Raw genomic sequence first — 53472 nt, forward strand, 5'->3', positions numbered from 1 at the left:
CAAATAAAAGCTTAATGCGCCAGTAAAATATTCATCTAAAGATGGCGCGATATTGCCGTTCAGAGGTAAACGAAGCAGATTGTTAAATAATTCTTCTGCATGCGTATCCGTACATCGGAAGCTGAACCGGCGCTCTATGTTTTGGAGGGTTATTCCACAAGTGGTGTTTGTCTTGACATACCTGCGCTGCCTATGCTCGCTATGATGTGCAGGTGGAAAGAAATATACGAAAAACGCATAGTGAGATTCTCTTTGTTTTTACGGTTCTGTTAGACATATAACTGCGGTCGGATAAGCAGCTGTTCAGTTCGCACAAGTTGAACCTGGAAACGGTCTGCACCGCTTGCGCTATGCTTAGAGCCGCAGGCCTGCTGACGTTCGTAGCCGTGTTTCTGGCGCAGGGTACTGCAAGCCAGAATTGTACAGAGGAAAGGACTGATGCTTTCGAGGTATTCATTTGGTTTTCAATGCTCTGTTTTGTGGTAAACATGTTCCTTAGGAGTTTAGAAAATGCGAATGTTTGACGCAAAGTTTAGGAAGCAGACTTCACTTCGCAAAGGGTCTGTTATCAGGAGCAAAGACGGAACTAAAAGCAATCCACTGGTCAAAACGCGGTCAAGACTTGTGAAAAGAGGATTCCTTCTTGCATAATGCAGTGTCCTTTCATACGGCGTAGCCATCTTTTTTTTTTTTTTTTATACTGGGTCCTAAGACGGAGTATAGTATGTTTGTTGGACTTGTGGGACTACAATATCTAATTAAAGTTTGAAATTCGTTTCTCTAAAATGTGCACATTTGAAGTGCATTCTCATATAAATGTGCACATTTGAAGTGCATTCTCATATAAATGTGCACATTTGAAGTGCATTCTCATATAGTGACCAAAATATGTATATTATTTTTAAATCCTTACTTCGCTTTGTGCTACAAGTTTACCCATATACTAGATCGCTAGTGCGCAGAGATCTCGAGAAAGAACTCGCTCCCTTTAGAAAATTTTATGGTAGAACTTATTTCGGTATTTTGATGCGAATTGAACACTTTTAGTGTCTCTCTTTTGGCGCTCTCTTTGGCGTTTTAGCTAAATGCTATATCATTCTTCCAAGCATCCGTGTTCGCAGCGGGCGCCTCTCGTTAATATAACTACTGATCTGCATATAAAATACCCTGGGTTAATTCCTTTGTCACCAGTTAGGGAAGGCATCAGCGGAAAATTGTGAACCAGTTAATAATTCACTAAAAGTTTTACAGAGATTAGGGATGAATTGAAGACGACCTGTATCAATAGGTTATCGCAATTCATACAAAAAGGATTACTCTAAAAACGAAAAACTTGTACACAAACAGAAACAGTGACTAAGTTAAATGCATGCTTAGATACCACAGCAAGTTGTCAAACTTAAGCCGCTGCTATATGAATAGATTTTTTCTACGCCGATTTCTGGGGATATGTTATACCTCCATTTTCTTCAGTATAGTAGTCGTGAAGTTTATTTTGGCCAACCTTTCGTATATAAGATAATAACAGAAAGATAGAAGGTTTCCTTTTTGTGTCCAACTTTTCGGCAAATTATGTTTCCGCTGTAGTCGAGGAAACAAAATGACTTAACAAAATCACTGATCTCCTTTTTATTAGGAAGAAACATTCGATGGCGTTGCCTTGGTTTTCCCATATATGGTGCTGCTCTTCTTTGAAACAAGTTTTAAGCAATCTAGATTACGAAACCTTCTGTGAGGCGTGCGTTCAGCGTCTCGTCTCTGTTGTGCAGGCGAAACGGCACACCTTCAGCCTCCTTTTTTCTGAAAATTCCAGTTACGTAGCAGAAAACGTGATTGGGGGGGGGGGGGGGGGGGGTCATTGTGGCTACGTTAGCAGCTTCAACAATCATTTCGAAATTGTACCAGTAGCTATGTCCGCGCTTAATATTCTAAAATCAACTAGCACGCTTCCTGAACTGGGTCTTTATTTATCGCGTGTGGCACAATTTACTTATGGTAAGGGCACAAATTACCCTGCAGTTCTTTTACTTAAACACGCTCTCAACATTTGCTCAGTGCTATTGGATACCGTGCAGTGCTTAGGAATTCTGTACAGAGGGGCCACTTCGTCCTGGGGTAAAATGTCTCGTCTGTTTTTGTTTGTGGTGACAATAATATACAACTTCTCAACAATATTCGCATCTCTGTCCTCGTCGTTGTTTGTATCTCGCCCTGTTCACACCTCCACGGTGGTCGTGCAGAGGTTAGGCTACTTCACTACTGTGCCCAAGGATGCGCAATCGAATCCAGGCCGCTGTAGCAGGTTTTTGATGAAGGTTTAAAGCAGGGCTCTCGTGTGCTGTGCAATATGCGTGTACTTTAAAGAACCTCAAGTTATCCATATTTCCGGAGTCAATCATTGCTTTGTCTTTCATATTCTTAGTCGCTCAGGGACGTTAAACTTCGAGCAAACCAAGCCATACTAAACCGTTCGAGCACAGCTCGAATATGGTACACGATAAGAATACGGTATACAATATTTTTTCTGTAATCTTTGTAGGCTATAAATGCTCACCCGTTCTTTAATCTATGTGTCTGCTTAGCCTGGCCCTCAGAATGTGAAAATTACCAATATTTTGCGACCAACAAAGAAAACTTCTCCAACTAGGTTATGCTTCTTTTTCTTTTTTTCTCGCCGATAAGCGACTCTTAATCGCCTTGTTCTCCACTTAACCTAGTGCGCTACATAGCAAAAAATGAAAGAACAGGTTCAAACGCACGTTGTGGCGAAACAGCTTATACAGCAGGCACTCAAAGCGCTCACGCATCGGTATTGGCGGCATTCATTGCTGTGATAATTTGTTTCCCAAAGAGCAGTTAAGGAAACTTATAAAATATTTTGACACCCTTTACTAGTGCTGCACAATCAAGCGAGCATAGAGGTGTTCATTTTTGGCAGAGAAAACGTCAGGATTAGGAGCATTCCGATATCAGTATTGGAGGTATCGCAAAAAGACTGGAATGTGCATGCCCTGCATGTTACAGATTTCTTGACAAATTTGGCACTTTGTACACAGTTGAGTACAAATGTGACATACCTTGACAGTCCATGCTTTTCATTGGAACAACCACTGTGTTTTTTTAGGCTGCAGAAAATGCCTGAATGGTAACTATTTGCGCTTATTTATAAATCAAGAGCGAAATAAAGGAAGGGGAAGACAAGGCTCACTGGTGTCTTAAGTGATGTTGGCCCATTTTCTAGAGCCGTATATAGGTCAACATCAGAAGGATGCGATCAACAAACTCATGCGCTGTCCAGGTATTACAACATACACTCCCATATCCGTTTTAGCACTCGTAGACGAATAGATGACATATCATGAGCAACTGCTGTTAATTGGCTCGTTGGCTACGTACTTGCAAACGAGAAAAAGCGAGCAGAGAAAGCAAGCTCTCGTCCTCGGCCCTCGCCTCGTGCTTGAGTTCAGCTTACAGTCTAATAATTATCGCTCGAATGAGATATCGTCTGATGTTAACACTCAGCATGTTGCCCTCTTTCTCTTAGCTATCAATTGCTTGGTAATAAATTATCAGCGTTGAACTTGGAAGATACACTTTATTATTATTATTTATGTATTATATTAATATACTCTCAGTCTCTCTCGAGACTGCCACCGGAGTGGGCAGGATGTAGCAGGAATTGAATACGACAGGACTGCAGAACAAATAAAAAACACAGATTTTTCATCCCACTTATAAAGCAAAATAACAGGCATGACTATGCTGGAATCATCTAGAAAACTTCATTTGCGCATCACTCGCAGGCAAAAAAAAAAACAGTATACACTGTTGGCGCAACTGTGCTCTTCAAGGGTGAATTTGTGCGTATGTCTTGTTCCTCTGAAATGTGCGAAAGCTACATGTCTTTGTTAAACGCTTCATAGATTATCAAGTAAAAAACCAGTCTGAAAGGTACCTCGGCTTGCTAGTATGGCTATAGGTCTGTTCCGATAAGTAATTTTATGGATGTGTCTGTGCACTAGTACATAGTATAAATAAAACGAACCACACTTAGTCGCACTGACTCGAGCCTAAATGCGCCATTTTGTGCGTACGGAAACCTGTGCAAGAATTTCGAATTCCCTCAACTTGGTTTGGGAGCAGAATGAAATGCACGTCGTTAAAATTTGGAGTCAAAATTTACTTGTTCTTTTTCTGGCGATGTTCACGCCTGGTAGTCACGATTATTGCCCAATACATTCCTTAATTTTAAAGTGGTTACATTCCTGCAGAAAAACGGATCACCGCTATGAATGCTCAGGCAACCCTATTCGAAAGCTGCTATTGATGCAAATATTTCACCTGCGCGATCCCCGAGTGACGTCGAGCCTTGAACTTCACTGTTTAGTCTTACCAAGGCACTCATCAAGATGGCAGAGCTGCCTTCGCCAGAGTCACTTGGTGTCCTAACGATAAACTTCCGGTTTACTTTGTCTACAGCTCCCAATTAAATGTGCAGTTACAAATTGTGCGAACTAACGCTGCACATGCTGTCGTATTAATGTCACAGCTACTTTAAAGCAATTGAATGCACATTGTAAATGATCTCGTACTTAAACTCAAGCGTAGTATCTGACTAATAAGCCGAAACCTGGCACTATGCATACTATTAACTAGGTTTACCTATTTATTAACAGGGCCTATATGTTATTATCAAATGGCCACGATTAACTTTCTTTGAAACTGCAAATCATGTTTTATACTTTTCTTTTCTTTACTTGCTAAACTGAACAATATCTGCAGGCGCAGTTCACATCAATGTTTCTGAATCCAACGGCACATCTTGCAGGTCATACACAATCTACCACACACAGCTGCAGTGTACTCTTCGGTTCAGGATCCATCGCTCCTCTGTGCGACAGCTGACCTGCTATACTTCAGCAGGCAGGAAGGGAAGCTCGGCTACTTGATTCATTTGAAAGGGCTAGATGGAACGACAAAGTAAGTTTTCAGCGCACTGTTTTGAATGGAGTGAATATTTTGGTAAAAAAAAATATTACGGTTACCATTTCAATACGGTTTTCTGTGAATCATAATTGAAGCCGTATTTTTCTTTTGTGAAATTTTCTTAATGTTTCAGCCGAACAAAATAACCTTCATACCACTGTTGCAATGGGCCGACAAATCTACTACGATTTACCATATTCGGAGGAAAATGTTCCTTATAGACTCCAACAAAGAAAGCTATCGTCCTGATAAAAATGTGCAACCTTTGTAAAAAGTGAAGAATTTGCTGAATCTGCTGCTAAGAAGCGATGCTGTGTTCTCGGAAGTCTTTATTTTTGCGAACAGGCCGAGACTACATCTATCCTACAGAAAACTGGAGGCCTAGCGAAGGATTGTTAGTCGGAAAGTGCGTTTGGCACAAGAACGAATCAGGTGGGCCGTGAACCTAGCTATTGCACAAGCTAAGTTGTGGTTTGTTGCTAATTTAGTACTGCTCGTGGCGAGACTCAGTTGTTTTGGCGTTAGCGTGTTAACCCCAATGCCAAAGGTTTGAATAGCAGCGTCGGAATTCGGGTTTAAACAATAATGATAAGCAAACTGTAGGAATATTGCGTTTACATGGTGCCTGCATTAAAACTCACAATTGGTCTAACTTATTGCTGAGCTCTCCGCTACGGTATCCCTCATATCACTATGCCGCTTCTCGCCGATGACCTTTCCTTCCTTGTTGCCGCATATCCCCCTCCCTCCGTCCCATATTTTATGCCTCACCATCAAGTTTCACAGTGATTGCCTCGCGCGGTCCAGAACAAAAGTTTGTGGTGACATTGCGATTTTAGCGGGTTATTACGAGTATATTTGCCTCACTTCCTCGTACCCTCAGTTGTCGCGACAGCTTTCGTCCTCTTAGATTTTAAAAACAGGACAAACGTAAATCGCACGTCATCGTTACATACTTCTTCCTAAAAGGCAGCAGCGATATTTCTAGAGATCACTGAACAAACCAGCATTTTTTTTTTTTCTGCGCCTTACATCCTACCGTATTTGCTCGCTAGCCTTCGTGATTATTTCGAACCAGTTTTTGCTCACTAGATGTATTTTCTTGCAAGTTTGTGTACAATTTATCTACGTCGTATGCATGATTCTCCTAATTAGAATATAATAGGCATTTTAGGTTCATTTATTGCATGTATCTTTCAAGAATACCAATTTTTTATAGGAAGAGGCGCGTTATGCGCGATTCAACAGATGTGCAATAATGTGGCCAACTCGTTGCGTTTTTTCAATGCAAAAAGGTTAAAGGTTCCTTAACAGGAACGCAAAATCATTGGTCAGGAAGTGCCACGTGATCTCATAATGTCATACACCCCGGCAAACAATCAGTTGTCACACAACCTGGCAATCAATGAACTCTCGACTGAATAAAGTTGCTGAATTTGCAAATACGTTTGCAAATGGTACTTCACAGGTGACATGACCGAGCGCTAATTCGTCACCAAGCATGTGACCCCACCAAACTACATGACATGGCCTAGTCGGCACGTGCTCGTATAGTGGCAGTTATACCCCTCCTACACGTCAAATTAAATGTCATTTCCATAGAGTGGCAGTTATACCCCTCCCACACGTCAAATTTAATGTCATTTTCATCGAATGACGTTTGTTCAAAAGGACATTTGTTTGCTGCCACACGATAAATATAATGACATTCGATGCAAACGACGTTAGGTATCGAGTAAGTTTGAGGAACTCATTCGAATGCGGTCAACGAGGTCTTGTGTTCTCTCGACACCAGAGTCTCGGTGAGAATATACACCCAAAATAAGCTGTAAAAGTAGCGCGGGTATTATAATACTACTGTTCATCTGCAATTTTGTAGCTAGTCATTAAATTATGTGGCTGCTTTTGTTTCTCTGTCTCTCTTTCTCCAACATCTTTCGCGTTTCCCAGCAGCCTTTCGCGCTCTAGTCCTAGAAAATTTAAACAAGTGTAAGGCCCATGCGTCTCACCCCTCACCCCCTTCCTCCGCACACAGATGCAGACACACACACGCACGCACACACTGTCGAGTAAGTAGAAAGCACACGCTGGGCCTTACACTTAGATCTTTAAATTTTGACGCGCTAGCGTGCGAAAGGAACATGCTAAACGCGAATATGTTGAAAAACATGAGATGCCGATTAGGCTACTGTGCACGTGAAGATGGAGATAAACGGGAAAAGCGGAAAGAAAGCTTAAGATGACTCAGGAAATCGGGGCATGAAGCTTGGACGACGCTGCGCGTACATATCCCTTACTGTCTAAATGGTAAAATCTAAATCAATAAATGGAGGTCATTTGCTTTATTTAAAAACAGTCAAGACAAAAGTTCTATCAACAACATCATGTGGTTAGAGCGTATCGTCCTAATGGGCTCTGGAGTATTTCTGTTCTAAAGAAAAAAAAAATATCCGCCGGCATGCATATCTAGGCAAATCTAGGCATATCTAGGCATTAAATATAGAATGAGGTGAAGAAGATGGTTTACACGGTAAGAAGAAGCACTGAACAAGGGTAAAAGAGAGACGCGTCAGTTCGCAGGTCGAGTCACTTCAACGAGATATAACTGAATTCGCGAGAAGAATGCCGACTAAGGAATTCTTCGCCGAAAACAAAAATAATTTACCGGAAGCCTCTAATCTACTCAGAGCCCCAAGAATTCCGAATATGAATTCCGTCTCAAAAGAAATTATTGAAAGAACAACGGTAACTAGAAGGCCAAAAAATCCTCTGTATAGCTTAGAGAGAAACTCTTGACAACCTAGTTTCTAGAGCTGACTTAGTTATCAAGCTTGCAAACAAAGGTGGTATCACAGGGATTCTGCAAGTTGAAAATTACAAAAAGAGGCATTTAGACAGCTTCACAACACTTGCCACCATGAAAAGTTAATTACCGATCCGAGAGAACAGTTCAATGAAGTCATCCGGAATAAAATAAGACATCTATTTGCCAAGGAACTAGTTAGCGAGATTGCCTATAAATTTCTTAAGCCATCAAACAAATAAGCAATTCGTTTTTACCTACTGCTTAAGATTCGCAAGGTTTTCACAGAAGCATTGTTTACTGCAGACATACCTGGAAGTCAAACTGTTTCTAACAATAATACGCCAACAGAAAACCTCTCAATATTCATAAATCACCACTTAGCAGACCTCCCGAACCAGCTTTCTTCGTTTGTGCAGGACACACAGCACATTCTCCGAATTATTGAGCGTATTAATAACACTACCAATCTTGCAGATGATTTCATACTTGTCCCACTTGACGTCGTGGCACTCTACACTGATATTCCTATCGATGAAGATATTGATGCCTTCTCTCAAGTATTAATCAACAGCCCCCATCCGCACGCCTGTTAGGTTTATCTCTCGCTCCTTGAACTAGTCCTACCTTTTAATTATTTAGAGTTCGATTCAACCTATTATTTGCAGATATTAGGAACCATCATGGGTACTCCATTCGCGCTTATTTGCACGAATATATCCATGGGAGGTTTAGAATCCAATATAGTAAATTAATTTCCGGAAAAGCCACTTATATACCTTCGCTATATTGACGATATTTTCATAAGTGCAGGGATCAGAATTACTCCAGTCGTTCTTCTAGCATCTTAATAATCATCGCACTAGCATAAATTCTTTTGTAAATTGTCGCAGTTAAAATTCGACATTCTTGACACCAAGGTGTCAATGGAAAATCAAAAACTTAAAACTTCTTTGTACAGAAAGCCAACGGATAAGCAACATTACATAGATTTCACGAGTCAGCAACCGATTTATTGTAACCGAGACATTTCCAAACATTTTCTCTTTTTTTTTTTGGAAGTTGTGGTTCACTGTGCAGTTATATTTTGTTTGTTTTGTCGTTCTTTCCCCTTTTCAGAAATTTTAAGGATTGTTCCCCTTGGATATATTATCACGGCCGTTTGCAAAACCGGCCGCTTTGTAAGACGGCATATCTGCACCAAACCTGTTTAAGCAGTTACTAAAAAGTACCCGGTATTGTATGTTTTCTTGGTACTGACGCTTTTATTTATTTTGCAGTACAGGATCGTTGGTTCCAGTCTGAGAAATACGTACTCAAGAACCATTTTTTTTTCACTCCATGACTTACTTTCTTCTCGTCCAATCTTTTCCTCCCACTTCTTTTACCTACTTTCTTCTCACTGACTTTACCCCTTCCTAGCTTTTCTTCTTCGGAAGCAAAAGCTATTTAAACTCCTGCCAGTGATGATCTCTTTGTCCAAACGAAGTCACGTCCACTTGTCGAAACGTTGGCTCGACCTGCGAACTTAGGCGTCTCCCCTTTACCCTTGTTCAGTGCTCCTTCATACCGTCAAACTTTGCATGCAACACATTGCTTACACCTGCGAAGTAAACATGTGCCATGGGTATATATCACTTACAGTCCTTTATTAAAAAGATATTTTTGAGTGATTTTGCTTGCTTTTTGTATCGTGGGAAGGCTGATTGCATTAACATTGAATGAATGCATAGTGCTGTATAAAAAAAGTACTTAGCGCCGACGTTTAAGGACGTCCTTTTTGTTGCCTTGTGGCCTGCCCCCGCGAAAGTCCCTCCACATGGCACCACCCTATATGCCTCCGCAGGTTGTCGCACTCACGAACCGTTCAGACAGATAATTGAAAAGCATCGCAGTGCTCTCGGAAATGTCTCGTCTCGTACAGATTAACCGCTTCAGTTAGCAGACAGCTACTGCCCCGCTCGGCATCAATCTTGCAGATCGATGTTTTCCCTATAAGAACGAAGTGTTTGCAACGGGAAGGCAGCTAGGTCCATGATGCCGCTGTAAATATTTGTCTTCATTATTAATTCTCTAAAAGGTTGCCCAGCTGTAAAGTATCGCGATGACATCGTCGTTTATGTGGATTCGTCAATTCCAATAAGATAGCTTACCTCACCACCCAGAGTAATTGTCTACCAAACTGCGGTGAGCCAACAGCCGACAATCATATTCGCAACGTTTTTCTTTTTATGATCGCCTCAATGCAATTCCAAACATGACGCCCAACGTCTGCCATCTATGGCAATGGCAGTACAATATTTACGTCATGAAATGTCATTTTGACATCATTGTATAATGTATATGCATTTCATATTTTCCACTGCAAAGTGAAAGCCAGTCAGATTTCAAGAAGCACCGCTTGACAACAAGCTGCACATTTCGCCCCATTCGTAATACAAGCACACAAGTGTTTTTCTCTCTACCGTTTATACCTTCTTTTACCTCCCCAAAAATTACTTATATTTGCCATTCTGGCAGCACGAATATCTCTGCTAAACAGATCTTGGCAAGGCCATCTCATTTAACGTCACCGCAAAATGGCATTTCGACAGCTAAAAGTTACGCATCATAAATTTGAAACAAGTGACTATTCTTTGAACGTTTCAGAAAAAAAATATTATGCCGAACAGTGGTCATGCTTGTCTAAAATAGGGCCCTTGCCTCATCGCTCACGCCCACACCAAAACGCGTAACGTATTCTGTGCCACGGTGATTTTTTGCCGCGGAAAGAATGTATCTATTAGGAAGCACTGATCCACGGAGGAATTATATGGAATCATGAGCTCCGAAAACAGCTTTGCCTCTTACTGACGTTTGCAGTTAAAAGGCTCCGCGAAAAAGGCTCGCTTATTCAGAATCCCACCTTCATGCGACGATTTTGTCGCTTGAGCGTGTACACCAACCGTTAATAGACTTGTGTGACAACTGTATGGGCAAAGAAAATGATGGCTATAATAGAAGCACTCTAAAAACGCAGACGTTTCTAGTGCAAAGGATCCATTCACGCCTTTGTCAGCGGCTGTGTAAATCAAATTTTCTATCAAACTTCACTAAAATGCCTTTCTGCACTACTCAAAATAAGTGATAAATTGGCTGCTTTGACGGATGTCATCCTTGCCGTAAATAAAAAAAAAACAATCGACTAAGCCGGCAACACAGCTGCCGTAATCACTCAAATTTTGCAGCAGGTCATGAGATGAAAAGCTTGCAGCTATCGAACAGGGATGTTGACCTCTTTCGCCTCTTTCCACCCTCCGGCAGTAGCAATGCTGACATCCGCCATACCGGCGGATGTTTCTACACATGCTAACGGGAATGTAACTCTTCACTGCAGCGGATTGCGAAATCACAACTGCTCAGCTGCTGCTAAGACCGTGCCTATATCTGCCTTTGTATACTGATGCCAAGATACAAAGGCAGATATAGGCACGGTGGCTAAGGATAGTTATAACGAGAGATAAAGAAACCGTTTGCTCTTAAAAGGATTTGAGGCCTAAGCCAAGAAATTCACGAATCTCCCATTTCAGCTAGGCTTAGACTCAAACAATAATTCGTTCTTACCTATGGCAGCGTTTCAAAGAGTTACGTCTACAGAAGCGTAACTAATCTCACTTTACATGCGCACACCAGTGCATTCTCAGTAGCTCTTTGGCCAAATAAAGCTACGCTCATGAAATGCGATCTCTGTTCGCTTCTGCTATAACGACATAAGGTCTAGAGCGATGCTGGATTGGCATTCGTGCTTGATGTTTTTATCTGACTACAAGACACGCGCGCATGCACGATATGCTTTTTCCCTATTTGTTTTATGACTATAACCTATGGTTGACTGCGCGTCGATCGCGATAATTGTTTTTTTTTCTCATTTTCGCACATGTTTCGAAGTATCGTTGGGACGTCCAAAAGCTTTTGTGTACGGTTGGGAAAGTGAGTGGTCAGTCCGCCTTGTCTTTCGTAATTTATGCCCAGTGTGGACAGAACCTGCATACTGCTTTATAGCCGTTCATATTGCGAGATGGTGACCGCATTAATAATCTCACTTAGGGTGTTATGACCGCCGAAGCCTAAGACCCTCTCTGTCGCTGTGTAAATGAGAATCAACTGCTTGTTCAACGCAGTTTCTTAATAAGCCCTCCACATTCTCTATTTTAGCTTACTTTAAATGTAAGGAAGGGCACATAGGCTATGCAACTGACCAAGAAGGCGTGTAGTAGCGTTTACTAACGCTGCGGATGAGTCGCATTAATTTGTTCCGAGGCTCCTTGAAGCGTTTGAATTGCATCACAATCTAAGCCGTTTTCTTGTGATGTTAGACCCAGGGTTTTTGATGTTCGATACTCGATGAATGCAGACTCCGCGAATATTGTAGATACTCGGCAGAAACCATAGTGAGGGACTAGAAACTGGCGATACGTAATTACACTTGCGGGAGAATCGCCCGAGTAGCAGCACGTATTATGCATCATTGTCAGCCCTCACGGAGCACAGCTTGATCTGAACGCCTTGTCATGCCGTCCTTGCCGGTAATGAGGCGGCTCATACCTAGCTCGAGAAATATCCCCCCGAGCTGGGTCATGCAGCTCACCCAATGTAAATTTCGGAGAGGACGGGTTATTTTCTTATTTAGAAATCTTGTAGAATTACAGATTTGCCATATTCAGAATAACCCTGAAGACAAAAGACACTCCAAACGCCAGATATAAGCATAGCGTAAACTTCAAACTGATACCTATCCAAATACCCAATTATGTTGCCTATATTCGGAAGGCCCCTTCATGGATCACTGCCTTGTCGTGGCGGAGGGGCTTGCGAAACTCGATGAAGTCGTGAGCTCTGCTGTGTAGGGCCACCCAAGATAGACAGGTCACGGCAAAGAGTTCTGACAAAATGTGATTCACTGGAGAAGGTAATGGCAACCCACTCCAGTATTTCCTGCCAAGAAAACCCTATGGCCAGTCACAATACCATTATCGATATGGCGCCGGAAAATGAGCCCCCCAGGTTGGAAGGCGTCCCACATGTTACTCGGGATGAACAAAGGGCGATTCCTAGTAGCTCCAGGACGAATGAAGCGGCTGGGCTAAAGCCAAAAGGACGCTCAGTTGTGGATGTGTCGGGAAGCGACCGGAAAGTCCGATGTTGCAAGGAGATGTATCACATAGCAACATGGAATGTAAGATCTATGACGCGAGGTATACTGGATATCGTCAAGCTAGAAATGGACAGATTGAACATTGATATCTTAGGTATCAGCGAGCTCAAGTGGAGCGGAATGGGAGAATTTAACTCCGGCGACCATTATGTCTTTTATTGTGGGCACGAATCCAAGAGAAGGAATGGGTCGCTCTCATAGTAAACAGAAGAATGGGCAAAGCAGTGCTAGGGTGCAACCCCAAAAACGACCGAATGATTTCACTTCGGATCCATGGTCACCCTTTCAACATAACAGTTATCCAGGTCTATGCACCGACCACTACTGCTGAAGAAGCTGACGTTGAGAGATTTTATGCGAACATACAAGGCCTTTTAGACCGCACCCCATCATCAGACGTCGTTTTTCTCATAGGAGACTGGAATACTAAGGTAGGGAGTGAAGAAATATCCGGAATTATAGGCAAGTTCGGTCTTGCTGAGCCAAATGAAGCTGGGCAGAGGCTAGTAGAGTTTTATCAAGAAAACAACCTGACCATAGCGAATACTCATTTTCAATAGCACAGGAGGCGCCTGTACACATGGACTTCACCGGACGGTTTGTACAGGACTCAGATCGATTATATTATTTGCCGGCAGAGATGGAGAAGCGCTATACAAGCAGTAAAAACAAGGCCTGGGGCTGATTGTGGCACCGATCATCAGCTTCTTGTTGCCAAGATTAAGCTTCGATTGAGGAAAACGCAGAAAACTAGAAGGCCTTTCAGGTATAATCTGGATCAAGTTCCATTAGAATATGCTGTGGAAGTGAGGAATCGATTTCAAGAATTAGATCTAGAAGACAAAGAGCCCGAAGAGATATGGACTGATGTTCGTGATATAATACAAGAAGTTGCTACTAAGGTAGTTCCAAAGCAAAAGAAGTGCAAGAAAGCAATCTGGTTATCTGAAGAGGCTTTGAAAATAGCTGAGGAAAGGAGGATGACAAAAGTTATGGGGGAAAGAGAAAGATACAAAGTTGTCAATGCGGATTTTCAGAAAATAGGAAGGAGAGATAAGAATGCCTTCCTGAACATACAGTGCCAAGCAGTTGAGGACAACAGCCAATTAAGGAACACAAGAGCTCTGTATAAGACAATCAAAGATATCAAAGGAAGCTTCTGTGCTAAGCTGGGCGTGATAAAGGACAAACGAGGCAAGGACCTCACTGAAGCCGGAGAGATAAAGAAGAGGTGGCAGGAATACACAGAAGAACTGTACAAGAAGGACCCGAATGTGCAAACCCAACATAAGACGGTTGTGATCACTTATCTCGAGCCGGGCATCCTGAAGAGTGAAGTTGAATGGGCCTTAGCCAGCCTTGCTAAGAACAAAGCTAGCGGAATTGATGGAATTCCAGCTGAGTTGCTTCAAAACCTCAACCATGACGCTGTCAACATTCTGCATACATTATGTCAGAAGATTTGGACAGCCCTGCAGTGGCCACGGGATTGGACGAGGTCAGTTTACATCCCCATTCCAAAGAGAGGCAGTGCTAAAGATTGTTCCAACTACCGCACGATCGCGCTTATTTCGCATGCTAGCAAGGTGATGTTGAAAATCCTCCAAGGTAGGCTGCAGCAGTATGTGAATCGGGAGCTTCCGGACGTGCAAGCTGGGTTTCGCAAGGGCAGAGGAACTAGAGACCAAGTTGCGAACCTTCGCTGGATCATGGAAAAAGCAAGAGAGTTCCAGAAACCCATATATTTCTGTTTTATTGATTATTCGAAATCGTTTGACTGCGTAGATCACAGCAGATTGTGGCAAGCTCTCCAAGAGATGGGAGTTCCAATTCACCTCATCTGTCTCCTCAGGAACCTGTATGAAGGGCAAGAGGCCACAGTCAGAACAGGGCATGGTCTTACTGATTGTTTTCCGATTGAGAAAGGAGTGAGGCAAGGCTGCATACTGTCGCCCTGCCTATTTAACCTATATGCAGAGTGCATCAATAGGAAAGCCGGTCTGGACGAGTCTTCAGCTGGAGTGAAGATTGCTGGAAAATGTATCAACAACCTTAGATATGCGGATGATACCACTTTAATGGCAGAAAGTGAAGCGGAACTCAAGAGACTTCTGATGCGCGTACAAGAAGAGAGTGAGAAGTTTGGGCTTAAACTGACCATTAAAAAGACAAAGATCGTGGCTTCTTGCCCTATCAAGTCCTGGAGCATCAAGGAACAAGAAGTGGAAGCTGTGACAGATTTTCTCTTCTTGGGCTCCAAGATTACCTCGGAAGGAGACTGCAGCCCTTTAATTAGGAGACGCCTGCTTCTGGGAAAGAAAGCAATGGTTAGCCTTGACCGCCTAGAAAGAGCAGAGACATTAGTCTGCCAACCAAGATCCGTATAACTCGTGCTATGGTCTATCCAGTTGTGATGTATGGATGCGAGAGTTGGACTGTGAAAAAGGCTGACCGCCGAAGAATTGACGCGTTTGAATTGTGATGCTGGCGAAGACTCCTGAGCGTTCCTTGGACTGCAAGAAGATCAAATCAGTCAGTATTGTCGACCATAAACCCTGACTGCTCATTGGAGGGTCAAATTCTAAAGTTAAAGCTCAGCTACTTTGGTCATCTGATGAGAAGAGAGGAGTCGCTGGAGAAAGATTTGATGTTGGGAAAGGTTGAGGGTCGCCGGAGAAAGGGCAGGCAGCGAACGCGATGGTTAGATGGCATCCTCGAGGCACTGCAGATGAAGTTATGTGATGTTAGGAAGATAGTGAGAGACCGGAAAGCGTGGCGTGACATGGTCAATAGGGTCACGAAGAGTCGGACACGACTGAACGACTGAATTGAACTGATATTCGGAAGGACTGTATGCAGACAAATGCTCACAATACCTGCCTGCGAGCAACTTCATACGCGACTCTGATCACTTGGAGGCTGTACTGCTCACCCCCGACCCGGGGACACAGATAAAGCTCATCCAAGTGAGTTAAACCGCCGCCGTTGCCCTAGGGATAGCGCCCGTCGTTTAAGCGGGAGTTGGTCATTCGCGTCGCTTGTCTGTACCAGCTGGATGGTTTTCCCACTACCGTCACCACCACCACCACCCCCACCACCACCACGCATTTTCGCGCACTGCTTTTCTCGACGTTTTTTTTTGTTGGACTGGTGGTGGTGGTGGTGGTAGTGGGTATTTTATTTATATACAAAATAAAGGAAAAGATGTTTGCCAGCCCCGCTATCTGCTACATGATATATGAAGCACCTAAACTTCGGCGGAAATAAAGGGATAGCCAGGAAGAGGTAGAGGAAATCAAAGAAGTGAGCGATAGAAAGAAAGGACAGGGTATAGGTAAAAATAAAAACGAAATATATACACTGTAGAACAATATACAGAAGTTTGCCTGAGGCCCACCAGCAAATGTCTTAGGCCACTGAGAACTCGGCACATCGAATGGGCCTCCACACTAGCTCTGCGTCAATGTCAGTGTTTACGACATCCGGAGGTGCACACTTTATAAAGCAATGACGGCCATTATCGTCCACAATAGCACAGTGTCAGCGACCGCCCGCTGAATCGGCTGCAACGCGCAATGATCCTTCGTGCACGCATTGGATGTGTGTGGCCTGGGGAACAACGGATGCGCCACGGACTTGCCACCAGTGACGTGTGTGACGGCTGTGACGCGGTAGAAACTCTCGAACATCTTCTACTGCACTGCGCCGCGTTAGCCGAACCGCGACGTGAGTCGCTGGCGGCTTAGAGAGCGCAGGAAGTAATCCCGGACACCGTAGCTGTGCTCCTGGGGCCGCCGGGCTGTGCGCGCGTCCGCAAGCGATCACACGTGAGCCTGTGTGAATATATGGAACAGGCGGGCTTGATACCTCGCCTATTTCACCTCGCCGGACAGTGCGCGCTGTGCCCGAACGCTCCGCGTGTGCTATTCTGTTTGACTGGTGCCGATATAATTTTGATTATTATATTACCTGCCAGCATAGGACCTGTGCGGCTAGCATTTGAAGTTTAAATCACGATGTTCAATGTAGGTGCATACATACTCCACAAGGCCGCTTTGGATTAAGCCAACATAGCTAAAACAATCGTACACAGCAAAGGACTTAGCAAAGTCTTTTGTCTACTTTTATTACGAACCTGCACTATTTCTTGCAATACGGGAAATGTTTATTTAACGTCGCGTCCTTTAACGGAAGTGCTGCATGATAAAGCATATGCGGTTGTTGTTGCGGCCGATCTGTGTCGCATTTATTTGTACCCTCAGCATAAAGAGATTACTGAGGGGAGGAAGTTAAATACAAAGATATTGACAATCACAGCAAGAAACGAACAATGCAGAATAATAAGTGTTTTTGATAACGGAAGTATAAACAGTGTAATATTACACAGACAGGTTTGCACGACATCAGCTACAATACGATGATAGAAACCATTACACAGTTCCTCATCATCATCAGCCTGACTATACCCACTGCAGGGCGAAGGTCTCTCCCATATTTATCCACTTAACCCGGTTTTGTGCTAGCTGTATCAACTTGACACCCGCCAACTTCTTAACCTCATCCGCCCACCTAACATTCTGCCGCCCTCTGCTACGCTTTCTTTCTTTACACAGTTAAACTTCCACAAACGTATTTTATGATTACTTATCTTAATGATTTTGACAGGCAAAACGTGACATCGCTATAAGTAATCTACTAGATGCACTAAAAAATATCAATATAATAGATGTTTTCCGCCGCAGACTGAAGTAATGGAAGGTGTGGGAAAATAGCAAGAAAAGAATAAAGTGATTGCAGTCGTTTGGTGCGCGCGATATAAAATAATTCGAGAATGATATCGTCTACATGTGATTGTGGCCAACTAATGATCATAATCTAAGCGTGGATAGACATAATTGGGTGGAATGAGCAGTTCATAACGGAGATTGTTGCGATGAAATGTCGAAAGTCGTGAGACATTGTGCAAGGATGCAAGTGGTAAGAGGTTGAGGTTGTTTTTTATTGTAAAGATGCTGTAAGTGCGATTACAATTAGAGAACGTCAACCTGGCGACGTCGTTTTGAATAATTTCGATATGGGTAATCAATTCATTAGTGCCTGGATTCCAAATTGACAACTTATACTCATGTTATGGACGGACGAGTGTTATATAATAGAAATGCTTAGTGTCAGAAGGCGTCGAGTGATTGCTGCGTTTTAAATATCCTAGAATGCGTGATTTGTATGGATTTTTATAGCTTAGATAGAAGTTATTTTGTTGCCGAGATATTTGTATGACGCAACAGATTCAAGAGCGATATTGTTATGGTGATACAGAGGTATAATTTGTTTTGGATCATCATCATCATCACCAGCCTGATTATACCCACTGCAGGGCGAAGGCTTCTCCCATATTTCTCCACTTAACCCGGTTCTGTGCTAGCTGCATCCACTTGACCCCTGCGAAATTCTTAATCTCATCCGCCCACCTAACTTTCTGCCGCCCCCTGCTACGCTTTCCTTCCCTTGGAATCCAGTTTGTTACCCTCAGCGACCATCGGTTATCCTCTCTTCGCACTACATGTCCTGCCCATGTCCATTTCTTCTTCTTAATTTCTACTAGAATTTCGGTAACTTGAGTTATTTCTCTGACCCACGCTGCACGCTTTCTATCTCTTAATGTTACCCCTTCCATTTTTCGTTCCATAGCCCTCTGGGTTGTCCTCAACTTAAGTAGAACTCTCTTGGTTAGCCTCCATGTTTCAGCCCCATAGGTGAGTACAGGCAAGATGCAACTGTTGTATACTTTCCTCTTGAGCGATACCGGTAAGCTGCTAGTCATAATCTGCGAGTACTTGCCAAATGCGCTCCATCCCAATCTTATTCTTCTTGTTATTTCCTTTTCATGGTCCGGATCTGCGGTTACTACCTGTCCTTAGTAGACATATTCGCCTACTATTTCCAGTATTTCGCTACCTAATGTAAACTGCTGTTCCTTCCCGAGGCTGTTGAACATTACCGTAGCCTTCTGCATATTGATTTTCAAGCCTACCTTTCTACTTTTCCTTTCTAGGTCATCAATCATTATTTGCAGTTCATCCCCCGAATTGCTTAGCAAGGCAATGTCATCGGCAAATCGCAGATTACTGAGGTATTCTCCATCTACCCTTATCCCTAACTGCTCCCCTTCCAAGTCTCTGAATACTTCATCTGAACAAGCTGTGAATAGTACTGGGGAGACTGTGTCTCCTTGCCTAACACCTTTCTTTATGCAGAACTATGGTTGCTGTGCAGCCACTATATATATCTTCCAGCACTTTCACGTACGGCTCGTCTACCCCCTGATTTCGCAATGCCTGTATCACCGCCGAGGTTTCAACTGAGTCAAATGCTTTTTCGTAGTCAATGAATGCTATGTATAAGGGCTGGTTATATTCCGAACATTTTTCTATCACCTGATTGATGGTATGGATATGATCGATAGTAGAGTACCGTTTCCGAAACCCTGCTTGATTGCAGTCTAAGGTTGTCCTGATTCTATTAGTGATTACCTTAGTAAATACCTTATACGTAACAGACAGTAAGCTGATTGGCCTGTAATTTTTAAGGTTCTTAGAGTCCCCTTTCTTGTGAATGAGGATAATAATTTCAAAAGGGGGGGGGGGGGGCTGGTGATTGGGATAGGGTTGTAGATATGTGATTGTTACCTACTTCCACATGGAGGCGATAGAATTAACATCAATTTTTTCAAGTCCTCCGGCATAGGAACATTGTCTAAGAATCGTTGTTTCGGATATGCACATAAATTTACTTTGTTCACTTAAGAGGTATTTTCCAAGTATAGCTCCAAAAGCAGATAGGGTCAATATCATTTTGAATAGCAGGTCCATCAGCGATGGATGTTGTTTTACAAAAAATTAGGCAGTCGTCAGCAAATAAGTGAATAGATGAGGTAGTGCATTTAGGGAAGGCATTATTGAATATCTAACAGTAAATCTTCGAGTACAGTGCCTTGTACAACTCCTGAAATAACTGGATGTAAAGAAGAGTGCATGCTAAATTGTCGACGCCCTACAAGAAGGCACTCAGCTCATTTTGGAATACTTGATTGAAGGCCTGCCATATGAAGATTTAGTAACTTATCGAATGCATTGCGAAAATTCAAAAAGATGCAATCGGCGATGGAGCAGCTATTATGATTGGCATGGGACTAATAGTGAATAAATGTTTGCTTCGCATGAACATAACTGGCGCAAACCGTACTTGTGCGGGTTGAGAGATAATTTCGACCCTTAAGTAGTTACCCTATGTGGAAACAAAACCAGTTCAATAATTTCAGAAGGGGGGGCTGGTGATTGGGATAGGGTTGTAGATATGTGGTTGCTACCTACTTCCACATGGAGGCGATGGAATTAACATCAATTTTTTCAAGTCCTCCGGAATAGGAACATTGTCTAAGAATCGTTAGAATATTATGGATATGATGATTGAGCAATATATATCCGTACGAATCAAAAATATGGTGTTATTGAAGTCGATGCCGGTGCCTGAAAATGATTTCAAGTTACTGATCATTTTTGAATTGTATTCCCGGTTCAAAAGGACAGAATACATTGGTAAGTAATTATGGGCACGTTATTCCTGTAAGTTGGGCGGCACTGTTGTAGTAAAATGGATGAGGAAGACATTGTTCATGATTCATGATCAGGAATACCCTCATTATTAAGGTTGTTTAGTACAATTTTTAGTACAATTGTTTAGTACAATGCGTCAGCCGGTATAAACACTTTCAAGAAGTCATGTGTGGTAATGTTTTAGAAAAAAGACTTTTTTGCGGTTTTAAAGCCTGAAACATAAGCTTCGTTCGAAAAGCCACACAGGCACTATCGAAGTAGGCAATGTGATGTTTTAGCGAGACGATATAAGCGTTTTTTTTCTTTGCTAATCGACTCATGTATTGGTTATAAAAATGTGATTCTGGATGATATGAGCTTTTCTCCACTGGTATGAAACTATATTAAGCTAGGCACTCTTGCATATGTAACGACCAGTTATCATCAACAGTGCGTAAATCGTAGTTATCAAACACCGTTCATAGGAAATGACTTAGTTTGATGTTTAATTCGTTGAAATCTCTGCGGTGATTGTTGCATAAGGTTTTAGTCTTATTAAGCGTCTTCTTTGGTAGTATAGTGATAGAAACATAGAAAGCAATGGGGTCACTTATACCTGGCAAGCAAATTATTTGTGAACACATTTCGTGGCTAGAACAAAGAATTAGATGTATGCTTTTAGTGGTGTCAGGGCAATACGAAAAACGTAGTTCAAGCAAGAACATAATTATCTAAAATCTTGCGACGTCCATGAGTACATTTGATTAGGCTAGCAGCAAGGGACCAATCAATACTAATAAAATTCTAGTGGCCGATTTAAAACACAGGTGATGATGGGTAACGAGGCATTACAATGTTCATGGCCTGATGAAAATCGGTGGTAAATAAAGACGAAACGCTAAGGGCGCGATAAAAGCTCCTAAAAGAACTTGATGGTGCTTTAGTTTACTACGTGCCATTATAATTTCTAAGTCGGATATAATGTTAATTATGAATGATCCTTAGTATTTGCTAATGGCTGTTAAAACTCTACCGCCTCGGCTTGAATGCTTACCGCAAGGATGAAAATCAAATTGGCTAGATGACCCAAGAATTTCAGTCAAGGAATTGCTTATATAGCCATGTTTCAGCTAATTCTATGATACAAGCAAAGCAGTTAACTGCAGGAGATGACAGTTCCTTAGTCAGAATCGACACAAACCTACCACAAAATTTTAGACCAAGGTTTCTGCAGTTGCAAGGAAAAGGTGGAATTCCCACTATGCTGGTCACCTGTTCCGCAATTGCTATTACCGACGAATGGGTCGGCCGGGGTTTAGCGCCGACGCGCGAAAGCCGCAGCGTGTACTTCACTGAAGCGTCCGGAATGCCCTATGACTACTCCCTGTTGCCGTCACCGTGCCATTACCCCTCGCAGATACTGCCAAATGCCGGACTGACGCGGATCCGCTCCCCTAGCCTCTGTCGAAAAACCTAGAAGTGGCAACCTTTGGAGGGAATGTTGCTCATCGACGAAATTCTGAAGCTCCTTCACCGCTGCAACCGGATGGTCACCATTTCGCGACGATACGATGCGCCCCATAGTGATCCGCTGCCTCGGCGCTCCAGTTCGACGACACAAAATCAGTTAGTGCCACACCGCAGCCATGACTGGACCCTGCGACGTTCGGGCAACACCACAGCTGCAACCGCCGACTTTAACATTTAGTAGATGAAACCGACGTGACAGCGCTCGTGGATACCCGCGCCGATTATTCTGCGATGAAGGGGCCTTTCGCCGCCACTCTGAAAGCGATGACTACACCCAGAACAGACCCACGATATTCATACTACTGGAGGCCACCTGATAACTCCGACCGGTACCTGGACTTCTAGGGTAACAGTACAAAAAGAAACGCACTTAGCAACCTTCGTCGTGCTTGCCCAGTGTTATCGTGACGTCATCCTTGGCGTGGATGTCTTAGCAGAAAAAGGAGCAGTTATCGACCTGCAGACGTAGTAAGCGACCTTATCGAACGAGAACGCTATGCGCAGTGCTTCAGAGGAACCGAGAGCATTGCATTCTTGATGATCACGTCGCTATTCCGCCCCATTATAGTGTGAGGACGTCCGTGGCTGTGAAGACACTGCGAAACTTTGAAGGTGTCGTGGAGAGCAAACTGATCTTGCTTTTTGTACGCAGTCTTGCTGTAGCTAAAGGAGTCAGTCGCCTCGATGGTGGCAAAGCAGAGGTCCTACTCACGAATTTTGGCGGCGAGCCCCAGCATTGAAGCGCTGGGACTGCAGTGGTCCATATTTGCGGTATCACGCACGTTCGAAACGCCTCGGGACTTGCGGCGCTGTCTTTGACTGAGGTGGAGAGGCTTACCACCGGTTTACACTTCGGTATTAACCCTGCGCTTTCTCTACTGCAGCATCGCCAAGTGAGCGAGCTCATCAAGCGCTATCGGGTGACCTTCTGCAAATCTTAACGTGTTGGCAGAACTGATCTCGCCAAGCATCGCATCATTACGGATAATACCGTGCCCCCTCTCAGACAGTTACCTTACCGAGTGCCTTCGACTAAACGCGCCACTATCACCCGCCAAGCGAAAGAGATACTTTGCGACGATTCATCCAACCCTCACAGAGTCCATGGGCTGCATCTGCCGTTCGTAAGAAGAAAAAGGATGGTACGCTGAGTTTTTTTTTTTTTTTTGTGGATTACTGCCGGCTAAACAAAGTTACAAAGAAAGACGTCTATCCACTGCCACGCATCGACGATGCTCTGGATCGTCTCTGCTCCGCGAAATATTTCTCTTCAATGGAACTGAAATTCGGATACTGGCAAATAGATATAGACGAGAGCAACCGCGAGAAAACGGCGTTTAGTACTCCGAATGGGCTCTACGAGTTCAAAGCCTTTGGTCTCTGCTCTGCGCCGGTTACTTTCCAACGGCTTATGGACACCGTAATTGCAGATCTCAAGCGGCAAACATGTCCAGTTGACCTTGACGAGGTTGTGATCTTCGATCCAACGTTCGAGGGGCACCTTCAGCGCCTTTAATCTGTTTTGCAGGCCATAACATCCTCTGGCCTTACCTTAAAGAACGAGGAGTGTCATTTTGCTTGCACGGACCTCAAGTTCTCGGGGCACGTCGTAAGCCATGCTGGTGTCCTGCCGGATCCAGAGAAAACGACAGCTATTGTCAAGTTTTCTCCGCCCCAAAACCAGAAAGCTGCTCTACGCTTTCTTGGCTCATCTGTTTACTACCGGCGCTACATCAAAGATTTCGTTTGACTCGCCGAGCCCCTAACCCGTCTGACAAAGACAGACACTCCTTTCACTTGGGAAACATCACAGATACAAGCATTCAAAGAGCTTCAACGCCGCCTACAAACACCTCCCATATTGGCTCGCTTCGACGAAAACGCCACACGGCGCTTCACAGCGATACAAGCAACATATTCCTGGGCGCCGTTCTAGTTCAAATCCAGGGCGGCAAAGAACGTATGATCGCTTACGAAAGTGGCTGCCTGTCTGAAGCGGAATCGAACTATTCTGCAAAAGAGAAAAAATGTCTGGCCATTGTGTGGGAGACGTCGAAATTGCGGCCATATCAGTAGGGGAACCCTTTCAAAGTAGTTATTGACCACCATGCCTTATGCTGGTTCTCGAACCTAAAGGACCCGTCAGCCCGTCTTATAAGATGAAGTATTGGACTACAGAAATTCGGCATAAACGTACAAGTCTGGCAGCCAGGATTCGGACGAAGACTGCCTCTCGTTAGCCCCTGTAGATATCCCCACAGGTGGAATTCCTGATGACGTCATACTGTTAAATGCCATCAGCGCAGAGTGCCTTGCTAAAACACAATCTGCAGATCCCGAACTTAGTCACATTATGGACTATCTGAACGGTGCTTGTACAACTGCTCCGAGAGCTTTCAAGCGTGTTCTGTCATCGTTATTTGTGCGCAATAGTGTTCTCACGAATAAAAACATTTCCGACAGCCAAACGCCATACCTGATGTGTCTACGTGATGATCTTTTACAAGCTTGCCACGATGAACCAACGTCTCGACATTTGGGAGTCACTCGCACGCTTGGAAGGCTCAAGGAAAGTTATTACTGGCCTGGTCTTAATTCAGACGTTTCCCACTATGACAAAACGTGTCGCAACTGTCAGCGCCGTAAGGTGCCGCCAACAAAACCCACCGGATTCTTGAAGCCAGTAGACCAGCCATCGAGGCCCTTCCAGAAGATTGGCATGAAAATGCTGGTACCATTGCCCATTTCACACTCCGGTAACCGGTGGGTCACCATTGCTACAATTACCTTACACTAAACGTGAAAACTTTCGCTCTACCCAATGGTGCTGTCTTAGAGGTTGCAAAGTTTTTCATCCATTGTGTTGTCCTGCGTCATGAGGCACCGGAGATTTTCATCACTCACAGAGGTGCCGCATTCTCAGCCGAATTGCTGCGATAGATTTTGATTCGCAGTCATACAGACCACAGGAAGGCGACACCATACCATCATCAAACGAACGGCTTGACTGAACGCTTGAACAAAACACTCGCTGACATGTTCTCCGTGTACGTCGACGTAGAGCACAAAACGTGGGAGGAAGTACTAGCTTACCTCACCTTCGCATACAACACGGTGGTCCAGGAAAATGATCATGTCACCTTTACATCTGGTCCATAGCCGTGAGGTGACCACGATACTTTATGCCATGTTACCTCATCTAGACGACGACTACCAACAAGCTGTTGTTCACACCTTTCTGCACTTCGCCGACAAGGCCCGTCAGCTGGCCAGGCTGCGAATTCAGAACGAGCAAAGCCGCGATGCCCAGTGATGCAACCTCTGACACCGTGATGCCAGGTAAACAGGTGGAGACCGTGTCTAGGTCTGGTTTCCTGTACGTCGACGAGACCTCATCGAGAAACTCCTCTGTCGTTACGTTGACCTGTACCAAGTGATAACATCAGTTGGAGACCTAACATAGGAGGTCGTTCCTGATGGATTTAAAAAGTCGCGACGCTCTGCTCTGCCTGAAGTGTTCCATGTGGTACGCCTGAAACCGTATTACGACCGATAATGCTGATTCTTTCTGTGCGCTGAGACATTGCCTATAGTGCAATTTTTTTTCTCATCTGTAGCCCACACTTCCAGCATCGGGGCGATGCTTCTTGTAGCTGGGGGGGAGGCAATGACGCGGGGCAGTCTTTGTCTTCACTCTCCGCTGATCGCGAGCGCGTGCCCCTTCGGGGAGAAGAAATCGAAGGCCTCCCGTTAAGACGAGTCCTACCAGGTTTTCTGCCGCTCGGTGCACTGTGACTTCTGTGACCTCTGTGTCCCACTGTGACTTCCTACTAGACTTCATGCCGTGACAATATATAGATTTACACTCATTAGAGAAATATACGTGAGTTCGCAGTGGTTTAGAATATTTATAATAGACGGTAAGCAGTGCACAGAACTAAAATTGCTACCACACACGAAACATTTCTTATAAAATTTTGAAGTTGATTAGAATATTGTAAGGCAACGCGAAGGTCGGAATTGGGGAATCAGGCTTTATTGCAGACCTGAAGCCTTGGTCGCGCACTGCAGCCAAAAACACTCCGCGATGACGATGGGTATCTACAAGAGGGAGCAGGATGAAGATGAAGCAGCACGTTCAGCCGTGTGGAAGATGAAGCGCCACACAGTGCTCATACTATTTCGCCCGCGGAGTTGAAGCGGCCAGCCTGGCCGCAATTAGTCCGCAGGATTGCGCCGAAGAAAAGGTTTCATACGTGAAACGTGGACAACTTCAGTGCCACGATAACGGCAGTCCGGAGGAGGGTAAACAAGGGCGACGCTATAGTTGACCGGGGAGCTTTTTGCAAGAACTATGTAAGGACCAATGTAACGGTGCTGTAACTTGTCACAAAGGCCAGCTCTTCTTTGATAATGCTACGCAGGCCGGCACTTGAAGGATGTCGCTCAGATGCAGGGCGGCACAAATTACCTTGAGCCGAGAGCTCTTCACGAATTAATCCGCGAATAAGCGCACGGAGGTCAGCGTCGGCAGTGAAACCATATGAAGTGGGATCAGGCTTCAGGCGTATCGACTGTAGTTCGTCAAGGCGTTGACAAGTCGATATGATGGCGTCGATGGTGGTAGGGTTCTGCACGGCCAGGGCGTTATAGGCGAGTGGCCAATACCTTTAAGGACGTGCCGAACCCGCTCGGCCTCAGGCATGGCGTCATTTATGCGCCGAAAAAGTGCAAAGACATCTTCTATATAAGAGCTATAGGTCTCATTGGACCGCTGAAGTCGGGCTTCTAGCTTCTTCTTGGCGAACTCCGTGCGAACAGTAGGAGCATAGAAAATATGGCGTAACTTTTGTTGAAAGGTAGCCCAGTCCGGAATCGTTGATTCTTGATTTAGGAACCACGTTTTGGCCACATCCGTCAACTAAAAGGACACATTAATTAGTCTAAGAGAATCGTTCCACCGGTTGAAAGCACTGACCCGGTCGTAGCTGTCGAGCCAGTCATCAGCATCGTCGCCGCGGAGACCGGCGAACATCTGCGTGTCGCGCTGACGGCTACTGATACTCCAAGTGGCAAGGGGAGCTGGAGTCGAATTGGTAGAAGCCGGAATAGCGGAGTGGCCCTCTTGAGTCATGATGATGGTGGTCGGGGTCAAACGGCGGGCAGAACGAAGCTCCAGGTGGATGCAGGTGACGAAGCAGCGGGGAAATCAAGGCGCACCTCCACCACGTGTAAGGCAACGCGAAGGTCGGACTTGGGGAATCAGGCTTTATTGCAGACCTGAAGCCTTGGTCGCACACTGCAGCCAAAAACACTCTGCGATGACGATGGGTATCTACAAGAGGGAGCAGGATGAAGATGAAGCAGCACGTTCAGCCGTGTGGAAGATGAAGCGCCACACAGTGCTCGCAATATTTTGATCGCACTACTAGAGCTATATCGATCCTAACGCCCTTTTGCTAAAACAAGCATCTATAAAGTCACGGAGAACAGGAAAATATTACGCCACTAACGCGCCTGATGAATTTCCGGATTCTACACATTGTGCTGGCACTGCTGGCTGCTTTGTAAACCAAAACGCCGCCATGAATGGATTACAATCAAGCGATTCGACTTGAGAGCGAAAGTCACTGACATTTATCGTTGAGAGCAAAGGATAGAATAAGGACTGTTTTGGATCGTAAATATGCAGCTCAAGATCGTCATCAACACAACAGATTTCCGTGCGCCGCATGCACTAAATCTCATGCCGACGATGAAGTTTGGTCGTTTGAAGTAGTGAACTCTAGATTATGGTGTAGGTTCTAAGTCTGCTGGCGGTGCACAGAAGTGACTAAACTCTAAAATGGTAAGTTAAATATAAAAGTTATAGCAGTCGTAAATTGCAACAAAATTTGATTAAAACCAGCCACCTCGCTTTAAATAACTTTCACAATGTGTCTCATCTAGTGCACCCACATTTTCTGTCAGTCAAGCAGAAGGGAAAAGCTCGAGCATTTGACCACATTTCGAACCCTCGCAAAGCAACCAAAAGGGGACAGTGCACTGAGAGTATATACTACTCAGTATGTGGTCTCTAGTAGTTTAGTGCTCTAAACATGCTACCGAGATTCAGAGAATTCAAGTGCCATCCCAGAGCGGTGTTACCGAGTGTCACCACTTTATAATACGGGCGTGTGCATCTTCTGCATGCAGAGTACAAGCGGAATATGTCTGTTGCGGTCATTTTAAGCTGAGGAAATGTATGCACGAGTATATGCATACATTCGGAAGCGGCTTATTCCAGTGCATTCCTAGGAAGTCACCATCATCATCAGCCAGACTATGTCCACTGGAGGTTGAAGACCTATTCTAGATGTCTGCAAGTAACCTTGTCTTCTGCGAGCAGAACCCACCTAACACCTTCAGCTTCCAATTTTTATTCTCATAAACTCAAACGATTCTTCTGCCCCTGCTACGCTTTTTTTTTCTTAGAGCCTACTTTGTCAACCTTAGCGAACGTAAGCTATCGTTGCTTCGCATGAAATGGCCTGGCCGTGCCATGTTCTTTTTGACGTCCACTTGAATAGCTTTAATTCCAGTTTGTTCTCTGACCGGCTCTGCACGCTTCTCGTCTGTTAACGTTACCCATATCATTTTCAGTTCTATAACTGTCTGCGTTCCCCTCAATTTAAGTAGAACCCATTTCATTAGCTTCAATGGTTTCGTCTCATAAGTGAGTACTGGTAAGGTATTGCTGTTATACACCTTCATGCCGGTAAGATGCCGGTAAGATACCATACTATAGCTGCGAGGTTTTGCCAAATGCGCTCCGTCATAATATACTATTAAGATTTATTTCCTTTTGTGGTCAGGAACTTAGCTACTACAGGTCCTAAAGAGAACTATTTCTTTAACACTGCCAGTGCCTTGGTACAGTCAGCAAATTATCGTTAATTTCGGAGGAGCTCTTTTCTGAAATGTTACTTGTTTTCCGCATTTTGCGTTTTAGGCCTACCATTATATTTTGCCTGTTTAAATTAGTAATGGCATGTTACTTACAATCTTACAATGCAATGTCATCAGCAAATCTCAGAGAACTGGACTATTAAGTATCAGATATTTTGCCTAACTGCTTCCATTTCAGCTTCATGAAGTTTCAAATGAGCTAGTCATGAACATCACTGGGGAGATTCTACCTCCTGCCTAGCACCCTTCTTTGCTGCAGTTTCATTACAGATTGTTTATTGAGGACAGACGCATGTGCAGCTGTTATGAACATATGGCTGAACCACACCGTTATTTGCCAATGCCTCTTATTGCGGAGGATTGAATTGTGTTTAATGACTTTCCTTACGTACTCTATAAATCCGATAAATTAGTGTTGGTAAAATTCCTGGAACTTTTCCATCGCCTGGTTGATAGCATGGATATGACCCAATGTAGTTCTAATATGATTGATTTTGGTCTTTATAGATGAAACCACGGAGTAAGATGCACAGGAGCACCAAATCTACTTTTGGGAAGGGCAAAACTTCACTTCATCGAAGAAAGCTTTGTACGGTTCCTGTAGATAGCGCTGGGATTTAGCATCGAAGCTGGTGAAGCGTGCCGCGGCCTCTCAGCTCAGGAAGTTCTATGGTGCCTCCAACGTCTATTGTCTGCTCAGTGTCTCAGCACTTTCACAAAAAAAGCCATTGGAGATATTCGAAATTCACTAAACCGGTGTACGTCAACATATGCACCGAGTACCCTGTGCCGCGCCGGTCTACATACGTTGGATCTCATAGCGTGGTTTGTTGTCTGCATGCCCCTGTCGATTCATTCTCATGGGCATATAAGCAGGCGGCACACAAATGTCCCAAGTGGAGCTTTATCATAAAATGTTGACGAAAAAGATAAAATTCGGCGTACATGCAATCATGACTGCAATTCCACCTGCGCAATTGCCGGTTAGCACACGACGGTCAAAGTGACCACTTCGTCTCGCTTTGGCCGTTTGTCCCGAAGCTTTCATGGTCACCTGGATAGAGCGCAGGTGCATTATGTCTCGCGGCAATGTCGAGAAGTTACGTTTCGCGTAGACACTTTCTGCAAGGATGATAAGGAAAGGAGGAAAGCGTGCCAAAAGCCGCTTCAGCGAACAAAGGAAAGCGGAGAGAGAGAGAGTTGAGTACAAACCTGAGCGCTGGTAGCATAGCGAAATCGTCTTAAGCCGAATCTTTTGCGAAGCGCAAACGTCCGCGCTCCTCTATTGCCTTGCTCAATAGATGAGGCTCACAGAGTTACAATGTATTTATTACAATAAGGCCAAAGCCATTATAGGCTCATACTCGCGGCCATGACCCTATCCGTCCAGCCGCGAGAAGTGTAACCCTGCGTCGCAAGATTCCGCTAGATTGTGACGTCATCACATGGCGACATTAGTCAGGCTATCGTGAGGAATATTATAATCATCATCAGCCTGCGTATACCCGCTGCAGGGCGAAGGCTTCTCCCATATTCAATTAACCCAGTTCTCTGCTAGCTGCATCCACTTGACCCCTGCGAACATCTTAACGTAATCCACCCACCTAACTTTCTGCGGCCCCCTGCTACGCTTTCCTTCCCTTGTAATCCAGTTTGTTACCCTAAGCGACCATCGGTTATCCTCTCTTCGCACTACATGTCCTGCCCATGTCCATTTCTTCTTCTTTATTTCCATTAGAATGTCAGTAACTTGAGTTATTTCTCTGACCCACTCTGCACGCTTCCAATCTCTTAATGTTACCCCTACCATTTTTCGTTCCATAGCGCTCTGCGTTGCCCTCAACTTAAGTAGAACCCTCTGGTAAGCCTCCACGTTTCAGTACCATAGGTGAGTACAGGTAAGATGTAATTGTATACTTTCCTCTTGAGCAATACCGGTAAGCTGCTAGTCATAATCTGCTCCATCCCAATATTATTCTTCTTATTTCATTTTCATTGTCCGAATCTGCGGTTACTACCTGTGCTAAGTAGACATATTCGCCTACTACTTCCAGTGCTTCGCTACCGAACGTAAACTGCTGTTCCTCCCCGAGGCTGTTGAACATTACCTTAGTCTTCTGCATATTGATATTCAAGCCTATCTTTCTACTTTTTCTCTGTAGGTCATCAATCATTATTTGCAGCACATCCCCAGAGTTACTTAGCAAGGCAATGTCATCAGTAAATCGCAGATTACTGAGGTATTCTCAACTACCCTTATCCCTAACTGCTCCCATTCCAAGTCTGTGAATACTTCCTCTGAACAAGCTGTGAATAGTACTGAGGAAATTGTGCCTGCTTGCCTTACACCTTTCTTTATGGGAATTTTGTGACTTTCTTCATGCAGAACTATGGTTGCTGTGCAGCCACTATATATATACTCCAGCGCTTTCACGTATGGCTCGTCTACCCCCTTGATTTCGCAATGCCTGCACCACCACCGAGGTTTCTACTGTGTCAAAAGCTTTTTCGTAATCAATGAATGCTATGTGTGAGGGAGGGTTATATTCCGAGCATTTTTCTGTCACCTGGAGGAATATAGTGAAAATAAATAAATAATAAATAAATTTTGTCTCTCTCTGGCATCGAACCTCAACTCCTTGTTCCCCGGCCGACCTGCGCCACACCCGGGATCGTGAAACGCACATTATAGTTCTCCTTGTCTACCATGAGGTTGATATTAGCTATGCCAATGACGCTTCAATCGGTGATAATGACAACAATGACGTTAGCAATCATAATGACGGAGAGTTTATTTGTTAAATATAATGAGAGCATGCCTGTGCACCAGCAAGCCTAAAATTTCGCGTTGATGCAGTGTAGATTCCACAGAGCTATCGGAATTTATTTTTTATTTTTTAACTTTCCGCTCGAAAATATGAAGTGTGAAAACTTTACCGTTTCTGCTTTCGAAATACAATGTCATTAGGTATTGTGATAGCTTTTGTGTAGTTTTTCGCTCTACGTTTTTGTAGAAAAAACAAATTAACTGAATAAATCTGAGAGTTTCTTTTCAACACTAGTAAGGCAGATTTCGATATCAAAACTTATTGCTCGCTCTAAAAAGTATGAGATGTTTGAATATAGCTATTGTTGGAAAAAATGTAATGATTAAAAAATTATTAATATAGGCACATATTTTACCTCTTTCAGGCAGAATGTCACATACGATTACACAAACACGAGTGACCCCTCCGTCATCATATTGACAGTGAACAATGGTGAGTGCTTTAAAATATTTGTTAAAGTATGAGTAACTCTTCACACTATTCAACAATAAAAAGAAATCCCGCCATACTACGGCCTTCCTTATATTGATCATATTTTTGCCCGGAAAAACGTAATGCACACAATAATGTCTTGGGCAAAGAGGATCATGATCAATGATCATAGATCTGAGTAAGTGGCACTTATCCCCTTATCAAACCTGAAATTGTGAAATCAAGTTTTCAATATATCCCCAAAAAAAGCAATTCTAAAATATGCGGTACATTTTCTATTTCTTTCGGCGCAACAGCCTCTTCGAACGGGTGATACTTGCTTGGTCGCTCTCTATGCTAAATTTACTAGTCATAAACCTGTCTCCTCATACGAAGAAGTTGCGACGTACATAAATAAGTAGCATTCGAAGCAAAAACAGATTTCTGAGCGGCCTGTATGCTGGTTTTATATATGGTTATGTCAAAATGTAAATGAGGTGATAACAACTTGTGCGCGTATTTTTGTGTTTCTTCAGATACCTCAAACCCGATACCCTCAATAAGCTTGTATAGCGACTACGAGACATGTTCCGTTTTCAAGTACGAGTACAGCTCAGGACAAGACCGTAAGCTTTTTATTCTTTTATAGTATCACACCAAAAGCGGCGCGCTGTGAATGTTGGCTTATTTGAAGTTTGCGTGAAGTCTAGGAACGACCCTCGTAGTGTCAATACACTGGCGGAAGGTCAAATCTCTCCAGTATAGAATACGCTGGATTCGTAGAACAACTGCCATAACACGTATATGAGCAAGCATGTGCAGTATATATTAGTTCATTGCTTCTAAAGGCAGGAAGATCGGCCGGAAAGTTCACAATCTGAACTGCTACTCAGCGCTGAGGATAGGAGGAAAAAAGAGTTTTAATGAGTAACAATGCTGCCACTACAATTATGAACTTATATAGCACAGTAACGGTACCTTTCTCCACCATCGCGAGTCAGATGTGAAAATGAGGCTGCAGTGTCTGTTCAGGTTTCCAGTTCTTCATCAAAACTCTTCCACTAAGCTCTTCGAGAGATGCCTGTTATACAAATCCTACGAGTAGCGGTTAGCGTTACCCTTCGCGCGCGTATCATTGCTACAATCTGATGCTTACTCCTCAGTGGCCTTAATTCACCGGCGGAGTATTCTGGAGAGTTTGCCTGTCGAAATAAAGATAAATGCTTTCATTTCAATTGCACGTCCGATAGCAATGTTAGCCGCAAGTATGCAGGATGGATAAGAATTCCACGCAGCACAACAATGACTTTGTAAGATTTTGGGGTTGGGGTGCTTGTTGCAGGCGTCTCCTAGTCCTGCAAGCATCCATCGCATTCCTCACAAAGTTGGAACGAATTGTGCTACTTGGCCTAGGAAACTACAAAACTGTTGAAGGCCCCTGCTCATGGCGCTGTTCTCTTCAGTATAGGCCTATTCAATTCTATCAAGCCTGCAGTGTTCATGGCCTTTAGCATATTCGCCATGTTTTAATAGCCACCCTCGTATCAAATGCATTTGGAGTGATATTGCTACTGTTCCAATGCTCAGCAATTTCAATCAGAGAAAGAATATATTGCAAAACACACACTTGTCCATTTCCGGCAGTGCCCCTGGTAGAGAGATTTCTAGCTTGGGGCTGACAGTGTGCGGCAGCTGTATCACGGAGGGAACTCGAAATGGTGACACCATTGGCACGCAGAACCTCATCGTCCCCACTTCCTGTGCTTTGCCAGTGAGCGCAAAAATACATTACTTTTTCAATCTTATATGTCAAAAACCTGCATTTTCTGCAGTTAATGATGTTGCTTAAGATGTCATGTCTGTAGAGCAGTTGGAGACGCTAAAGTGGACCTCCCACTGCAGATACCGCAGCCTATAAAGTTCATTGCCTTTCACTGAGAAAGGCTTTAAGCTGGCGCCATTAGTCTAATAATATGAAACCATTTTACAGTGCTTGTTCTTGTTGCCTCTTGTCTGTATGAAGTCTGATGAAAATATAGAAAAAAAAAAGAAGTGGAGAATGGCACCTTGAAGGACAACATGCTGCCAGTGGCCATGCATGTGTACCATCAGATCAGTTAGCGTAACAATGTGCAGTTTGCTATATTCGGATTATCCGCTGCGTCATGAAAATCGATCGAGGTCATTCGCTGTAGAGTCTACTTTGAGCGGCATCTGCAGTTTTTTTTTAAGTTGTATCCGATTATAGTGTATTTGTCCGCAGAGTAATTGTCTCTGGATATTTCATTGTAATGACAGGAAATAGACTGTCCGCAGGTTACGAGCTGCCTTGGGCATAAAACGAAGTATAACCATTGAAGCAATTCGCGAAAGTCCAGTGAGTGAAAAAGCGAAAACTTAAGCAAACGATGTGCTGTCGACGCGAGTGCTGCCCTCAACGGCCCTGCCTTTACCAGATCGACCAATATACCGCGGTTGGCAAGTACATAACCCAAAACTAAAAAAGAGCCGATCTTTAAGTAGCTATGTTTACAGCGAAACAAGTGGGACTGCACATATAAATAATAAATGCTCCAGTTATGCATACAGGAAGCTACAGTGGAGTTCCCAAAAGGCAGTGGTTTACCGAGATGGCTTCTCGCTAAGTCTAGCCGAGACCGACTGCAATAAATGCATGGAATTCATGTATACATTGCGTGGTGTCCGCAGTATGCTATTGAGCATTGCCTAGAGGAACTGGCATGAAAGTGCCCTCGGGAACATTACTAGAGTGAAAGTACGCACGGACTACTGCCTAACCACACATTCCTAATTTCATGGCGTTTTCCGCCCGCTTGGGAAAAAGAGTTCATGTTCTCTTTTTTATTTTCAAATCGTAGCAAGTTGCTCAGTATTAAGGAATTCGAAGATACTTTCGTGTAAAAATGCGTACCCACAATGCGCAAAAGACCTCCCCGCGCAGCCTTTCCCATAATTTTGAGGTGCCTGCAGGTTATTTTATGTTTATTTTATACAATTAAGATATGTCCCATTAGTTAGTGCGCCTTTCTCTGCTTGAACAGCCATCTTGGGGAACATTATGCATATATATAGCATGGTTTCTGCACAGATTCAGGCATACTTCTTTTGGCAGAAAAATATGGAAACAGGTATAGAAATATTTATTTCAGTAAGTGTGTGTGTGCTCTCATATCCAAGAAATAATGGTCCATTGGCATTTGCGTTGGGAGCGTTGAGGCATTGAAGTTTGACAGCTTGACGACAGTTGAAAGCATGCCTTTCGCAGGCTTTCCTTCCGACATATTTAGCAACCTTATCGCGGTAAAAACTATCTCGTGGCAATAGCGTCCACAATTTGAAGACTGGAAGCCTCGTAAAGTCACTAAGTACGTCCCAGTTGACAGGTAACCTTGCTTGGCAGGTCAAATGTGCGGTGGCGCCTCAGCATGTATTTCTGTTTCGCTCACGGAAGGCCTCAGACTTATGATTGATTATTCGGGGTGTTGTGCGACATCACGAAACCAGATAGCTTAGTAGAGATGGAAGAATGCCAACGCGACAAGCATATGACAGCGTGAAATCGAAAATGAGCACATGGCACCCTTGAAGTTTCGCCCCTTCAGAAGATCTCGAGCATGCCTTTGTGCGGTGCCGTGGTGCGGCCAATTTTATGACGACAAGAGTATGAAGACGACATTGACCTCGAAATCTTCACCCGAAAGCACTGTCGAAAGATTTAGAAAAACCCTTTCTCTAGGCCATCTAAATGGAACTTATCACCGCCCAATAAAAATTCCGAAGCGATCAATAATTTCTCTTTAATTTTCTTACAGAGCTGGCAATATAACCATGTACGGTGCGGTCGAAAAGTACGGCTCTCGCGTATACGTTGCATGGATATCACGCATTGTCTGCGAAATATTTTATGCTGCATTGCATAAGGTATAAGGACGTTTCCTGAGAATACCGGTGACGCAAACTAGTAAGAAGCTGAAATTGGAGGCCTTGCAGACTGAGAGTGGAAACGCATCATGCTGCATACAAACGGGTATCTTTTAAGCCGGCAGCAGTTTACAAGAAGCCATGGTGCCCTACGAGGCAATTTGATTGCTTTCGTTCCGAGGAGGATTCCCTGACCCGTCGCCCTCTCCTTCCGTACCGCCCACTTCACAGTTCCTGACGACTGCACGGAGATGATACAAAGGCTGATTTCCGGGCGTTCGTTGTTTCGTAGCAGAGCTACACTAGGCTAGTTAGCGGCGCATTTTAGGTAAGCGTCTCCCGACATTATACGCAAACGCTGTAACCATGGTGACCTCTTTTTGTGAGTCACAAGAAAAACGAAGGATAAAAAAAAGAAAGGAAGAAATGAGAACAGGGAGAGAAGACGATGCCGTCAAATGAAGCAAGAAGATTCAGAAGACGCCAAGAAGACCAGCCCAATCACCGATCATGCCATACTTTTGCAGGCAGCTCATCGGCGACGAGAACGTTCGAGTCGGACTTTGCGACCAGTATGCTTGGTGGCTTTCTCTAGGTATATCCAGACTTGACTTAGTTAAGCCGGCATCAACTTTTACGTAAACCGCAGTGAGTGCGAAGATGCCACTTTCCCTTCAAGAGCCAACCGCTCCATGAACACAGGTTATGGCCTCGGAGTTTCCCTTCGCTTCTAGTCGACAAGGCAGCGGGTTCCTTGGAGGCGTTCCTTCAATTGGACCGAAGACGTGAGCGCGAGTCACTCCTGCAACACTGTCAAGCAAGGAAGCAGACCAGCATGCAGGGATTACTATCAGCTCACGCTGATTGATATGCTCAGTCAATAATCTTAGATTTACCAATTGTTTGATGCGTATACGTCCTTGATGAATCCATCAAACTCTCAAGGTCGCGGAAACGCTGTATAACTGGTACTTCTACTGGGGTTTGGGGCAAATATCCTGTTTGCTGACCCCCTTCTGTATTTTCATGGGTCCTTTAAGGAAACATGAATGAATAAAACATGGCATAAGGCCTTTCTGCCCTCCCCACTACACACACACCACATCGCTCTGAGGCACCGCGAGCAATGCTTTTGTTTCGTTGCAACTTGGTGGTTGTGTGCAGAACAGTGAAGACCACTGATTGAGATCATTTAACTTGTAACTTTATAGCTTTGATTCATTATGGCTTTGTATATATTATTTATGCGGACAAAACATTAATCCATATTAAGATGGCCTGCTAAAGCGTTTGAGGAGTGGTATGTTTTTGAATAGATCCTACCTTATTAGAGCACAGCGAAGGGAAGGGAAACTAAAAATTTCTAAATAATAACGGTTACACAGTCTGATTTCGCCTAGTGCAACTTTTTAATTACAAGTAGGTGAAATTGCTATAAATTCAAAATAGTGAATACTAAAATGTTATGAACATATGTATTCAATTCGCCAATATCTAAATAATAACCACAACATTTTCACTCCTTACGTAAAAATTGGATGGGATGTCCATGCACTGAAGCGAGATGAATGAAATAGATGTAGTCTCAGTTCAACGTAAGCGAAGAAGTCGCGATATGTTTCGACCAAGGAAATACTGCGTGATGATAGTTTTCAAAGCACTCAATTCGCTTTTCATTTCTCTATTAAATGTTTCATCAAGACTAGAACACCACGTTTTGTACCTAAGCGATTTATTAACTTTGCAAAGACCTGTTCTCTTTTCTATTTCAGAGTGCATACTCTATGTAGACAGGGCTGCCGTGGACAATATACCCCCAATATGCGTTGAGAAGCTCCAATGCGCCTGCGGATCAGCCTTTCCATTGTACGACAATGCTACTTGCAGCAACACTGACGGAAGTGCTTGAACGCACTAGCGCACCCCTTCCGTGCTTTGGGAAATCTATATACTACGATCTACAGATAAAAACCGTTATCAATCGCCATATTTTAATAACCAAGGTTTTCGTTTGAACTTAATTTGCTATTGCTAGTTTGCTGATCACATACCCAAATTATGCTGCTGCCATCTCAGCACATGATTTTAAGTGAAATAAAGCGAAACAGTTCTTGTTTAAAACTTGGCCATAAGAGTAATTACATTCACTTTTGCCCGTTGTCCGGGAACATGGCAAAAGCTTTAGTGTCGTTATAATTTCTGATGTAGCTTCCTTTCCTTCGTTGTGAAAACGAAACATATGCTTATAATTTGTCTGATATTTTTCTACCTACAAATAAGCTTTTACAAACGTATTCAGGCTATGCTTCCATCAGGCTTTTTGTTTTCGCTGTTTCCAATTATACTGAAGCTGCTGTGTGTCTGGGCAATATGTTAGTTCTATTTAGGGTTAACTGCACAGCTTCACTTCACTTGACTGTAGAAAAATACTGGCATACAACAGTGTTGGGCAATGAGGATTTATGTGAATGAGAGTTCAGTCAAAGAGGCAAAATGATTTAAAGTGCGCATCCTGATTATTAAATTTGTTAACATCTTTAAAACTTTAATTACAGGGCATCAAAAAGAGGCAAGAGTCGATATGATTGAAGAATAAGTCCTATACTTCGTTCCACTGCATTATCGTGGTGAAGTTTTATGAGCCAATCACGCAATATTGATAGCAGTTTATGCCCTATGCTGCGCTTACGCAAACCTCATTATCGTATATAATGCTTTTTAATGACAGGAGTTTGCTACATTTCCTTCGGCGTTAAGAGGCTCGCCATATTGTACTGTGATTAGCGAAATTTTCTGCTTTCGATATCTCTATGTCAATGGAATGCAGTCTGGATGGCATGTACATACTCTGAAGGAACTGCTTTCTGTAGTGAGTCAAACTTGTAAAACCAATTACTGTTTAGTCTGTGTCTGTGAGTTTGTATTTCTTAGCCCTGTGGAATATTTTCTATTCTGTGAGACACAAACCTGACCAAGATATTTTGTTTGGCGAGTTGGTACTTATACAGGTTTCCACTCTCTTGTGGAGCCAGTTATATAGGACAAACAGGACGATGTATTAATAAGAGACTACAGGAACACCGGAACAACTTGGAAAGGGGAAAGGACAAAACGTTTCTGGTATCACATTGCCATTCATGTGAAATAATGAAGAAGCAGAAGAAGTGCACTCATAAGTTTGACAAGGTTAGGATTTTGTATCACCACAAAGAGAAAATGACGAGAGAGATAGTGGAATCATATTTTATTTCAACAGACAATACTTGTGTCAGCAAGCCCTCTCTTGCTCTTTCAAGCAAAGAGATGTCTTTTTTAAGTGGTTTTTTGTGCAGCAGGTGAACCCAGGGGTTGTTTCACGTGACTGTTTCGTTTTCTTCATGTTTGTTTTTCTAGGCCTTGGAGTAAAGGGCTTAGGCATAGTTGTGAGTCAGCGCTTGTACTGTGGCTTTCTTTTATCTCGTCCTTTGTCTTCGTGTTCGCGCTGTTTATAATAATAACAAACCTGATCCATGTGCCCAAGAAGCCAGTCGCGAAAAACACCGCAGAGACACTTGTGACAGCATAGGTATGTGGAGGTGAAAGCGCGATTGCGCAGTGACGCCTGGGGTAGGTGAATTCTCCTATGGTGCGCATCTAGGCGACCAGTAGCCTGATTACCTTTCTACTCACTCTTACTGCATACCTGACCACACCTTCCAAACTGGTGCTTTTCTCATAACGCCTGATGCACTAGGCCACGTGGTTATGCGAGCGGATTTGAGCATACCACTGCTAGTATAAATGTCAAGTGGAATCCATATCAGAAGCCATTATAGCAGATGCATGCTAATTAAGCAGCGAAATTGTATGCCACCGTCAGGAACGCTGTACGAAGAATGGTTTCGTCAGAATTTGATGCAAAAGACGTAAAATGTGCGGCCACACGGAGATCCGTTATGTGAGAACAGCCGAGAAACACTACAAGGAGAGGAGAATAGCACGAGATGAGGTGAGGCCCTACCTCCGTCTTGTGTTTTTTCTTCATGCTGCGTCTATTGGCTGGTTTCAATATGAATCAATACCAACTCACCTAGTCAACCTTATGCTCTTTTAGTGCAAACGGTGCGCACATAAAACTATGAAGGGAAACGAAGTACTATTGTGCATGTCATCGTCCAACTTGCCGCTTTTGGGGTTGAAGAAAGGCATCATAAATGCTATGGCACAAAGCGAGACATGACGAATATGAAGCTAGCAGTAGGTCACGACGACTTTTTTTGCTGCTTCCTGGGGACACTTCTCCATCCATGCCACGCATGACCCAAGTATGTCTATCGCAATAGATTTAGCGTACAAGGTCCTATGAGCAGAGCAGTAAACACTGTCACCTGACATGCAATTTAGGAGACCTATTTTGAACTGCAATGAAAGTACGAGAAGGAATTGAGTCGCGGTTTATAAATAAACTTGCAGTGGAGATTTGAGTCATCCTGGCTAGTGAACAAGGGGTGACTGTCAGCACATAACAGTTCGTTGTGTCGGTGCTTTTATGCTCTTTCTTCTTCGAACGAGTTTACCGAGATGCCTGAAAGATTAAAAGTACAACCCTAATCAACAGAATTCGATGCAGAGAACATATGCTAATACTAAGCGATTTCTTAGCCGGGCGCGAGCAGTTCTGAGAACGAGTAAAACTGCGCGAAAATGATCGGACGTAAGAAACACACAGGCAAAAACAAGGCGCAGACTTCCAACTAGTTTTATTCACAAAACAGCTGGCTTATATAGCCTCTCAACAAAACAAAAGCACTATCGAGGAAAACGCTTGACAGTTACAACAGCACGCTATAGCAGAATGAAAGCGACAGTGGAATCCAAACATGCCCTTCCAGATATCTTGTCTCGACAGCGACACTGACGGCGAACTCATGCAGTCGTCACCTTTCTTGCGATTAGGAAGGCCTCGATGACATCCCTTTCAGTTTTGTTCCTCGCCCTACCGAGGAAGGTGGTTCTATTCAGACGGGTCACATCCGCAGCTCTTGCAAAGCAGAGGTAAATTGCTACATGTTCCTGTGCGCACAGATTTATTGTGGTCAAGTACGCAAGGCACAGGTAGCAATTTACCTCTATATCCGCGCAACATGGTGGGATTTCAAACCCATTTGTCCGCATGGGACGCCATGCTGCAACTCACCCACGACATTTTTGACCCACTCCTTCCTTTTCACACCAAGGCTGTCTTAGCTTTGGATCTTTCCAAAGCTTTTATTCGCACCGAACATCAGGCGATCATGACTGCCCTATCCACAATAAATAGCCGAACGTAAAATTATATTCGAGCATTCCTCATTGACCGCACGGCTCAGGTACACTTCGGCTCTCTTTCTTCCTCCTCCTACCCGCTTCAAACTGTCGGCACCCCGCAAGGGTCCTTCCTCTCCCCCTTTTTGTTTAACGCCACGCTAATCCCCCTCGCCCGAAAACTGTCAGACATCCCGCATCTGAAGCACACCCTCTATGCCCACGATATCACGCTGTGGACTACTCACGGCAGTGATGGCGGTATAGAAGAGACCTTACAGGAAGCAGCCACCCAGACCGAAAATTACGCAAGGAGCATTGGACTGTCTTGCTCCTTAGGTAAGTCCGAACTGCAGCTCATCCGCCCAAAAAACCGCAATTCCCCCCACTCCCCTATCACTATTGAACTGAATGGAAGCCCAGTACCGGAGGTTGAAACCCTCAGCGCATTGGGCCTACACATCCAGAGTAATGTTAAAAACACTACCACTCTAAAGAAACTAAGGCAGGTACCAGGTGCCATAGCGCACCTCATCCACAGAGTTTCGGACCACCTTAAGAGCATGAAGGAGCACGACCTTTGTTGCCTCATCCATGCCTTCGTCCTCAGCCACGTGCTTTATACTACTCCTTACCTACAACGGTCCAAACATGACATGGACGCTTTGGATGCCTTGATCCGCAAGGCATACAAGGTTGCACTTCACTTTCCCCTCAACATACCCACAGGCAGATTGCTGGGCCTGGGTCTACACAACGCAATTGGCGAGCTCGTGGAGACCCACCGAAAGACCCAATACATGAGAATCATGCAAACATCAAATGGACGGTATATCTTAGACTCACTTGGAATAAGGATACCGCCTAACGACCCAACCCTTCTCTTCATCCCTCAACACATCCACCAAGGACTACTTATCAAGCCACTCCCGAAAAATATGCATCCATTCTACCATGATCAACGCCGCAGAGCCCGTGCAAAGGCGCTCAACCGACGTTATGTGGGTGAGTTAAACGCCATATGGTTGGACGTGACATGCACGGGTGTGAAGCGACCGCAGCCGTGGTGGATCCCTACACATCCCCTCCCTAGAAGACACCTCCCCAGAAGCTGCAGAGGAAGCAGCCATGCATTAGCGATAACCCGCACGCAAGCCCAGTACATTTTAACCGATTCAAAAACAGCAATTCTAAATTTTGCACGAGGCCGAGTCCATGTCCCTGTTTTAAGCATACTGGACTCACCCGATGCACCCCCGCCCGGCCATGAGGAGCTGATATAGGTGCCTGCGCCCTCAGGGAATCCCGAAAATGAGGCTGCCGACCTTTTAGCTCGAGATTCTTTAAACCGAGGTCAGCTGACCTCTAGTCCGGGATTTACAAAGGGGCGCATGCACTTGTTCAGCGAGCTGACGCAGGCCTACAGAGCCTCGCTCCAGCTATACCCCACCAGCCCTCCTCCCTAGACAATAAACACGCAACACTATGGCGCAGACTACAAACACACACTCTTCCTTCCCCTTACCCTTTACCGCTGCCAACCCTCCTTCCACACTCCTGCTTGTACACTTTGCCCAGAACCCTTTGCCTCTTCCCTCCACATCATATCCCTCTGCCTGGCGGTCCCTCCCCCGCGGGGCCTAGAGTAACTGAAGACCTGGGAGGACTGGGAGACCCTGCTGCGTTCGGATGACTCGGCCGTACAGACCATCCCCAGTGTTATGATCCTGAGGGACATAAACACTTGAATTACAGTGGGGTCGTGCGGGGACCCAGGGGCCTGCGCGCCCTGAATTACTATGTGAAATAAAGGTTTTCTTTCTCTCTCAGCACAGAAGGACCTTGGAAGATGGTAGGAGCAAGATGTCGACAGTACTACGTGTTTTGCTTGGAAACAGAGTAAAAAAATGTAAACTTTTTTCCGCCGTCAAATGGGTAGTGGTAAAATAGTTGTTTTGGTCTGATGCGTTGAACTTCCTAAAGTGAGTCAGACTATGAGCGGCTGCGTAGTGGATGGTTCTCAAAATGTCGAATACATTTGCTTCCTTGTAGTGCGGTGACATCGCACAGCACGCGGGTGCCTTGCTTGGCGCTTTCATCGTAAAGTGGCCGCCTCAAGCGGCACTCGATCGTGGATCCTTTAGCATAGTAATCAGACGCCCTAAGCATTGCCCCACCGCTGCGGACACGACTAAAAGGAAAATAAAAGGGATGAAAATGAACCTTGAGATCAAGAGTTGGACGAAAACGCATCTGGTCGGGGTTAATCGTAAATGGTGGCAATGTAGTTTTTTTTTTGGTCGGCAACTGCAATGTGGCGTTTAAAATATTGAGAACATCGACAAATGGTGCAGTGGATTGTGTATTAGGCCTCGTCATAAAAACTAGCAAAATGATGTTTTTTTTATGGCGAAGGCACCAATAAGCAGTGATATCATGCTGCCCCAGTACCGCAGCATTGTCAGGGAGGTACGGTGTTCGAACAAGAGAAATTGAAACTATTTATATAGTTTCGTTTGGTTTGCGAGTTTTAAATTCCGAAAGCGACCCAGGCTAGGAGAGACCCAATAGTGGAGGAGTCCTGAAATTTTGATCATTTGGGGTTCCTTAATGTTAACTGACAGCGCACTGAACACGAGCGCCTTGCTCTTCGCCTCCAGCGAAAAGTGGCTGTCGAGGCCGTTATGCGATCCCGCATCCTCTGGCACAGTAGTCAAGCGCCGTAACCATTGCACCACCCCGGCGGGGCGAAACTAATTACATGAAGCTGATGTAGTGATATCCATTAGTTGCTGCCAATACACAAAGCTTTTTTCAGAGGTGATTTATTGGCCACATAAAATTTTTATAATTGTATGGAAATTCACATATCTGAAAGACTGGTATTTGGCTTTAGTTGAGGGCTGAATAAAAACGGCTAAATGGCTTTGGATTAGTACTGCAAAAATGTGTCTTAGCAGCAAAATATAGCTGGTTCTGTTGTTTCGTGATTTCTCGAGAATATTTCGGTCTCAAAAAGAGAAGGCATTTTTATTTCTTATCGTGAATTATACCGAATGATGGAATCTTTTGAAAACACCACTGTATCCGTACTCTCATCAAAATTCCATGTAGGGTGAGACAGACAAGCACCATTACGTTGATCTTCTAAGAAGCCAAGAGTTTTATTTTTGTTTAATTGGTAGTTATGCCTATGAAACGAGGCCCGTTTCCAACTGCCTGACCAAACAAATTGTGGTTCTGCTCACGTATACGCAGCGGTATTTACAATAGAAAAATTACTTCCCTTTCTTACTGGCAGCTTTCATTATACCAAGCAACATTGCGACGTATTAGAAGCTTTTGTCGAGAGACAGGTTAATATCAGAGGTAAATTCAAACCCTATATGCGGCGGATATCTTCTATGCTTGAATTTTTGATGGCCGTGTGCGAGTTGCAAGAGGAGGGCATTTGTGAAACGCCGTCGTGCACTGCAGCTGAGTAAGCTCTTACCTTCACAGTTACTGAAAGCATCCAACCAGTGTAATTATAAAACATCACGATTCGCCGCATGCATGCAATACATTGACCAGGGGTCTGCATTTTAAAACCGACAGAATGTCAAAGGCAACTATTGGAACCACAGAGAGTTAAATTCAATGGAAACGTATTACACATTTCAAGCAGAATCGAAACAATAAAGACAACAATAGATGTGCTGCTGCTTTTCTCCGTCGGCGGTGCATTGGGCTTATTTTGGATCATTGTTTTTGTGCTGTGCACAAAAATATAAACAAACATTAGGTAATTGCATTTGTTCGGCCTATGGCCAAGCATTAGTTTTCTGGAATATTGACCTTGTCAAAGTCGAAAGCATTAACACAAAATATGTTTAATTATCAAAGAGAGACAGTTTATAATCTCTAACTTTTGACAATAAGTCCATAACTGTCGGCTGGGACACGTGCTGTGAGCTGCCTGATTCAAAATAAAATCGCTGCACGTGTGTGGTAGACTTCCAGACGGAAACGAATGTACGCAGAAGAAAGCATGTAGATTTCTTTTTGCTGAAAATATATTCCTGAAAACAGAGACACTATCGCCTCTGGTTTTTCAGGGTACTGTAATATTATAACGTAGAAACAAACTGGCTTGTTGTTTAGATGGCTGAAACCTTATACCTGCTCATTGTCGTAACCTAATTTCTGGCATGTGACAGGGCGGCGCAAACTTTAAACAAGTAGAAATCAACGCTTTCAAAATTCGGAGGGTACAAATAGCTCTGCATCTTGGATCAAAATTGAATTAAGCACTTTATAGATTTGTGTACTACAATTGTTTAATCGATTGGACTAGTGTGTCCGGCGGCGCGTCTAACGCCTTAAGCACGCCTAATTTAGTCGCCTAGAAGTGTGTAATAGATGCAAAGCCTTAAAGTGCAATAGTTGTTCATAGCCATATTTACAATATTTTCGCGATATAAGAAGATATATTTTCAGTAAAGGTAATAACATCGCATGTCGGCTTTTCCTGAAGTATATGCAGATTTGCCTAGTGTCACCGCTGCGTCTTTTCGCAGTGCCGGGCTGGCGCCATACACAGCATACTTGTCAGTGTTGCTTCCTCGACTGTTAATGCTCCTATGCATCTGCAGATGAGAGTAATATCTTAGTATCATTGAATACGTGACCTAAAAGAAGTGTGGTGCAGAGGGTATTAACAGTCGATCTTGACAAGACAATAATAAACGAGCGAACCGATAAATGGTGCAAATGAATTCCTGGCGCTCACCTTGTGGCTGGTCAGTACTTTTCCTCTTCCAAACCACGTCTTGAAAACATTTTGCTTGGAAGAGGAACCCGAGACCAGGTGTCAATTTTGCTAATTCCTGTCAAGAATACGGCGGCGGGAGCAGACAAGATCGGCAACGCCATTATAAGAAACCTAGAGGCGGAACCGATTGCGAGCATCGCGAAATTTTTGAATGACCACTGGGAGGCGGAAACTGTGCCGGAGGAGTGGCGGCACGCAGAAATTATCACCAATCCCAAGCCAGTCAAGAAGCCATGTTTGAAGAATCTGCGGCCTATCTCACTGACCTCATGCATAGGGAAACTATATGGAAGGATCGTTATGATCAGACTTCAGAATTATTTGAAAGGTAAATGTCTCATGCCACACACAATTTTTTATTCCCGGCCAAAGCTATCAACGCAAGACTTCCTTCTTCTCCTCAAAGAAGAAGTTCTTAGCAACGTGTCAAACTATAGTGATCACATGATCATGGCTATCGATATTAGGGGGGCATTCGACAATGTTAGCCATGAAGCCATACTATCGGGTCCGAGCAATGTACATTGCGGTCGAAAGATTCATGGCTATGTCAAGACCTTCCTTACGGATAGGACCGCGGCTATAGGGATCGGCGACTAGCGACCAAACAAGGTCAGGATGCCTTACAAGGGTACGCCTCAAGGATTTGCAATCTCGCCCCTTCTCTTCAACTTCACTATGGTTAGTTTGGCGGAGAAATTGGCCGCCATAGACGGCATTCGGCCCGCAATGTACGTCGATGACATTGCTATTTGGACGAGAGAGGGCTTGCTAGGTTTCAATGAGAAGAGGCTACAAGCAGCCACCGACTGTGTCGACTGCTACGCAAGGGCTAGTGGATTTTCGTGTTCACCCGATAAATCTGAAATTCTCATACCATATAGACCCCAATACGACAGTAAAGTTGACCTCACAGTTATGCTAGCAGGGGCTGCTAGCATAACTGTGTCCGCACTGTCCGCAAGTGCTAGCAGCACGTGCGGACATTGTTGGGAATGTGGATTCAGTCCAATGAGAGGTCGAACCACACGGTCAGATTGTTATCTCGATCTGCAGCCCATACAACGAGAATGATCAGGCGAGCGACCTATAGAAGAAAGGGAATGAAGGAGAAAGACACTCAAGTTAGTGCGGGCGCGTGTGATAAGCAGAGCCACGTACAGTCTTTCCTATCAACACCTTAGCCAGACGGAGAAAGAGCAAGTGAAAGCGGCCCTCAGGAAGGCATACAAGACAGTGCTGGGGCTGCCAATAAGAATGGCAAAAGCAAATGGCCCTTGGCTTAACAAACATATTAAGAGCACAGGGAAGCGCAGCTTGTATCTCAAAAGATGAGTCTACACCGCACTGCGGTGGAACGAGCTCTCCTCCGAAGACTGAGCTATGATGACCACCAGCGCGGGATTGAACGGACGATAGACATACCGGACGTGATCCGGTCTACGATTGCATTAGCGCCAATTCTCAAGAACATGTATCCTGTCGTTCATCAGGTTAGGCAGTTAGGCATGGAGCCAGGGCGGCTGCCTGAACCAAGATCTATCAGAACAAGAACACATTTTATGCAGATGCGGCGATGTACTCAAACAAAAGACATGCGGTGGTGTTTTGCTGCGGTGCGTCTTTGCAACGTACATGGGGACAAACCTCTATGTCAGCCTCGGTTATAGACTCCTTTACAGCGTTTGCGATCGTTTCAAGGATGGCTGGTAGATCCTCGCTTTCCGAAAGCGGGACACCTTTAATTTCCATGTTTTGGCTTCTGGAGAGCTGCTTCAGATATACAACCCTCTCTTCCTGATCAGCAACTTACATTTTCTACTGCTCACAATCACATGAAAGCCATTGATTTTTTTTATTTAACTTTCAAGTTGTATGCCTGAAACCGTACGCAGTTCACGCTCAGCTCTTCAAATTAATTATTGATGAAATCGAGACTTTCCTTCAGTTATCTGTGCTCATTTTACACGATTTACAAGTTTAGCAAAACTAAATCCGAAAGATCTGCCTGCTCAATTGATTATCAAACCGTGTGAGCGCGTATGTGCATGAGAGAGAGAAAGAGCAGGCCGCCTTCGGAAAAAAACGAGTTATTCGGCAAGAAATGATTAAGAGGATACAGTGAAAGCACGAGTCCTCCCTAACCCTCTCACAGAGAAATCAGTTTACTGTACACACCTTATATTGACACGCAGGTGTCCAGTATACTGACAATTCCCTTTAGCTTTAATTTTTTAAGCTGTAATATTAGGTGATTTTTACTTTTCTCCACTGACAACAGAAATCCATATGCTACTCAAACTAGCTCAGTGACCTGGTCCTCGTGCACGCATTCACTCACATCTGTTGTGTACCTGACATCTAGTTTTAGTTGGCAAGTATCATGCGACGTTTCACTTTTGATGCATCTCATGTCATTCTGACAAGAGGCTTAATTAACCTGCCTGTTCATACAACTCACAGGCCCCGAATTACACACACTAGCACGAAGCCCTTTTTCAGCTACGCTTTAACGGCGGCTATGATGAAAAGACTTCACACCACCTTGCACCGGGGCGGTCCATCGCTTTTGTCAGGTGATTGCGTCACCGCTGTCGGGGCGCGGTGTCGGCGGCGGCAATTAGGTGCAGTGTATCATCTGTTTCACGCTGTGAGCGGGGAAACAGCATTGGCGATGTCTAATTTCAAACATTCCGAACAATGACTGTATTTAACCCTCATCAGCAAGGTACTCCGAACAATGACAGTTCCAGTCTCCTTCTTTGTTCGCGAAGATGGTGCATAAGTGCGCTTTTCTCAAGCATTTGATACCACTGGTCGAATTCACCGCACTGAAACAATACGTCCACATATAATTAGGAGTTCGCAGGGGAGTTCGTACATTCTTCACTTCTTTATTAAAATATATCAACACTTTTAGATTGAATAAATCGGAAAGAAAAGCAATCACGAAAGTGATGCGAAAACATTTTTACGTGGAAACTGTTTTGAAGCAACAGGTTTCCTGATGTGACATCAAGCTTCTTTCTTTAGTCTGTTCAAAGAAAGCTCACGTAAGTCAATCAAAAGCAAGGTTAGTATGGTTTGAGAACATTTCACGCGTACTGTTACGAGAGCCTGTTCAAAAGCGACAGTACACAAGAAAAGCCTAATGTCCCTACCCATACCAGGAATGTGCAGGGCAGATGTCACAAAGCGAGCATAAACAGACTCCTGTTTCAGCGTTGTAGATCAGGAGAACGGTTGTAAACTGGTCGCAAAGCTACAAACTAAGAAACCTAAAAGTTTATTTTATTTTATTTTATTCATTCGATACTATTAATCCCATCAGGGATCGTAACAGGAAGGGCATAAAAATACAGAGGTACAAAATATAGTAATGGCAATTACTCAAGTACATGAAAGAATATGATACCAAAATTATGCATAACAAATTATACTATAGCAATAAGGCAGACTGAGGAGCGTATGACAAGATTTTCGCGGACAAATAATACGACAAGTGAAACACAAACGGAAGGAGAAAAATTCGTAATGACATAAGAACACAGTAATTAGTCAGATGTAAGTAGCTTATGTTTCACACGTGTGCTAAAAGCATTTAATGATGAATTATTAACAATGGATGTGTGTAAGGTGTTCCATTCGCGTATAGCACGAGGGAAGTATGAATATTTAAAAGTGTCAGTACGAAATGAAAACTCGTTTAGAGTGTGAGCGTGATTATTACGTGTTTGTCGTGTTTGTGATTTTGATATGTATCTTGAAGTGTCGATTTTTAAGTGATTGTGTATTAGCTGGTACATGGTTTTAAGGCGAACTAGTTTTGCTCTGTTTTGAAGGGTGAGTAGTCCTGCCTGTTCGAGTAGTTCTGTTGGTGAGTCTGTCAATCTGTGTTTGTTATATATACATCTGACCGCCTTCCTCTGTACTGCTTCTATCTGTTTAGTAAGCTTGTTAGTGAAAGGGAACCAGACAACATTGGCATATTCTAGAACTGGCCTGACAAATGTCTTATAGGCGAGTATCTTTGTTTCCGATGGTGCTTGTTTAAGGCGTCTGTTAATGAGAAATAGCTGTTTTAAGGCGGTTGATGTGACAATGTTAACGTGAGAATCCCATCTAAAATCAGAGGTCAATGTTATGCCTAAATATTTATATTCGGAAACCGAGGTAAGGGGAATGTTGTTTAATGTGTACTGAAAAACTGATCAATGTAACTTTCTGGTTATGGATAAAGTAACTGATTTTTTAACATTAATAGTCATTTGCCATTGTTAACACCACTTTGTCACTGCTGTTAGGGCGTTATTTAAAGTTATATGGTCATTGACAGAGTTAATTTCCTGGTAAAGTACACAGTCATCGGCGAAAAGTTTAATATTGTGAGAAACACTAGTAGGTAAGTCATTTATAAAAATTACAAATAATACTGGGGCCAGAACACTGCCTTGTGGTACATCGGATGTTACATTGGCTGTTTCGGACATCACGCTGTTAATTTCGACGAATTGAGTACGGTCAGTCAGGTAGTCAACAATCCAATCTACTATGGGGCCAGCTCCAAAGGTTGCAGTTAGTTTCATAATAAGTATAGAGTGTGAAACACGGTCGAAAGCTTTAGAAAAGTCTAAGAAAATTAGGTCGATTTGTTTCTGCTGATCAATGGCGAAGGATGTGTCATGTGTAAGTTCGATTAGTTGTGTGACTGTAGAAACTCCTTTCCGAAAACCGTTCTGAAGAGGCGTTAAAATTTGATTTTCTTCTAAGTAGGTTGTTGTGTGTTTTAAGATAATGTGTTCTAGTAGTTTGCATACTGTGCTGGTTAGTGAAATTTTCGGTATTTTATTGTCCCTATGCCTCAAGCAAAAACCAAACAATATCCATTGAGGTGGCTTAAAGAGTGTGTCTCCAGGGAGTGCGAGACGTTTTATTTTAGTTGCAGTTAAAGTTCTTGAAAGTTGTCCTTTAGAAGTATGAAATTTCCATTAAAGAAAAAATGATGTGATAGAATATATTTTAAATGTATTGCACTTATGTCATATAGATTTCGTATTTTTGAACTTATACTTAATGTGTACAATGAATACATTGTATATATACTAGGATCACAACTGCAGGATGTGTTGTCGGGCTAGTGGGTGAAATATTTCATACATGATAGTTGTGCATAGAAGACACACAAAAGACAAGGTAGGGGACGAGAGCAAAACTGACATCAGATTTTACTGTAGAACCGCTGCACGTATTTTAGCGAAAAAAGACACACTTAGAGCATACGCAGCCACAGGCCACGCAAGTGACACTCCGTTGACACCGAGTCTCGAAACCTAAGTCCTGTTATCGAGATAGGCTACCTCACTGTAGTACAACACTACACAAGACTGCATGCTACAGCCATTTCTTCTTTTCTGTATAAAATACGCTTCCATTAGTTCACGTGCGAGTGAAATGCGGCTCTTGCCCATAACCCTAATTTAATTCAGCCGAGCCTGACAACCCCTGCATATGATGTTGTGCATAGCAAAATTAGACCCTTCCCCCGTAGTTAAGGATAATTTAAATTTTCATGTACCATTGTTCACGCAATGTTCAGCGGTATTTCATAGATAACTTCGACGGCGCATTCCGCCAAAGGCCTAACATGTTTATAGCCACAACGGCTCTTCTCCTTGTGTGGTGATACGGGGGCAAAGTCTTGCTGTCTGGGCGGTGCTGTAAAAAGGCTGGGCAGTTTGCACTTGCTCGCCACCTTCTTCAGGTCGTGCGACACCTTGTGCACATACGGTATGTCTACCGGCTTCCATTTAATTTCAGCCCTTTTCCCCGCTTTTCCCTTCATATCTTGCAGGTGCGTCTCGACCACAGAGGAAACCGGCACACAAAAACCTGTCCATTTTAGCAAAACATTCCTGTAGCCTGTGAAGCCACAGCTTCAGGAGGGCTGATTGTAGGCAAAAAACGACAATCCCCTCTTAACTATTTTCTAGTTAAGACCTTCGTGGCTCTGGGGCTGTACAACTAGCAAATATCGCTGTTCGAAAAAATGACGAGGATATCTAAAAACTGCAGGCAATCCCTCGAAGTTAAACATTTACCTTGTTGTCTAAACTTGATTATAACCTCATTCACTGTATCTTCGTATGGCATAGCGCGGCTTTTGCTTAAAATAACAAAAATAATATCATCCATGTACCTAAGTACTTTCAAAATCTTGCTGCCATCTAGGGCTGTCCTCGACGACTCGTCAGTATGTGATAAAATATGTTGGTTAGTTTGCTCTTAGGCATGAACCAATGAGTATGCCACGGCGTTCCAGATAATGTTCTTTGTCAAATGAAATGAAATTAATGATAGGGTAAAACTCGAGAGCGGTCATAATAGTCACAGAATAATCGGCGCCGGTATCCACAAGCGCTGTTACGTCGGTTCCGTCCACTGAAATATTCAGGTCGGCGGTTATGGCTGTGGTGTTGCCGGAACGTCGCGGGGTCCGGTCACGGCTGCGGTGTGGTACTAGCTGATTTCGTGTCGTCGGAGAACTGGAACGCCGAGGCAGCGGGTCATTGTGGGGCGCGTCGTGTCGTCGTGAAATGGAGCGACCATCCGGTTGCAGCGGTGGAGGAGGTTGAGAATTTTGTCGATGAGCAACCTTCCCTCCAAAGGTTGCCGCGTCTAGTTTTCCCGATGGGGGCTAGGGGAGCGGACCCGCGTCAGGCCGGCATTACCACGTGTCTGCGAGGAGTATTGGCGCGAGTAGTCAAAGGGAGTTCCGGATGATTCAGCCAAGTACGCATCGATGGCAGGGGGCCGTTCACCACGCTGCGGCTTTCGCGCGTCGGCGCTAAATCCCGGCAGACCCATTCGTCGGTAACAGCAATCGCGGAACAGGTGACCAGCTTCGCCACAGTGGAAGCACAGCGGGCGATTATCGCGAGTGTGCCAGACGTCGCTTTTGCGTGGACGCACCTGAGAAATTCGAACGGGAGGTGCTTGACGAGTGTATGCAGGGGCTGCTTGGTGCTGACTGGGAGGTGAATGCTGACTGGGAGGTGGACAGGCACGACGAGTGACTGCGGCGTAGGTCATGGCCTGTGGTGGCATTGGCGGGAGCGGCTCGGGTGGATTGAGTGCCTGGTTGA

At 44.0% G+C, this 53472-nt stretch overlaps 1 protein-coding gene across 1 annotated transcript; it reads left to right on the plus strand.

Annotated features, from left to right (window-relative positions):
- The first annotated feature begins 324 nt into the window (after nt 1-324).
- Nucleotides 325-38202, plus strand: LOC146209396 (uncharacterized). The gene is made up of 5 exons (XM_084580232.1): nt 325-449; nt 4829-4980; nt 32246-32313; nt 32829-32918; nt 38007-38202. The coding sequence occupies exons 1-5, from the start codon at nt 351-353 to the stop codon at nt 38141-38143; spliced, it is 546 nt and encodes a 181-aa protein (XP_084436358.1). The 5' UTR covers nt 325-350; the 3' UTR covers nt 38144-38202.
- Nucleotides 38203-53472: the final 15270 nt, after the last annotated feature.

The sequence above is a fragment of the Amblyomma maculatum genome, chromosome 1 (genome assembly GCF_055883805.1).
Source record: "Amblyomma maculatum isolate TAMU_Amacu chromosome 1, ASM5588380v1, whole genome shotgun sequence".
NCBI lineage: Eukaryota > Metazoa > Arthropoda > Arachnida > Ixodida > Ixodidae > Amblyomma > Amblyomma maculatum.

Coding starts and splice junctions, on each gene's coding strand:
- LOC146209396 (XM_084580232.1), top strand. CDS start 351: ATGCTTAGAGCCGCAGGCCTGCTGACGTTCGTAGCCGTGTTTCTGGCG. Junction 32,314..32,828: donor CATATTGACAGTGAACAATG/GTGAGTGCTTTA, acceptor GTGTTTCTTCAG/ATACCTCAAACCCGATACCC. Junction 32,919..38,006: donor GTACAGCTCAGGACAAGACC/GTAAGCTTTTTA, acceptor TTTCTATTTCAG/AGTGCATACTCTATGTAGAC.